Raw genomic sequence first — 72,089 nt, 5'->3', positions numbered from 1 at the left:
CAGGAAAGTCTGTATAATGGAAAAACATCACAAAAAAAGTGATTAATTTCATTTGAACCACAGAAAGTTAACCTAAAGAAAAACCCCACATGAATTATGGGATGCAGGTTTCCAGCTATGTAGGCCCCTGTGGTCATCTGAATACAGAGTTTCTTTGACATCATAGTGTGGTACTGCAGTGGGCTGCATATGGCCACATAGCGATCATAGGCCATTGCTGCCAGGAGAAAGCATTCTGTAGTTCCAGCAAGGCAGAGAAAATAAAATTGTGCTATGCACTCATGAAAGGAAATCATTCTGTCCTTAGAAAAGAAGTTCTCTAACGTTTTGGGGGTAATGGCACAGGAACAACAGGAATCCATCAGAGCCAGGTTGCCCAGGAAGATGTACATTGGTGTGTGAAGACGATGCTCCATGAAAATCAATGCTACCAGGCCCAGATTCCCCACCATAGTGACCACGTAGATAATGAGAAACACCACAAACAGGAGGCTCTTCAACTCTGGTCGATCTGTAAATCCTATGAGGATAAACTCAGTGGTCAAGGAGTAGTTATCCTCAGTCATGTCCACCTTCTCTGTTGAGACAGGAATTCTGGAGATGTAAGATTCTAATTTAGAGTGTGTATAGTGTGCCTTCCAAATTGTTCTTTTTACAACAAAGAGAGGAGGTTTTTTCAAATTCCCCTCAGTATCTCTGGATATAGACACCCAAACATCTAGGGGATAGTCATTCCCCTAAAAATGTCAGTTTTATAAGCTCAACTGTGAAAATCAGCATTCCCACGAATGTTTTTGTAATTCCAAGAAGAATGATTACAGAGGAAAAGGTTTGTCTTGATGACTTCATGCATGAATAGTTGAGAAATCTAGCATTCCTATATTTGGTTCAATGTTGACAAACAATATCAGTGTCAGTTTTCGTTTAATAATCCTTAAAATACATTTGCTATCAATTTTCATATATGCACATTTTTTTAACTAAGCAAAAAGTTTTCATATACTCTCCCAGTGGAATGAATGCTTGAGAAGAGCATACAACAGATATCTTAAATTTATACCTTAGGAATTGTATGAAAATCACAAAGATTTAAGAATAGGACTTTAATCTTTAAATGAAATCCTTGGGATATCCAAGGAAATAAATATCTATGTATTTTCACCTCTCTCATCCCTGTTCCTGGTATTAGATCCATTTCCATAAGAACTGATTTTGCCCATGCCATCATTCCTGTTGATTTTTCCCCAATATCTAAATCCTTTCCATCCTTATGTAAAGCATAGTTTACATATTATGCTACTTAAGAAAGCTTTAACTAAATGCTCTAGACCACACTGATTTTCACTTCTTGCATTCTCAAGCATAACCTATATACCCAACACAATCTAGAGTTGTTTATGTAAAATACACATGGCTTTTTAAAAAAATATGCATGTACAGTTTCTTTATTAGAATTGTAGTCATTTGAGTTCAGCTATGACTTCTTCTTCTCATAAGAGTTATTTAATGCTATAGAGGGGCGGGAAAAAAAGTATTGATTTCAGTCCTAGCTTCAAAGACTTGAGACAGTTGAACTTGTTGCCTGTATACTATCACTGATCCTTAGTGACCTCTTTAGTCTCCACAAATTGAGACTGCTAGTTTTGAAGAACAGGCTACAAAGGAAATTATAGGAAATTTATCATGGAAAACCTTATGCATCATTCTTTTACTGGAAGTCACCCAGCTACTATTTTCCTGCTTCCTAAGAAACTTACGTAATATTTTCTGAAGTATATCACAGTAGTTTTAAAGCTAATAAAAAAAAAAAAGCTTGCCTGTATATTTTAGTTTTATAACACTTAGAGAAAGAGAAAAATCTTGAATCTGAATATGATTTTGAGATGGGTTCCCTGGATGGCTAAGATATTTAAGCATCTTCCTTTGGTTCAGGTCATGACTCTCCAGGTCCTGGAACTGAGCCCCATGTCTGGCTCCCAGCTCAGTGTGAATTCTCCTTGTTCCTCTCCTCTGCCTCTCCCTCTGCTTGAGTTCTCTCTGGCTCTCTCTCTCAAATGAATAAATGAAAAAAAAATCTTAAATATGATTTTTGGGAACAAATTTTGTTTTACCTCAAAGGCTATCTTCTATCACTACTAAGGGATTCCCTTAGGATATTTTGACCAGTGTGTCTAATTATGTAAATTCTGTGATCAAAATGGGTTTCTTTTTCCATACTAAAAACATCAAAATAAAAGCACAGACTGAACATTTCACTTTCTTGTTTTAAAGTACTAAAGATAAGTTATTTAATTATTCAATTATGTTAGAATTAACTTTCAATGTACTTGCCTGAATTATATAACAGAATTAAACTGAATCCTTACCTGTATGCTTTGAAGATCTACCTTTTAATTGGAAAAGGTTGATTTGAACTGAGTTCAAATCTCATGCTGATTTGCCATTGCCTTCAGCTGTGGAAGACCTAGAAAGGTGAGAAGCTGAAACCTGAGAATATTAAAAAATGCTAACTAATTCAGATAAACAATACTTATGGACACTAATAGTAAAGTAAAGATAAATCTGAATACTTCCTTTACCTGAATGCTCTGAGAAGAGTTTTATAACATCATATTGGTTTTGCGTGTGTCTGTGTGGTGTGAAGTCTCATATACTTTCAGAAAATAATTTTTTTCTCAGAAACATTTGGGATTAAAAGAATGAAAATCTGGGAGATGACTAATAAGTCAGTGTCAATAATTATGTTTCTTTCAATGCAAAATTAAACTTTCCATTAAATGCTTATGGGACTTTCCTATGACGACATCGGTGTATTTCTATGGGGAGATTCAGTTCCCAAAACATATTAACTCTGTGACATAAATTAAAGATGACCTGTGAGACAATGAGGTTAATATAAATGACCTTTGCTAAAGTCAAATCATGATTTGATGATCATCTTGCTGATTCTTATGTAACTGACATCATTTTCAGAATTCTGTTCTTTATCCTGTGCATAAAATATAAATGAGCCAAGGAGAGTCTCAGGTCAGTTTGGACTGTTACCTGAGAGAATAACAGGGTTTATGAAAGATGATTAGCATTTAGAGAGGAGAACAAAAGTTGTGGTAGTGTTAGCTAGTGTCATCAACTCCTTCACCCTGAGTTGAAGTTGTTCCCATGTATTGCAAAATTCTCATGGGAACTTTGCTGTTACCCTTCAGCCACATATATGATTTACTGAGTTAATCACTCTGCTTCTCAGTTCACCTGAATTGCTTTACCTTTCTCTCCCTGTTTTCCCCCTTTGTGAGAATACCACCCGGATCCTCGCCAAGGTGACTGGGGTCCTGCGGAATCCTGTAAGAAAACTCCAGGAAATGGAGCGCATGCTTCTTCCTGGGCCCACACCCAGAATAAACAAGGGAAGATCCCTGGAGTGTTTTCTTGTCCTCCTTTAGATAGATCAGGTAAGTGTGGAGAATGCTTAACTTTCTCTAATCATTTAAAGCTAAGAGATACTGTCATTTAAAGCTAAGTGATAATCATTGTTGTTCACTTGTCTCACTTGATTGCCTGCATGTAAATCACATCCCACATGTAGCCCACGCCCTGCACAGAAATCTATATCCTGTTTCTAATGGGATCTTAGGGAAGGTATAGAAGAAGTGTTTTTAAGAAATAAACACATCTACTGATCATCAATCGGTAGTTCCCCCATCACACAGGCTCTGATCACCAGGATCCCCACCTTGCGAGGGTGACATGTGGTACCCAAACAGGGCACTGAAATCAAGGAACAGTCACGCATGGATACAGAGACCCTCACAGAAGGAAGTAAGTGATAATGATGGGGGAGAATCAAAGTCGCCCCCAGCGTTTTCTAGCATTAATACAACACCTTTTATCTCAGGGAGGTGCTCGAGTATCCAGATGTCAATTAAGAACTTGTCTGGATGTTATTTGAGAATATAACCCTTGGTTTCCTGATGAAGGAACCTTGAAAGAGACAATTTGGGAGTGCGCATGCCATAATGTGGAAAAGGCTTATAGACAAGGTGCAAAAATTCCTGTGGAGTTTGGGTTACATGGGCATTGGTAAAAATGGTTGTTTTAATTCGTAGAGGGGAGTATAAGGAAGAAATCATGAGGCTGAAACAGCTACCTCTCTGCATACATATGAATTAAATGATGAAACAACCCAACAAATTCAAACTGAAAGTAAAAACTTATTTTTCAGCAAAAAGGACAAATGCTATGTTTCTCCTTTGGTCACTGTGCCTCCGATTTCTTCCAGAAATGAGGACAAGGAAAGAGCAGCAGACCTCTTTGGGAATGAGGTAAGTGACACTGGTTTGAATGATAATTAATGCATGTTACAATTAGGACCAAAAAAACTAAAAAACAAAATTTTGTTTCTACACGGTCTCACCCCCATGAACTTCACTTTGTTTTCCCTGTAACTTTTCATACTAACAGGCCAACTACTTATGATAGGATGCTGATGGAGACTGTTAGAGAATTTAAAGTAGGGGCCTACTTCTCCCTATTGTTATGAATTATGAATATTTATCCATTTGGAGCAAAAACGCCTGCCGGATTCGCTATGATTTTCAACTTATAGCTAAAATGGTAGTATTAACCTCTTCTGAAATTTTACAATGGAAGATGTGGCTTTCTAAGGAGGTACATGAAAAGGTCAGGAGTTTAGGACAGAGAGGGAATATAGCTGCTGTTACTAATGATATGCTCATGGGAACAGAAGTTTGGATGACTTTTATTCATCAAAGTCATAATATCCCTCCTGCAGACCTTCCCCACGTACGTGATGTAGCCTTACAAACCTGGCAAAAAATTAATTCAGACACTGATTATACCATCAGTTATAAAAAAAAATACAAGGGCCTAAAGAGCCATACATTGATTTTTATTGGCAGGTGAAAAAGAATCGCTGGAAAAACAGATAAGAGGAGAACAAATTCAGCAAATACTCTTAAGACAACTAGCATATGATAATGCTAATGAAGACTGCCAGGCTCTGATTCAACCTCTTAGAGAATCTGGCGATGTCATGGATTATTTAAAAGCTTCTGTAATGTAGGACCCTTTAAACATCAGGCCCAAGTTACAGCGTTAGAAACCATGGTTGTTCAAACACAATTGCAGGCAAAATGTTTTAATCCTGGACAAACAGGACACATAAAAAAAACAATGCCATCTCCCTCCCTGTCTGGTTACTCCCTCTCCCGCCAATCGCCTGAATAAATTCAGGATTCAACCCCCTAATGTTTCTCCCTGCTGTCGATGAGGCAAACACTGGGCCAAGGAATGTATGTCTAAAAATGAGAAAAATGGAAATCCTTTGGGGAACCCTCATCAGGGAAACTCCCTAAGGGGCAGCCCCAGGCTCCAATAAATATGGGGTCATGGAACTCTCCTATTCAGTTTGTGCCCAAGAGCGACTCTCAGTAATGGACTTTAGTCCCTGCTACTCAAGGACTAGGAGCGCTGCTCTTGATATCCCTCTCTCTAAGGCTTGCTTTATACATCCATTTCAGTGCCCTTATAAATTGTCAACAAACCTATATGAACCTATACCTCCAAATACGGTTGGTCTCCTGCTTGAACAGAATAGTTTAAACTATGAAAGGAGTTACAGTACATACTGAAGTAATAGACTCTTGATTATTATGGTGAGATTCAAATTATGGTTTCTGTTACTGTTCCTTGGATCTTTTCAGCAGGTGAATGAGCTGCCCAAATTTTGCTACTTCCCTATATTATGCCTAATCAATCTTCAAATTTAGGATTTGGCAGTACTAATAAAAAGATTCCTTTTCTAAGAAACTGTTTGAAGGAAGTCAACCCCAAATGAAGCTTTCTATTAAGGAATGAATATTTGAACAGCTTTTAGATTCTGGAGCAGATATTGCTCTCATTTCTTGTCAATGTTGGCCACGCCAATGGCCTACAATGCCTGCTGATTATGCCCTTGAGGGTTTTGACTATGTAACTACTCAGCAATTGAGACAAAGCAGCCAACCTCTGCCATGTAAGGGCCCAGAGGTATTACTAGGTCATATTCAACCTTACATTGCCCGCATACCTATTAGTCTCTGGGGATGAGATTTATTACAACAATGGGATGCTGAAATTCACATACCTACATCCTCACTTGTAGGTATGTAAAAAACATGATGAAAAATATGGGGCATATTCCTAGGAGAGGCTTAGGTAAAAACTTACAAGGAGTAACCTATAGATCTTAATCCTAATGACAATTGTTCTGGGCTGGGATTTATATAGGGGCCATTGGGGTTGATAAATCCCTTTCACCAATTCCAATCACCTGGAAAAGTAACAAACCGATTTGGACACCCCAGTGACCCCTCACATTAGAAAAACTGAAGATTCTAAGAGGTTTAGTTCAAGAACAATTGGAAAATGGATACATTGAACCTTCATTTTCTCCTTGGAATTCTCCATTTTCTATAGTAAAGAAAAGGTCAAGCAAATGGAGATTATAATATATCTCCATAATATTAATGCTGTCATGGTAACTATGGGTTCATTACAACCAGGACTTCCTGCTCCCTCTTGTATACTTACTAAATGGCCTTTAGTAGTTTTGGATTTACAGGACTGCTTTTACACTATCCTATTCCTATCCACCCCTCAGAAAAAGAACATTTTGTGTTTTCAATTCCAACATTAAATCAATGAGAACATTTACAAAGATTTCAATGGAAAGTTCTCCCTCAAGGCATGACTAACTCTCCCATGATGTGCCAGAATTTTGTCGGAAAGATTCTTGAGCCCATTCGACAATTATATCCCACTGTTATATTATCCATTACATGGATGACATCCTACTAGCAGCCCCAACCCCAGAGCTCTTACATCAAGTGTTTCTAAATATGCAAGAATACCTACAACAGGGCAATCTTATAATAGCTTCTGAAAAGGTACAATTTACTCCACTCTTCTTCTATTTAGATGGTATTATAGACTGTACCATTGTTAGTCCTCAGTTTTCCATTCATTGAGACACTTTAAATGATTTTCAAAAATTATTACAAGATATTAATTGGTTATGCCCAGTGTTGGTTACTCCTACACATCAACTTACAAATCTATTTGCCACTCTTGAGGGAGACCCTAACCTTCATAGTCTTCAAAGCTTAATACCACAGGCTGAACAGGAACTTCAGTTCCTTGAAGAATGCCTTCATCAAGTCTTCTTGTGTCGATATGGTCTTGCATTACCTTTACTGTTACTTCTTTTCCCTACTTCCCATTCACCTACAGGGGTGATAGCTCAACAAGACTGTTCTTTAGAATGGATCTACTTGAAATACCAAGCTCCTAAGGTTTTAACTGCATATGTTGACCTTCTTGCAGACCTCATTATCCTTGGCCGAACCAGATGTCTTCACATATTGAGATACGACCCTCATGCTATCATTCTTCCTATTTCTATAAAACATTTTACTTCCCTATTTCCCTTGAATGATCATCTCCTTAATACTTTAGCAGAATATTCTGGAACCATTGGATATATTGCCCTGTGGGTAAAATATGGGATTTTCTAAAAAAGTCATCATTTGTAATTTCTACTATCAGTGAAACTAGTCCAGTTGTAGGTGCTCCCATGTATTATATTGACGGCTCCTCATCTGGAAAACGAAGGATACATGGACCTGGCTTAAACCTTTCAATTCAAAGAGAGTATGCATCAGTGCAACAAACAGAAATATTTGTTCTTACTATTCTGTTAATTCGTATATCTTCTGCACTTACATCTTTTCTGATTATGCTTATGTAGCTGGTCTCTTTCCTGCCATTGAAACAGCTCAGATATCTACAACACAAAAATCCATATTACACCTTCTGACAAAACTACAGTCCCTTGTACAATTGTTCCCATCCTCTCTATGTCACCCATATTAGGGCCCATTCTTCTCTCCCAAGACCCATTGGTAGAAGGTAACCATCAAGCAGATATCCTGACATGTCCTATTTTCACATCACTAGCAGAAGAACACTGTTTTATATACTAATGTTAATCGACTGCACAACTGTTATCACATTCCACTTCGAAAAATGCATAATATTGTTTAATCCTGTCCTATTTGTTTGCCTTTGCACTGTTGCCCACACTTTTCAGGAGCCAATCCTCATGGCTCAAAAGCCAATGAACTGTGACAAATGGATGTAACTCATTTCCATCTCTTTCCTCATCAACCTTATTTACATGTTATTGATACATTTTCTAAATTTCTTTGGGCAATTCCTTAATCCTCCAAGACCTTACTGCCATCTGCTGTACTCTATTGCAAAGTTTTAGTGTTATGGGGGTCCCTGCTACCATAAAAACTGATAATGCACCAGCTTACACTAGATACAAATTTACTGCCTTTTGTTCTGATTGGCAGATTCATCATATTACAGGTATACTTTAAAACCCACAAGGACAATGTATATTTGAATGAGCTCATTATACACTAAAACTTCAATTATTTAAAAAAAGGGAGGAGGGAGGACTCCCAAGGATGTTTCAGCACTCTATTTACTCTTAATTTTTTTAATTTACCCCAAGGTGACATTCAGACAGCAACAGAAAAACACTTCTCAAATCACAGTAATCTCTTGAAGTATCTATTCCTATTTTGTTCATATCTTTTAATGAATGGCTCCCTGGCCTCCTATTAAGGAAAGGCAGAGAGTCTGCCCTTATTTCATCCCATTCCACCCTTCGGAAACACTATGGCTTCCTCTTCAGCTCATCAGGCCCAGAAAACCAATGACCCAGCTGATAACCACTGCAACCATGATCTAGAAAAAAGATACAGAAATACAAGAGACACGGGCGGTCACTCATGTGCTGTCCCTTCATAAGAGGAGACCCCGACCATATCAGCATAGGGCTGATCCACACACATGGGGTCAGATTAAGGCCCTGCCAGCTAAAGGAGAAGCAGTTTTATGATCTACCTGAACCCCCAGACCCCTGAGAACTTGTTTTTGGCTATCGTTGCTCTTCTGACCTGTACATCAATCAGCGGGCACTGTCTCTTCAAATGATGAGTGAACAAATAACAGGCATGGAGCTGGGAATTGGCTCTTAAGATGTTGCAATTAAAAAGCCAAAAAAGGTTTTAATTTGAATCTCACTGATGGCTAGTGATAATGAACATTTTTTTATGTGTCTGATAGCCATTTGTATGTCTTCATTGGAGAAGTGTTTGTTCATATCTTCTGCCCATTTTTTTATATGATTGTCTGTTTTGTGTGTGTTGAGTTTGAGATAGAGCTTCCCTATGACCCTGCAATTGCACTACTGGGTATTTACCCCAAAGATACAGATGTAGTGAAAAGAAGGGCCATCTGTATCCCAATGTTTATAACAGCAATGGCTACAGTCGCCAAACTGTGGAAAGAACCAAAATGCCCTTCAATGGCATCTGAATAAGGAAGATGTGGTCCATATACACTATGGAGTATTATGCCTCCATCAGAAAGGATGAATACCCAACTTTTGTAGCAACATGGATAGGACTGGAAGAAATTATACTGAGTGAAATAAGTCAAGCAGAGAGAGTCAATTATCATATGGTTTCACTTATTTGTGGAGCGTAACAAATAGCATGGAGGACAAGAGGAGATGGAGAGGAGAAAGGAGTTGAGGGAAATTGGAAGGGGAGGTGAACCATGAGAGATTATGGACTCGGGAAAACAATCTGAGGGTTTTGAAGGGGCGGGGTGTGGGAGGTTGGGGGAACCAAGTGGTGGGTATTAGAGAGGGCACGGATTGCATGGATCACTGGGTGTGGTGCAAAAACAATGAACACTGTTACCCTGAAAAGAATTAAAAAAAAAAAAAAGGGAGGGGGGGATTGTTGAAACAGAACCTGGATCCTCACCAATGTGACTGGGGTCCTATGGAATCCTGAGAAAACTCCAGGAAATGGAGGTCAAGAGTTTCCTGGGCTCACACCCTGATTAAACATGGGAGGATCCCTGGAGTGTTTTCTTGTCCTCTTTTAGGAAGATCTAGTGTATGTGGAGAATCCTTAAGTTGCTCTTGTCATTAAAAGCTAAGAGATATTGTCATTTAAAGCTACGGGATAATCATTGTTGTTCACTTGTCTCACTTGATTGCCTGCATGTAAATCACATCCCACATGTAGCCCAAACCCTGCACATAAATTGAATCCCAAAGAACTTATAAAATAAGGGATTGTGAGAAATAAAGACATCCACAGATCATCAGTAGGTATTCTTCCCATCAGATCGGCTCTGACCACCAGGATTCTCACCTTGTGAAGGTGACACCCCTTCACTCCACTAATTGTATAAATATACTGTATATTTAATAAAATTTAACTTAATAAAAATATTATACATAAAGGATGTCTATATCACTTGTTGCTTGTTGCTACCATTAGTTATAGACATAAAAGGGAAGGGATTTCTCTGTTATGTTCATTCCTTCATTTCATTCCTTCATTTCCAACACCTTGAACAGTGTTGGAAATGAAGGAATGTTAGAAAAGCACTACTTTATAGTGTTTAACAAATATTTGTTGAATGATTAAAAAAAATGATAGTCTACCGCTCAAGAATTTGCAGTTGTCTCTGTTTAGGTTTCAAAACAAATCTACTTTTCTTTTTTTTAAAAGGGTTTTTAATATTTTGTTTCAGTTTTTTTTTTTTAAGATCTACTTATTTGCCTGAAAGAGAATAAGTGAGAGAGAGAGAAGGAGTGGAGGGATAAAAAGATAGAAGGGGAGAAGGAGAGAAAGAAGCCAACTCTGCTCAGCAGAAAGCTGAACATGTGGATCTGGGGCTTGATCTCAGGACTGCAGGATCATGGCCCAAGCTGAAGGCAGATGCTTAACTGAATGAGCCACCCAGGCACCCCCAAATTCATTTTTCTTATTTTGATATTCCAGATTCTCCAAGTCAGACTGTGTCTTATCTATCAGTTTCCTTTCTTCCTCTTACATCAGGGGACTTGGCCATGTGCATCCCTTCACGGCCCTTCTGGGCAGTTGCTTCAACTAATTCACTTAGCACTGTTTCCCTCATCTTAAACTCCTCTCTTTCCTTCCATCTCAGTACTACTCATCCTTGAACTCAAGTCAGATCTCTTCCATGAGGACATTCCGAGGTTCTTCAAATAGAATTGATTTTTCCTTTTCATGATTTACATGATACTTCACTGCTTTTATAATGCATTCACCACCATATCAAGTGTGACTCATATGTGTCTTGATTGTAAAAGTCTTGACTGCATATTAAGTCACCAATCATATCATGAAGTTTCTGAGAAAGAAACTGACTACAAACTGATCTAGATCTTCCTACATTAACAGCTAACATTTCCACATTCTGTTTTTTATGAAGGACTTTCAATATGGAGCGTATTGGAAAAGACAATGGAGAGTATGTGCACAGGATGTGAGACTGATGGGGATAATTTCCTAGTTTTTAATATATGGTTCCTGACAAGAAGCTCATCGTTTCATGGGGAGAAAGAAAGGCACTTAAATTGCTATCTAGTGTGCAATTTAGGCTGTAATATATAAAAGTATAAACATGTTATATAAAAATATAGTGAGGGAAGTGAATGGTGACCTGGAGGAAGAAAGAAATGCTTCCCAGTGGAAGTATAATTTCAGATGACTTTACAGGATAAGCAGGATAAGAATTGGGGAAGAACATGAGGAAAAGCAGTAGACTGAGGGAAACATGTATAAAAGCCTGAACTCTTAAAAGAGCCAGACCAATTTTTTTTTTAATTGATAGTAAACTAAAATGGCTGAAGTTTATTCATACATGACACAAGGAGACACAATAGGTAACATAAAAAAAAATAGGAAAAGAGATTAGAAATTGTCCTATTTGGTTCCTTCAGCTTTATTGTTTCTGCTCTGCTTATTCATTAAAACCTTCTCTCTCGGGGCACCTGAATGGCTCAGTGGGTTAATCCTCTGCCTTCGGCTCGGGTCATGATCTCAGGGTCCTGGGATCAAGCCCCACATCGGGCTATCTGCACAGCAGAAAGTCTGCTTCCCCCTCTCTCTCTGCCTGCCTCTCTGCCTACTTGTGATCTCTCTCTCTGTTAAATGAAGAAATAAAATAAAAAAAAAATCTTAAAAAAAAAAAAACCTCTCTCCAAGGCCACAATCAACTTTTAAATGCCAAAAGTAATGAATATTTAATCATTTGCAGTATGTTCTAAATATATATATATATATATATATATATATATTTTTTTTTTTTTTAACCTACAAATTGGGTAGGTGTACCACTATACTAAACTATTATGTATTATAAAACATGAAAAGATAAATTTAAAAAGAATTAGACTAATGAAATGTTATTAAAATTTTTAATTTTATGTATTAATAATATTAAAACACTGTTTTCTTCCCACTAACACTATTATATACTTAAATAATAATCCTTTTCAGAAAAAAATGTGGTATGTGTCTTATTGCTTAAATTATAACTTAACACTGTGATATTGCAATTCAAGAACTTACTTAAATCTATTTCCAGTCATCTGTCAATATCCTACAAAGTTGAAAAGATGATATACACAGATTGATTCTCAAATGGGAGAAGAATGCATTTTTTGATTGGGTCCCCCAAGAAAGTGCTCTTTAGCAGGTTACACTGACTGAGAAGGACCATAATATTAGAAATATCCAAGTTTGAGTTTATGGAAATAAATTGTATATAGAATATCCATAATTAGATTTTATGGAAAACTCTATTAGGAAAATCATAATATATACCCTTCTGGTTTTAGAACAAGACATTGTTTTCTACAGGAGAATAAACTATTCAAAAAATAATTTCTTGCTCTGCTATGAACTTTGCTAGAGGAAGACCTCCTAACCTTGGGACAATATGTGAGCAAGAGGCCAGTATTACCTTCATGAGCTGGAATTAGTCAGACCCATAAGTATAAGATTGAAAAGGGAAGGAGCAAGATGGCAATCAACAGACACATCTGCAAAGAACACATCCAAATGGCTGACAGACACATGAAAAAGTGCCCAACTTCACTTGGCATCAGAGAAACAGAAATCAAAGCTACAGTGGAAAAAAAAAACAAAACTGCACTGAGATACCACCTCTCACCAGTCAAAACAGCTAAAATTAGCAAGTCAGGAAAGGACAGGTGTTGACAAGGATGTTGAGAAAGGGGAACCCTTCTTGACTGTTACTAGGAATGCAAGCTGGTGTAGCCCCTCTGGAAAATAGTATGGTGGTTCCTCAAAAAGTTGAAAATAGAAGTACCCTATGACCCAGCAATTACTCTACTGAAAGATCAAATGTAGTGATCCAAAGGGGCATGTGCACCTGAATGTTTATAGCAGCAAGGTCCACAATAGCTAAACTATGGAAAGAGCCTAAGTGTCCATAAAAAGATGAATGGATAAAGAAGATGTGAATATATACACACACACACACATATACACATACACACATATAAAATGTATATTACATATGAATAGGAAAATTATATGCATATAATATGTATATATTAATATTTTTATTTTTTTCTTATGCTAAAAAATTTTAACTTTTACTCTTTCCTCTTTTAACGTTTCTTAACTAGTTTATCTTGTTGGGTCCCCCAAAATTGGGTACCCCAATAATGGGTCCGTGATTAAAGGAGCGAGACTGATACAAAGCGAAGGTCAAGCAAAGATTTATTTCACGCCAAGCATCAGGAACCAAACCCGCTGGCCAGGGCTGCACCTCTTACAGAGAGGGCGACCCCTCCCTGCTTTCCAAACTAACTTTTATATAGCAAAGGCCATGTGGTTGGGCCTGGCCACACACAGGTGGCTAATTGAATTACAATTCACCCCACAGTAGCCATAGAAACTAGCCCATCACCTTGGTAGCTAGGAGATAGTATGCATCCCCACTGATTGAATACCTCCACCTGGCCTGACCCACCCTTGTACTTGGACTTTGTTACCTGGGACTGGTTTCCAGGACTTGTTTTTAAGTAAGTTCCCTTAGAGGGGGGGCGAAGTCAATTTAAGTTTTACAACAAAATAACAGTTCAACCGGGTTGGGCCTGCTCTGGCTGAATAGGCCCTTACAATCTTAACAATACCTTTCATAAAAAAAATCTTTTTTGAACATTCATTACTATAGTCGTATTTTATCTTTCATTGTCTCTAACTTTATTTTTTTGTATACACATAGGTTTTTTCTTCTAAAAAAGTTTGGGATACAACTTCTTCTAATAAATCAAAATATACCCTAAATCTAGCACAGGCTTTGTTCTGGTCTCCAGCCTGAGCAAATTCTCTCCACTTCTGTTTTCTTTATTCTCCCAACCAACTTATCTTATCAACTCCTTTTTTAGAATTTTTTTAAAAAAATTATCATCTTTATAGCATATTCCATCCCCTCATTCTGTTTAGCCTTATATATGTTTTTCATTCTTTAAAATTATGGAATGTAGTTTCTTCTAACAGACCAAATACTCCCAAAATTTAATGGGTGACCCTGTTCTAGTCACCAGTCTAATATATATATTTTCTTTTTTTTATATTTTTTCTTTCTTTTTTTCTTTTTAATTTTTTTTGAACTTCTTTTTACCTCCATTCTTCCCCCTATGATTTGGGGTCTCTCCTGATTTAGTTAAAGTACATTTTCCTGGGGTCTTTACCACCCTTTTAGTATTTTATTTGATCCTTCATATATTCTCATCAGGATAAAATGACAAGGCAGAAAAACTCACCACACACACACACCAACAAAAAGAAAAAGAGGCAGTACCAAAGGCTAGGGACCTAATCAGTATGGATATTAGTAATATGTCAGATCTAAAGTTCAGAATGATTCTCAACATGCTGGCTGTGCTTGAAAAAGGCATGGAAGATATTAGAGAAACACTGTCTGGAAAAATAAAAGCCCTTTCTGAAGAAATAAAAGAAATATAATCTAACCAAGTTGAAATTTAAAAAAGCTATTAATGAGATGCAATAAAAAAATGGAGGCTGGGGTGAAGTAAAGATGGCGGAAAAGTAGCAGGCTGAGACTACATCGGGTAGCAGGAGATCAGCTAGATAGCTTATCAATCCATTGCAAACACCTACAAATCCAATGGGAGATTGAAGAGAAGAAGAACAGCAATTCTAGAAACAGAAAATCGGCCACTTTCTGAAAGGTAGTACCAGCAGAGAAGTGAATCCAAAGTGACAGGAAGATAGACTGTGGGGGGAGGGGCCAGCTCCCAGCAAGCCACGGAGCAATGGACCACTAAATCAAAACTTTTAAAAGTCTGCTCCACTGAGGGACATTGCTCCAGAGGTTAAACTGGGGTGAAGCCCACATGGGGTCAGCGTGGTACCAGGTCCCACAGGGTCACAGAAGAATTGGGGGTGTCTGAGTGTCACAGAACTTGCAGGTATTAGAGTGGGGAAGCCAGCTACAGAGAGAACCGAGGACTGAGCTCTCAGCTTGGGGTTACTTGAACCGGTTGCAGGTTGGGTGAGCTCAGAGCATGGTTGGAGGCCGGGGAGATGGGAGTGGTTGAGCACTTTTCTCTGAGGGTGCACTGAGGAGTGGGGCCCTGAGCTCTTGGCTCCTCTGGGCTGGAGATTGGGCGGTCGCCATTTTCATTCCCATCCTCTGGAACTATACAGGAAGCATTCAGGGAATAAAAGCTGCCAAAAGTGAACCCGAGCAAATTACTTAGTCCGGCCCCTGGTAAGGGTGGTGCAATTCTGCCTCAGGCAAAGACACTTGAGAATCACTACAACAGGCCCCTCCCCCAGAAGATCAACAAGAAATCCAGCCAGGACCAAGTTCACTTACCAAGGAGAAAAGCAGAATTCCAGAGGATGAGAAAGCAAAGCATGGAATTCATGGCTTTCTCCCCATGATTCTTTATTCTTACAGTTAATTTAATTTTTTTAATTTAATTTTTTTTCTTCTGCTAATTTTTTTTGAACTTTTACCCTTTTCTTTTTTAACATTTTTAACTAGTTTATCTTAACAATATCATTCATTAAAAAATCTTTTTTGAAATTTCATTATTATAGTCATATTTTATCCTTCACTGTATTTAACTTCATTTTTTGTATACATAGGGTTTTTTCTTCTAAAAAATTTAGGGTACTTATTCTAATAGACCAAAATATACCCTAAATCTAGCTCTGGGCTTGTTTTAGTCTCCAGCATGAGCAAATTCTCTCCACTTTCTTTGTCTTTATTCTCCCAACCAACTTACTTTATCAACTCCTTTTTTAAAATTAGAAAAAAATAATTTTTTCATCTTTATAGGCATATTCCATCCCTTCACTGTGTTTACCCTTATATACATTTTTCATTCTTTAAAATTTTGGGAGGTAGTTTCTTTTAACAAACCAAAATACTCCCAAAATTAAGTGGATGACCCTGTTCTAGTCACCAGTCTAATATATATATATTTTTCTTTTTTATATTTTTTCTTTATTTGTTTTCTTTTTTCAAATTTTTTTCCTGAACTTCTTTTTATCCCCTTTCTCCCCCCAACAATTTGGGGTCTCTTCTGATTGGGATAAAGTGCATTTTCCTGGGGTCTTTGTCATACCATTAGTATTTTACTTGCTCCTTCATATACTCTTATCTGGAAAAAATGACAAGGCAGAAAAAAATCACCACAAAGAAAAAAGAACGAGAGGCATACCGAAGGCTAGGGGCCTAATCAATACAGACATTGGTAATATGTCAGATCTAGAGTTCAGAATGATGATTCTCAAGGTTCTAGCCAGGCTCAAAAAAGGCATAGAAGATACTAGAGAAACCCTCTGTGGAGAGATAAAAAGCCCTTTCTGGAGAAATAAAAGAACTAAAATCTAACCAAGTTGAAATAAAAAAAAGTGATTAATGTGGTGCAATAAAAAATGGAGGCTCTTACTGCTAGGATAAAGGAGGCAGAAGAAAGAATTAGTGATATAGAAGACCAAATGACAGAGAATAAAGAAGCTGAGCAAAAGAGGAACAAACAGCTACAGGACCATGAGGGGAGAATTCGAAAGATAAGTGACACCATAAGATGAAACAACATTAGAATAATTGGGATTCCAGAAGAAGAAGAAAGAGAGGGGAGCAGAAGGTATATTGGAGAGAATTATTATAGAGAATTTCCCTAATATGGCAAAAGAAACATGCATCAAAATCCAGGAGGTGCAGAGAACCCCCCTCAAAATCAACAAGAATAGGTCCACACCCAATCACATAATAATAAAATTTACAAGTCTTAGCGACAAAGAGAAAATCCTGAAAGCAGCCCGGGACAAGAAGTTTGTAACATACAAAGGTAAAAATATTAGATTGGCAACAGACTTTTCCACAGAGACCTGGCAGGCCAGAAAGAACTGGCATGATATATTCAGAGCACTAAATGAGAAAAACATGCAGCCAAAAATACTATATCCAGCTAGGCTATCATTGAAAATAGAAGGGGAAATTAAAAGCTTCCAGGACAAACAAAAACTGGAAGAATTTGCAAACACCAAACCAGCTCTACAGGAACTATTGAAAGGGGTCCTCTAAGCAAAGAGAGAGCCTAAAAGTAGTAGGTAAGAAAGGAACAGAGACAATATACAGTAACAGGTACCTTAAAGGCAATACAGTGGCACTAAATTCATATCACTCAAAAGATATCCTGAATGTAAATGGGCTAAATGCCCCAATCAAAAGGCACAGGGTAGCAGAATTGATAAAAAAAAAAAAAGAAACCCCATCAATATGCTATCTACAAGGTACTCATTTTAGACCCATTGACACCTCTAGATTTAAAGTGAGGGGGTGGAAAATAATTTGCCATGCTAATGAACATCAGAAGAAAGCTGGGTGGCAATCCTTATATCAGATCAATTAAATTTTAGGCCAAAGACTATAATAAGAGATGAGAAAGGATATTATATCATACTCAAAGGATCTGTCCAACAAGAATATCTAACAATTTTAAACATCTATGTCCCGAGCATGGGAGCAGCCAACTATATAAACCAATGAATAATAAAATCAAATAAAATAAAATCAATGACAATAACACAAGAATAGTAGGGGACTTTAACACTCCCCTCACTGAAATGGACAGATCATCCAAGCAAAAGATCAAAAAGGAAATAAAGACCTTAAATGACACACTGGACCAGATGGACATAATAGATATAGTCAGAACATTCCATCCCAAAGCAACAGAATACACATTCTTCTCTAGTGCACATGGAATATTCTCCAGAATAGATCACACTGTGGTTCATAAATCAGGTCTGAAATGGTATCAAAAGATTGGGATGATTCCCTGCATATTTTCAGACCACAATGCTCTGAAGCTAGAATTCATCCACAAGAGGAAGTTTGGAAAAAAACCAAATACATGGAGGCTAAAGAGCATCCCTGGGTCAACCAGGAAATTAAAGAAGAATTGAAAAAATTCATGGAAACAAATGATAATGAAGACACAACAGTTCAAAATCCATGGGACACAGCAAAGGCAGTCCTCAGAGGAAAATATATAGCGGTACAAGTCTTTCTCAAGAAATAAGAAATGTCTCAAATACTCAACTTAACCCTACACCTGAAGGAGCTGGAGAAAGAACAAGAAAGAAAGCCTAACCCCAGTAGGAAAAGAGAAATCATAAAGATCAGAGTAGAAATCAATGAAATAGAAACCAAAACAAACAAACAAAGAAACAAAAAATAATAGAACAAATCAATGAAACTAGGAGCTGGTTCTTTGAAAGAATTAATAAGATTGATAAACCCCTGGCCAGAAATATCAAAAAGAAAAGAGAAAGAACCCAAATAAATAAAATTATGAATGAAAGAGGAGGGATCACAACCAACACCAATGAAATACACACAATTATAAGAACATATTATGAGCAATTATATGTCAGCAAATTTGACAATCTAGAAGAAATGGATGTATTCCTAGAGACATATAAACTACCACAAACGAACCAGGAAAAACAAACAAACAAACCTGAACAGATCCATAACCAGTAAGGAGATTGAAGCAGTCATCAAAAATCTCCAAACAAAGAAGAGCCCAGGGCCAGACAGCTTCCCAGAGGAATTGTACCAAACATTTAAAGAAGACTTAATTCCTATTCTCCTGAAACTGTTCCAAAATACAGAAAGGGAAGGAAAACTTCCAAACACATTTTACAAGGCCAGCATTACCTTGATCCCAAAACCAGACAAAAGCTCCCATCAAAAAAGATCAGTCCAATATCCTTGGTGAACACAGATGTGGAAATTCTTTCCAAAATACTAGTCTATAGGATCCAACAGTACATTAAAATAATTATTCACCATGACCAAGTGGGATTTAGTCCAGGGCTACAAGGTTGGTTCAACATTTGCAAATTAATCAATGCTATACACTACATTAATAAAAGAAAGAAGAAGAACCATATGATCCTCTCAATAGATGCTGAAAAAGCATTTGACAAAATACAACATCCTTTCCTGATCAAAACTCTTCAAAGTGTAGGGATGGAGGGTACATACCTCAATATCATCAAAGCCATCTGTGAAAAACCCACTGCAGATATCATTCTCAATGGAGAAAAAGAGAGCTTTTCTGCTAAGGTCAGGAACATGGCAGGGATGTCCATTATCACCACTGCTATTCAACATAATACTAGAAGTCCTAGTCTCAGCAATAAGACAACCGAAAGAAATTAAAGGCATCCAAATCAGCAAAAAAGTCAAACTATCACTCTTTGCAGATGATATGATAGTATATGTGGAAAACCTAAAAGACTCTACTCCAAATCTGATAGAACTTGTACAGGAATTCAGTAAAGTGTCAGGATATAAAATGAATGCACAGAAATCAGTTGCATTTCTTTACAAGTCAGAAGAGAAATTAAGGAGTCAATCCCATTTACAATTGCCCATAAAACCGTAAGATACCAAGGAATAAACCTTACCAGAGATGCAAAGAATTTATACTCAGAAAACTATAAAGTACTCAAAAAAAATTGAGGAAGACACAAAGAAATTAAAATATGTTCCATGATAATGGATTGGAAGAACGAATATTGTGAAAATATCTACATTACCTAAAGCAATCCACAGATTTAATACAATTTCTATCAAAATCCTATCCACTTGTTTCAAAAAAAAAAGAACAAATTATCTAAAATTTATATGGATCTGGAAAAGACCTCAAATAGCCAGGTGGATATCTAAAAAGAAAGCCAAAGCTGGTGGCATCACAATTCCAGACATTACGCTCTATTACAAAGCTGTCATCATCAAGACAGTATGGTACTGGCACAAAAACAGACACATAGATCAATGGAATAGAATAGAGAGTCCAGAAATAGACTCTCAATGTTATGGTCTACTAATTTTTGACAAAGCAGGAAAGAATGTCCAATGGAAAAAAGAAAGCCTCTTCAACAAATGGTGTTGGGAAAATTGGACAGCCACATGAATAAAAATGAAACTGGATCATTTCCTTACCCCATACACAAAAATAGACTCAAAATGGATGAAGGACCTCAGTGTGAGAAAGGAATCTATCAAAATCCTTGAGGAGAACACAGGCAGCAACCTCTTCAACCTCAACCAGAGCAACGTCTTCCTAGGAACATCCCAAAGGCAAGGGGAGCAAGGGTAAAAATGATCTTTTGGGACTTCATCAAGATCAAAAGCTTTTGCACAGCAATGGAAACAATTAACAAAACCAAAAGACAACTGACAGAATGGGAGATGATATTTGCAAATAACATGTCAAATAAAATGGTTTTGTAATGCATGGGAATGACTTCAACTCAGGGTGAATGAGTTGATGAGACTAGCTAATACTACCACAACTTTTGTTCTCCTCTCTAAATGCTAATCATCTTTCATAAACCCTATTATTCTCTCCAGTAACTATCCAAACTGACCTGAGACTCTCCTCGGCTCATTTTATATTTTATGCACAGGATAAAGAACAGAATTCTAGAAATGATGTCAGTTACATAAGAATCAGCAAGATGATCATCAAATGATTTAATGACTTTATCAAAGGTTTACTTTAACCTCATTGTCTCACAGGTCATCTTTAATTTATGTCACAGAGTTAATATGTTTTGGGAACTGAATCTCCTGATAGAAATACAATGATGTCATCATAGACAAGTCCCATAAGCATTTGATGGAAAGTTTAAATTTGCATTGTAAGGACCATAATTATTGACATTGACTTATTAGTAGTCTCCAAGATTTTCATTCTTTTAATCCAAAAGTTTTCTGAGAAGACAAAAACTTGTATCATGAAATTATATGAGAGTTAATACCATGCTGACACACACAAAACTAATATGATATTATAAAACTCTTCTCAGAACAACCAGGTAAAGAAAGTATTCAGATTTATCTTTACCTTACTATTAATGTCCAGAAGTATTGATCCATCTGATTAGTTAGCATTTTTTAATTGTTCTCAGATTTCACCTTCTCACCTTTCTAGGTTTTCCCACAGCTGAAGGCTATGGCAAATTAGCACGAGATTTCAATTCCGTTCATGCAAACCTTCTCATTATAAGGTAGATCTTCAAAACATCCTGATAAGAATACAGCTTAACTCTGTTACATAATTCAGGCAAGTCCATTAAAAGTTATTTCTAACATAGCTGAATAATTAAGTGACTTATCTTTAGTAATTTAAAACAAAAAAATAAAATATTAAGCCACTGCTTTTTTTTTTAATGTTTGAGTATGGAAAAATAAACCAATTTTGACCATAAAATTTACATAATTAGACACATTGGTCAAAATATCCTAATGGATCCCTAAATAGTAATAGAAGATAGGCTTTGAGGTAAAACAACATTTGTTCTCAAAAATCATATTTATTTTGAGATTTTTAAAAAAATTATTTATTTAAGAGAGAGACAGAGAGGGCAAAAGCAGAGGGACAGGCAGAGGGAGAGGAAAAAGAATTCTGATGAGCTGAGAGCCAGACATGGGGCTCAATCCCAGGACCTAGAGAATCATGACCTGAACCAAAGGAAGATGCTTAAATATCTTAGCCATCCAGGCAAGCCATCTCAAAAATCATATCAAGATTTAAGGTTTTTCTCTTTCTCTAAGTGTTACAAAACTAAAATATACAGGCAAGCTTATTTTTATTAGCTTTCAAACAACTGTGATATACTCCAGAAAATATTACATAAGTTTCTTAGAAAGTGGGAAAATAGTAGCTGGGTTACTTCCAATAAGAGAATGATGTATAAGGTTTTTATGAGAAATTTCCAAGAATTTCTTTTGTAGTGTGTTCTTCAAAACTAGCAGTCTCAATTTGTGGAGACCAAAGAGGTCAATAAGGATCAGTGATAGTTCACTGACAACAAGTTCACCTATCTCAGGTCTTTGAAGCTAGGACTGGAATCAATGCCTTTTTTTTTTTTTCACCTCAATAGCATTAAATACCTCTCTTTTTTTTTTTCTTTTCAGCATAACAGAATTCATTGTTTATGCACCACACCCACTGCTCCATGCAATCTGTGCCCTCCATAATACCCACCACCTGGCTCCCCCAACTGCCCACTCCCCACCCCTGCAAAACCCTCAGACTGTTTTTCAGAGTCCATAGTCTCTCATGGTTCATTTCCCTTTCCAATTTCCCTCAACTCCCTTTTCCTCTCCATCTCCCTATGTCCTCCATGTTATTTGTTATGCTCCACAAATAAGTGAAACCATATGATAATTGACTCTCTCTGCTTGACTTATTTCATTCAGCATAATCTCTTCCAGTCCCATCCATGTTGATAAAAATGTTGGGTATTCATCCTTTCTGATGGAGGCATAATGCTCCATAGTGTATATGGACCACATCTTCCTTATCCATTTGTCTGTTCAAGGGTATCTTGGCTCTTTCGACAGTTTGGCAACTGCGGCTATTGCTGCTATAAACACTGGGGTACAGATGGCCCTTCTTTTTACTACATCTGTATCTTTGGGGTAAATACCCAGTAGTGCAATTGCAGGGTGATAGGGAATCTCTATTTTTAATTTCTTAAGGAATTTCCACACTGTTCTCCAAAGTGGTGCACCAACTTGCATTCCCACCAACAGTGTAAGAGTGTTCCCCTTTCTCCACATCCTCTCCAACACACATTGTTTCCTGTCTTGCTAATTTTGGGCATTCTAACTGGTGTAAGTTGGTATCTCAATGTGGTTTTAATTTGAATCTCCCTGATGGCTAGTGATGATGAACATTCTTCCATGTGTCTGATAGTCAATTAAATACCTCTTACAGGAAGTGAAGATCAAAGCTGAACTCAAATGTCTACAGTTCTAAAAAGGAAACTGCACATGCCTATTTTAAAAAGCCATTAGTATTATGCATAAACAACTCTAGATTATATTGGGTATATAGGATATGCTTAAGGATGCAAGAAGTGAAAATCAGTGTGGTCTAGAGCATTTAGTTAAAGCTTTCTTAACGAGTATAATATGTAAACTATGGTTTACATAAAGATGGAAAAGGATTTAGATATTGGGGAAAAATCAACAGGAATGATGGCATGGACAAAATCAGTTTTTATGGAAATGGATCTAATACTGGGAACAGGGAAGAGAGAGGTGAAAATACATAGATATTTATTTCTTTAGATATCCCAACTAATTTTCTCTAAAGATGAAAGTCCTATCATAATCCTTTGTAATCTTCATAGAATTCCTGAGATATAATTTTAACATATCTGCTGTAAGCTCTTTTCAAGCATTCATTCCACTGGGAGAGTATATGAAAACTTTTTGCTCAGTTAAAAAATGTGTATACGGGGGCGCCTGTGTGGCTTAGTGGGTTAAGCCGCTACCTTCGGCTCAGGTCATGATCTCAGTGTCCTGGGCTCTCTGCTCAGCAGGGAGCCTGCTTCCTCCTCTCTCTCTCTCTGCCTGCCTCTCCATCTACTTGTGATTTCTCTCTGTCAAATAAATAAATAAAATCTTTTTAAAAAATGTGTATACGTGAAGATTGACAGGAAATTTATTTTAAGGATCTTTAATACAAAAACTGACACTGATATTGTTTGTCAACATTGAACCAAATATGCAAATGCTAGATTTGTATACTATTAATGTATGAATTCGTAAAGACAAATCTTTTGCTCTGTAAGCATTCCTCTTGGAATTACAAAAACCTTCATGGGAATGCTGATTATCAGAGTTGAGCTTATAAAACTTACATTTTTAGGGAAATCACTATCCCTAGAGGTTTGGGTGCCTGAATCCAGAGATACTGAGGAGAGTTAGAAAAAGCTCCTCTCTTTTTTGTAAAAGAACAATTTGTAAGGCACGTTATATGCACTCTAAATAAGAATCTTATATCTCCAGAATTCCTATCTCAACAGAGAAGGTGGATATGACTGAAGATAACTACTCCTTGACCACCGAATTTATCCTCATAGGATTTACAGACCACCCAGAGTTGAGGAGCCTCCTGTTTGTGGTGTTTCTCACTATCTATGTGATCACTATGGTGGGGAATCTGGGCTTGCTGGCATTGATTTTTATGGAGTGTCGTCTTCACACACCAATGTACATCTTTCTGGGCAACCTGGCTTTGATGGATTCCTGTTGTTCCTGTGCCATTACCCCCAGAGTGTTGGAGAACTTCTTTTCAAAGGACAAAACAATTTCCCTTTATGGTTGCATGGCACAATTTGATTTTCTCTGCCTTGCTGAAACTACAGATTTCTTTCTCCTGGCAGCAATGGCCTATGATCGCTATGTGGCCATATGTAGCCCACTGCAGTACCGCACCATGATGTCAAAGAAAGTGCACATTCAGATGACCACAGGGACCTACATAGCTAGAAACCTGCATCCCATTATTCATGTAGGGTTTCTCTTTAGGTTAACCTTCTGAGGGTCAAATCAAATTAATATCTTTTGTTTGTTTGTTTCCATTATACAGACTTTCCTGTGTTCACCCTTGTTTCAATGAATTAATGATATTTATCTTTTCGGGTTCAGTTCAAAACTTCTCTATTATTATAATATGAATCTCCTATATCTACATCCTTTCATGATTTTCAAAATGAAATCCAAAGAGGGAAGAGGCAAAGCCTTATCTACTTGTGCATCCCACTTTCTCTCTTTCTCAATATTCTATGGTTCTCTTCTCTTTGTGTACATTTGATCACATTCAGTTAAAGAAAAGGAAGACAATATACCTGTTGCTGTTTCTTATACTCTAGTGATCCCATTACTAAACCCCTTTATTTATAGTCTAAGAAATAAGGAAGTAATAAATGTTATGAAAACAATTATAAGGAATATTTTATAATGTTCTAAAAGATATATCATCCCCCCCTGGAAAATAAATTTAAATTTGAAAAAAAAAAGTTTTTCAAAATCTTGGAATATTGAGAAAATAGAAAAGAACTATTTGGCCAAAGAATATTCAATTACTAAAACGTGATATTATAGGAGTCAGATAAATAAGCTCAACAAGGAGATATTCTGCTACAATGTGTTGCAAAATCTAAGCTCTAGGTCCCAGCAAGAATTAACTAAATAATTCTTCTTCAGGTCACACACTGTGTCACAAAGAAATTAAGTAAATAATTACCTATTGTTTTAATGGGTAATGAATTACAATTTTCAACAAATACAACAATACTATGGATAGAAGTCAGTTAGATAGAGATCATCTCCATTTAAATTAATTTAAAACAATGAGTCTTGGAACACTGCAAAAATTTTAAAAAGAAAAAAATGTTGACAAACTTCTGGAATTCCAAAGCATAATCTTACAATCTCTGGCACATTCCAGGTTCTCAAGAATTAATCCCTTCTTTAAAAACACCAACTGTCAGAAGTAAACTGTATAACTTTGATTCTTAATTTTCTTTGAGCTTATTCAAGAGAAGATATTTGAATATTAGTTCACACAGAATATTCTCAAATCCACAATATGTTCACCTTTAAAAGGGGAAATTTTGTTATATATATTTTACCACAATTAAGAAATGTTGAAACCAAGAAAAGAATGCTAGTAAAATGTACAATAAAAAAAGACTATTTTCATCTTTAGTGTTAGTCAATTTTACTTTCAAGATCTCTGAAATAGAGTATCTGTATACTGCTGATGTAGCACTCTGTAGTTTCCATAAATGGTATTTATGGATTAGATGTCTATATGGATTTGGCTGTTTCCATATAATTTGATTAGGGCATCCAGCAAAAATACAGTGTATTCCTGAATACACTAAGTAAATAAAGGCGTTTTTCTCTCTGATATTGCTTGTCTTGTTTGTTACTGGGAATTCCACCAACCTGTACTTATTCCAGTGTAAATTACTGATACATTCACAGCAATAACAAAAAGGTGGAGTTGCTATAAAGCATAAATGAGGCACAAAATAGTGACAATTCTAAATTCCTAAACAAAAATATTTATTAATCACTTATATATGCAAATATGAAAGAAAACCATATATTACTCAGAACATGTTACCTGCTAGGCACAAAACTACACCTTTCATATATATCACCTACCAATTGGTTAGAAATGACTTTTCATGCATCTTCTCAGCAAAATCCTCATACTTTGAAACATTGAGTGGCTTGCTCAAGTTCAGCCAGGTGATTGAGATTGAGCTAGAATTTGTATCAATGATGATTGGGAGTTCAGAAAATGGAGATGCTTGTCCCCTGAGCTATTTAGACCTTATGCAGCATCAGAAGTGAGATGTGCCTTGAAAATGATTTTAAAATATGATGTTTTGGGGGAAAAAAAGAATGAGTATGACCACAGTCAATGTTTATGGAAATTAGTATGACACTGGGAACTGGGGTGAAGGAGGTGAACCATGGACAGAGTCAGAAAGTTGACAAAGCTTTTGTTAAAAGCTGTTGTGGAATATGGGAAATAAGGGTGGGAGGGAATCAGGTTAGTGAGAATCTTCAAAGCTAATCCTTAAGAATCTGAATTTATCTCAGAGGCCTCAGACACTGAATACTTCCTAGAACCAGGTAATATGGTTGTATTTTTCAGAAAAGTAATCTGGTGATCAGAATGATGCTAGAAGCAATATGGCTAACTTCAAGAATTCTTATACCAGATGATGAGAGTTGAAATTGGAGGATAAAAGAAGAGGAGTGAACAGATATAAGCAACATTTTAAAGGGAAAATAATGAATTATAACTACTGGATAATACAATGAAGGCCTATCTTCTTCCTGAGAGTACCAACCATGTTGTAACTGATTTCCTTCACTAATATTTAAAAAGACACATGACACATTTGGCCATTCACTAGCCATTTCTTTAATATATTTTAAGATAATCATTTAAGTTAATATGCAAAGGTTGTTATTTTTATTTTTATTTTTAACAAGTCAATAAATATTTTTAATTTCTTGGTTTTCCTTTATAATATTGCAAGTACTGTTAGATATTACCCACAGACACAAACTCTACATGATCCTAAACACTTTTTTGAGGGGGTAAAATAATCCAGATACTTGAGTTTCACGAATGCTGTTTCCTTGTACCCACTCTCTATTTTAGGGGATATTTTCAGTTGTCAGATTCACATGCATTGATCCCTTTCCCTTTTCCAGGCGTGCCATGGGTTCTGCTTACGTATTTCTGCACCATCCACTGCTAACCCTTAGTAACACTGAAGTCTAAAGTTATGGTAAGGGAAGATTCTGTGACTTATTTGGAGCCAGTGAGACCAAAGAGGGAATTTTGTGGAAGTTCCTGGGAAATATGTTTCCTTTGTTTTAAAAGAGAACCACAAAAAAGTAGTCTTCCTCTGAATGTCATGTTTTGTGGGTATGAAATCTGGCACAATCTACAACCATTTTGCCATCAAAAGAGATACCAGCCTGGAGGTGAATTCAATATACAAAGGAAGGCATGGCTGAAGGAATCACAGAGAAGCAGACCCAGGGTTTGTGGAATTACCCACCTCTTCTCATTTCAAAATCCAATAGATCTCCTTACTGTTAACCTTGTTTGGAAGAAATGCTTTTTTTAAAAAATTAAATTTATTTATTTATATTCAGTAAAACAGTATTCATTATTTTTTCACCACACCCAGTGCTCCATGCAATCGTGCTCTCTATAATACCCACCACCTGGTACCCCGACCTCCCACACCCCTGCCACTTCAAACCCCTCAGATTGTTTTTCAGAGTCCATAGTTTCTCATGATTCACCTCCCCTTCCAATTTTCCCCAACTCCCTTCTCCTCTCTAACACTCCTCTCCTCCATGATATTTGTTATGCTCCACAAATAAGTGAAACCATATGATAATTGACTCTCTCTGCTTGACTGATTTCACTCAGCATAATCTCTTCCAGTCCAAATTTAACCACTAAGTCATATTGTACACAACATAGAGAAGTGAAAATAGCAGGAGCGCAAAACTTTCAAGAAACTAAGCTGTTAAGAGGATAAACGGCAGAGGGTCATGAAAAATGTGAATCAATGACATTTTCCCCCACATTTGTTTTGGAAAAATTTCAAACTACAGATAAGTTGAGATAATACCCATGAGTTTTGAAAATCATGATTAGTAATTATTGACATTTCACCACATTTGCCTAACAATCCACCTGGAAAACATGTATACATTCATAATGAATACAGATATGTATATATGACTGTACATATATATGAGATTATGATAGTTTACCCAAAATTCTTCAATACATAACTCAAAAGAACAGAGACATTTCCTACACTGTCATATAATTTTTTAAAGATTTTATTTATTTATTTGAGAGAAAGAGAGAGAGAGAGCAAGGGAGAGCAAGAGGGATCATAATGGGGAAGGGGAGAAGCAGGAGCCCTCGGTGCATGGCGCTTGATCCCAAGACCTCAGGATCATGACTGGAGCTACAAGCAGAGACTTAACTGACTGAGCCACCCAGGTATCCCATCATATCATTATTACAGCCCCCCCCCCCAGAAATTTAACATCACCTAATATGATGTTCACACTGAAATTTTCCCCAAATCGTCCTTCTTAACAATTTATTTTTTTCATCAAGAATTCAATTAAATGCCACCACTTGATGTATTATCATTTTCAATCTCCGGTAGTCTAGAACAAACCTCTTGCTTTTTTTCTCCTTTCATGACATTTAAAAATTTTTCTAAATCTCTGTGTCAGACATCATGTAAAATATCCCACCATATCTATTTTTGTGATGTTTCCTCATGAGTAGATTAGGTTAAATAATTCAGCCATCACTAGTGTGCTGTTTTAAGGTGAGGCCTATGACATTAGCTTGCCTTGTTAACTGAAGCCATTTACTGACTACTTCATTAAGGTGGTACCATCACCATCTGCTCTACAATAAAGATAACATATTTCCTTCTTATGAAAATCTAATCTGTAGGGTGGTACCTGGACACCATGTCAATTTCTCATTCCCTAATAATTTTTCATCAACAGTTTTAGCATCCAATGACAATAATTTTTTGAATCAGTTATTATCAATGGAAGCAAAAAGCTGGTGATTGTTTTTCCCCAAGTGTTCTCTGGCTGCATTCTGAGAAACGAGAATTTTAGAAAAAAATTTTGAACAGTTTTGGATTTATAGAAAATAAAAAGATAGTATAGAGAATTCCCATATCTGACACACCCACCTTCTTTTTTTTTTTTATTTTTTTTTTTATTTTTTATTTTTACACACCCACCTTCTTATATCATTAATATCCTACATTGGTATGGTACTTTTGCTATAACTAATGAGCCAATATTGATACATTATGATTAAGTGAAATTCATACTTGATTCAAATTTCCATAGTTCAATCTAGTGTCCTTCCATCCAGAATCCCATTCAGCATATCAGTTTATATTTAGTCATCACGTACCTTTAGTCATCAGGTGTCTGGGACAGCTTTTCAACATTCCTTGTTTTTGAAGTCCTTGGTAAGTTTTGAGATGTACTAATTGGGAATTTTGTAGAATGTCCCTCAACTGGGATCCTTCTGATGTTTTTCTCATGATTAGGCTGAGGGGATAGATTTTGAGGAGAAAGGTCCCGGAGGTAAATCACCAATTTCATTACATCCTGTCAGTGGCAACTACTGTCCTCAACACTTGTAACTCTTGATGTTGACCTTGACCACCTGGTTGAGGCAGTGTTGCTGGTTCCTCTGTGGTAAAGCTGCTTTGTCTCCACCCTCTCTTACTGTGTTCTGTGTAAGGAAGTAACTTTCCACAGTCCACACTTACAGAGAGGAAAGAAATGGATCACCTCCCTGGGGCAAAGTATCTATACAAACTGGCATTCTTCTACATGGAAGATTTATCTAGTCACCTCACTTATTTATATATTCAGTCCTCTATTTACATAAGTATGGAATTATGGATATTTATTTTATACTTTGACAAAATTACACAGTACTTTATTAACTTTGCTGCTCAAATCATAGGAGCTTTGGCCACAGGGAGCTGTTTCCATTGGCTCCTTTGTCCCTTTGACATACACGCATCATTGTGTATGCAGGGTGGGTTTGTGTTTGTTTGTTGTTTAGCTTTGGTGTTTTGTTGTTGTTGTTATTGTTTTTTTCTGGCATTTCAAGATGTTCCAGGCTCATCTTGCATATTTACTTCCTGCCCTAGTCACTGTATCAGCTATTTCTCCAAGTAGATCTAATTCCTTTGACTGGAAAATGATATTAGAACCAAAATCTGGGGCAGGGGGGTTGAGTCAAAATGGTGGAGGAATAGCAGGCTGAGATAACATTAGGTAGCAGGAAATCAGCTAGATAGTTTATCAAACCATTCTGAATATCTACAAATCCAAGAGAAGATTGAAGAGAAGAAGAGCAGCAATTCTAGAAACAGATAATCACCCACTTTCTGAAAGGTAGGACCTGCCGAAAAGTGATTCCAAACCAGAAGAAGATAGACCGTGGGGGAGGAAGTGGCTCCCAGCAAGTGGCAGAGCCACAGAGCACAAAATCAGAACTTTTAAAAGACTGCTGCACTGAGGGGTATTGCATCAGCGGTTTAGCTGGGGTGAAGCCGACATCAGGATAGCGTGGTGTCAGGTCCCACGGGGTCACAGAAGGATCAGGGGTGTCTGAGTGTCTCAGAGCTCACAGGTGTTAGAGCGGGGAAGCTGGCTACAGAGACAGAGCCAAAGAGTAAGCTCTCAACTTGGGAACCTTAAACTGTGATCTGTAGCATGGTCAAACCATTGCTCTGTGAACAGGGACTTCACAAGATCTAGGGAGTAGAAGAAGATCAAAAGGACCTGCTGGGTGAGGAGACTCCAGGTGGGTAGTGTGTCAGAAACAGAGATGCTTGGTCACAGGCTGGGTAAGCTCGGTGCGTGGACAGAGGCCAGGAAAGCTGAAGTGATTGAGTGCTTTTCTCCGAGGGCACACCGAGTGGTGTATAGATAGATAGATAGATAGATAGATAGAGAGGGAGAGAAAGAGATAGAAATATAGAAGTTCTCATTATTTAAAATTTTGAAAGGTAGTTTCTTCAAAGAGACCAAAATACTCCCAAAATTAAGTAACTGACTCTGTTCTATTCATCAGTCTAATATATATATTTTCTTTTTTTATATTTCTTCTTTATTTTTTCTTTAAATTTTTTTTTCTGTACTTCTTTTTACTCCCTTTCTTCCCCCACAATTTGGGGTCTCTTCTGATTTGGTTAAAGCACATTTTCCTGCAGTCTTTAAATGCCTCTTAGTATTTTATTTGCTCCTTCATATATTCTTATCTGGATAAAAAGGCAAGGCGGAAAAAAATAACCACAAAAAAAAAAAAAAAGAAAAGAAAAAGAGACAGTAACTAAGGCTAGGGACCTAATCAATACGGACATTGGTAATATGTCAGATCTAGAATTCAGAATGACAATTCTCAAGGTACTAGCTTGGCTCAAAAAGGCATGGAATATATTAGAGAAACCCTGTCTGGAGAAATAAAAGCCCTTTCTGGAGAAATAAAAGAACTAAACTCTAACCAAGATGAAATTTAAAAACGTATTAATGAGGTGCAATAAAAAATGGGGGCTCTTACTGCTAGGATAAATGAGGCAACAGAGAGAATTACTGATATAGAAGACCAAATGACAGAGAATAAAGAAGCGAGCAAAAGAGAGACAAACAACTAGTGGACCACAAGGGAAGAATTTGAGAGATAAGTGATACCATAAGATGAAACAATATTAGAATAATTGGGATTTCAGAAGAAGACAAAAGAGAGAAGAGAGCAGAAGGTATATTGGTTAGAATTATTGCAGAGAATTTCCCTAATATAACAAAGGGAACAAGCACCAAAATCAGGAGGTGCAGAGAACTCTCCTTAAAATCAATAAGAATAGGTCCACACCCCATCATCTCATAGTAAAATTTACAAGTCTTAGTGATGAAGAGAAAATCCTGAAAGCAGCCTGGGACAAGAAGTCTGTAGCATACCATGGTAAAATTATTAGATTGACAGCAGACTTACCCACAGAGATGTGGCAGACCAAAAAGAACTGGCATAATATATTCAGAGTGCTAAATGAGAAAAACATGCAGACAAGAATACGATATCCAGTTAGGCTATCATTGAAAATAGAAGGAGAGATTAAAAGTTTCCAGGACAAACAAAAACTAAAAGAATTTGTAAACACCAAACCAGCTTTACAGGAAATATTGAAAGGGGTCCTCTAAGTAAAGAGAGAGCCTAAAAGTAGTAGAGCAGAAAGAAATAGAGAAAATATACAGTAAGAGTCACCTTATAGACAATACAATGGCATTAAATTCATATGTTACCCTGAATGTAAATGGGCTAAATGTCCCAATCAAAAGACACAGGGTAGCAGAATGGATAAAAAAACAAAACCCATCAATATGCTGTCTACAAGAAACTAATTTTCGACCCAAAGACACCTCTGGATTTAAAGTGAAGAGGTGGAAAACAATTTACCATGCTAATGGACATCAAAAGAAAGCCTGGGTGGCAATCCTTATATCCGATCAGTTAGATTTTTAGCCAAAGACTAGAATAAGAGATGAGGAAGGACATTATATCATACTCAAAGGGTCGGTCCTACAAGAACATCTAACAATTTTAAATATCTATGCCCCTAATATGGGAGCAGCCAACTATATAAACCAATGAATAACAAAGAAACACATCGACAATGACACAATAATAGTGGGGGACTTTAACACTCACTTCGTTGAAATGGAGAGATTATCTAAGGAAAAGATCAACAAGGAAATAAAGGTCTTAAATGACACACTGGATCAGATGTACATAATAGATATATTCAGAACATTCCATCCCAAAGCAGCAGAATACACATGCTTCTCTAGTGCACATAGAACATTCTCCAGAATAGATGACATCCTGGGTCATGAATCAGATCTCAACCAGTATCAAAAGATTGGGATCATTCCCTGCATATTTTCAGACCACAATGCTCTGAAGCTAGAACTCAATCACAAGAAGAAATTTGGAAAGAACCCAAATACATGGAGACTAAATAGCATCCTTCTGAAGCATGAATGGGTCAACCAGGAAATTAAAGAAGAATTGAAAAAAATCATGGAAATGAGTGATAATGAAAAACACAATGGTTGAAAATCTGTGGGACACAGCAAAGGCAATCCTGAGAGGAAAATATATAATGATACAAGGCTTTCTCAAAAAACAAGAAAGGTTTCAAATACACAACCTAACCCTGTACCTAAAGGAGCTGGAAAAGAACAACAAAGAAAGCCTAAACCCAGCAGGATAACAGTAATAATAAATATTAGAGCAGAAATCAATGAAATAGACACCAAAAAGAACAAAAGAAGAAATCAATGCAACTAGGAGCTGGTACCTTGAGAGTATTAATAAGATTGATAAATCCCTGGCCAAACTTACTAAAAAGAAAAAAGAAAGGACCCAAATAAAGTCATGAATGAAAGAGGAGAGATCACAACCAACACCTACGAAATACACACAATTATAAGAACACATTATGAGCAACTATACATCAGCAAATTTGACAGTCTGGAGAAATGGATGCATTCCTGGAGACATGTAAACTACCACAACTGAACCAGGAAGAAATAGAAAACCTGAAGAGACCCATAACCAGTAAGGAGATTAAAGCAGTCATCAAAAATCTCCAAACAAACAAGAGCCCAGGGCCAGATGGTTTCACAGGGAATTCTACCAAACATTTAAGAAGAATTAATTTATATTCTCCTGAAACTCTTCCAAAAAACAGAAAGGGAAGGAAAACTTACCAACTCATTTTATGAGACCAGCATTACCTTGATCCCAAAACCAGACAAAAGATCCCATCAAAAACGAGAATTACAGACCAATATCCTTGATGAACACAGATGCGAAAATGTTCACCAAAATACTAGCCAATAGGATCTAACAGTACATTAAAAGGGTTATTCACAGGACACCTGGGTGGCTCAGTTGGTTGAGCGGCTGCCTTCAGCTCGGGTCATGATCCCGGCTTCCTGGGATCGAGTCCCACATCAGGATCCTTGCTCGGCGGTGAGCCTGCTTCTCCTTTTGCCTCTGCCTGCCACTCTGTCTGCCTGTGCTCTCTCTCTCTCTCTCTCTCTCTCTGACAAATAACTAAATAAAATCTTAAAAAAAAAAAGATTATTCACCTCAACCAAGTGGGATTTATTATAGGACTTCAAGGTTGGTTCAACATTTGCAAATCAATCAATATGATACACTACATTAATAAAAGAAAAAAAAACAAGAACCATATGATCTTAATAGACACTGAAAAAGCATTTGACAAAGTACAGCATTCTTTCCTGTTCAAAACTCTTCAAAGTGCAGGGATAGAGGGCACATACCTCAATTTCATCAAAGCCATCTATGAAAAACCCACTGAGAATATCATTCTCAAAGGACAAAAACAGAGCTTTTCTGCTAAGGTCAGGAACACAGCAGTGATGTCCATTACCACCACTGCTATTGAACATAGTACTAGACATCCTACCCTCAGCAATCATACGCAAAAAGAAATTAAAGGCATCCAAATAAGCAAAGAAGAGGTCAACTATCACTCTTTGCAGGTAATATGATACTGTATGTGGACAACACAAAAGACTCCACTACAAATCTGCTAGAACTTGTACAGGAATTCAGTAAAGTGTCAGGATATAAAATCAATGCACAGAGATAAGTTTGATTACTTTACATCAATATCACGACAGAAGAAAGAGAAATTAAGGACTCAATCCCATTTACAATTGTACCCAAAACTATAAGATACCTAGGAATAAACCTCACCAACGAGGCAAAGAATCTGTATTCAGAAAACTATAATGTACTCATGAAAGAAATTGAGGATCAAGACACAAAGAAATGGAACAATGTTCCATGCTCATGGATTGGAAGAATAAATATTGTGAAAATGTCTAAGCTACCTAAAGCAATCTACACGTTTAATGCAATCCTTATCAAAATCCAATACATTTTTTTAAAGAAATGGAACAAATAATCCTAAAATTTATATGGAAACAGAAAAGACCTCAAGTAGCCAGAGGAATATTGAAAAAGGAAGCCAAAGTTGGTGGCATCACAATTCCAGACTTCAACCTCTATTACAAAGCTGTCACCATCAAGACAGTATGGTACTGGCACAAAAATAGACACATAGATCAGTGGAACAGAATAGAGGACCCAGAAATACACCCTCAACTCTATGGTCAACTAATCTTTGACAAAGCAGAAAAGAAAATCCAGTGGAAAAAAGAAGGTCTCTTCAACAAATGGTGTTGGGAAAATTGAACAGACACATGAATAAAAATGAAACTGGACCATTTTCTTACATCATACACAAAAATAGACTCAAAATGGATGAAGGACCTCAATGTGAGAAAGGAATCCATCAAAATCCTTGAGAAGAACACAGGAAGCAACCTCTTAGACCTCAGCCATAGCAATGTCTTCCTAGGAACATTGCCAAAGGCAAGGGAAGCAAGGGCAAAAATGAACTATTGGGATTTCATCAAGATCAAAAGCTTTTGCACAGCAAAGGAAAACAGTTAGCAAAACCAAGAGACAACTGACAGAATGGGAGAAGATATTTGCAAATGACATATCAGATAAAGGGCTAGTATCCAAAATCTATAAAGAGCTTAGCAAACTCAACACCCAAAGAACAAATAATCCAATCAAGAAATGGGCAGAGGACATGAACAGACATTTCTGCAAAGAAGACATCCAGATGGCCAATAGACACATGAAAAAGTGTTCCACATCACTCAGCATCAGGGAAATACAAATCAAAACCACAATGTGCTACCACCTCACACCAGTCAGAATGACTAAAACTAACAAGTCAAGAAATGACCGATGCTGGTGGGGATGCTGAGAAAGGGGAACCCTCCTACACTGTTGGTGGGAATGTAAGCTGGTGCTACCACTCTGGAAAAAAAACATGGAGTTTCCTCAAGAAGTTGAAAATAGAGCTACCCTACGACCAGCAATTGCACTACTGGGTATTTACCCTAAAGATACAAATGTAGTGATCCAAAGGGGGACATGCACCCATATTTTTAAAAAATATTTTATTTATTTATTTGATAGAGAGAGATATCACAAGTAAGCAGAGAGGCGGGCAGAGAGAGAAGGAAGAAGCAGGCTCCCTGCTGAGCAGAGAGACCGATGCAGGGCTCGATCCCAGGACCCTGGGATCATGACATGAGCTGAAGGCAGAGGCTTTAACCCACTGAGCCACCCAGGGGCCCCCCAAATGTTTATAGCAGCAATGTCCACAATAGCCAAACTATGGAAAGAACCTAGCAACAACATGCATGGATAAAGAAGAGGTGGTATATATACACAATGCAATACTATGCAGCCATCAAAAGAAAGGAAATCTTGCCATTTGCAATCAGTTGGATGGAACTAGAGGATATTATGCTTAGTGAAATAAGTCAATCAGAAAAAGACAAATATGATCTCCCTTAAGTGATGAAGTTGAGAGGCAATGTGGAGTATTTAGGGGTAAAAAAAGAATAAATGAAACAAGATGGGATTGGGAGGGAGACAAGCCATAAGAGGCTTTTTTTTTTTTTTAAGATTTTATTTATTTATTTGACAGAGATCACAAGTAGGCAGAGAGTCAGGCAGAGAGAGGAGGGCTCCCCGCTGAGCAGAGAGACTGATGCAGGGCTCAATCTCAGGACCCTGAGACCATGACCCAAGCCAAAGGCAGAGGCTTTAACCCACTGAGCCACCCAGGTACCACATAAGAGACTCTTAATCTCACAAAACAAATGGAGGGTTGATGGGGGGAGGCGGGTAGGGAGCAGGTGGTGAGGTTTTAGGCACTGGGGAAGGTAAGTGCTATGGTGAGAGCCATGAAGTATGTAAACCTGGTGATTCACAGACCTGTACCCTTGGGGCTAATAATACATTATATGTTAATAAATTAAAAATTTTTTAAAAAATGAACCAAAATCTGGGCCATAGGTATGCTAATTGCTTCTGCAAAGTCATTGCTTCTGTGCTCTGTCAGCTGACAGAGTGAGGGTACCTATGTATGTTTCTATCATCCATATTCTTGCCAGCAACTAGTATTTATTTACTTTTTTAAAATTTTAGCCAATGTTTTACATATGCCATTATTTTTTTTAATGTTTTTTAATTTTTTCAATTTCTTTTTGGTGTACCAGAATTTATTGCTTATGCACCACACCCAGTGCCCCATAGAATATGTGCCTTCCATAATACACACCACCAGGCTCACCCAACCTCCCACCCACTGCCCCTTCAAAACCCTCAGTTTTTTTCTCAGAGTCCACAGTCTCTCATGGTTCATCTTGGCCTCCAATTTCCCTCAACTCCCTTCTCCTCTTCATCTCCCCATGTCCTCCATGTTATTGTTTATGCTCCACAAATAAGTGAAACCATATGATAATTGACTCTCTCTCTGCTTGACTTATTTCATTCAGCATAATCTCTTCTTGTCCCGTCCATGTTGCTACAAAAGTTGGGTATTCATCCTTTCTGATGGAGGCATAATACTGCATAGTGTTACCTTTCTTTTAATTTATTAAAACTGTGGTTTGAAACATAACATAAAATTTACCATTTTAGTTATTTTAAAGTTAAAGTTCAATAGTGTTAAGTATATTCACATTGTACAATAGAATATCAATTTTTAAGGAATTGTGTTTCAATAGTTAACTCTAATATTAATACATAAAAATTTGTTTCATGTATTTCTATAGTCTTAACATATAGATTGTAGATAGAGGATGGAGAGTTAGATAATATGAATATGTATATATGAATGTGTGAGTGTTAGTGTGTCCTATGTATTCTATTTTCTCATTGAAGCTAGATTTTTCCCCCATTTCCTTAAAGGTATTGAAAATATTTTTATTATTATTGGTAGTACAGGATTTTTGCACTTTTTTTTTCTTTTCAGCATAACAGTATTCATTGTTTTTTGCACCACACCCAGTGCTCCACGCAATCTGTGCCCTTTCTAATACCCACCACCTGGTTCCCCCAACCTCCTACCCCCAGCCCCTTCAAAACCCTCAGATTGTTTTTCCGAGTCCATAGTCTCTCATGGTTCACCTCCCATTCCAATTTCCCTCAACTCCCTTCTCCTCTCCATCTCCCCTTGTCCTCCATGCTATTTGTTATGCTCCACAAATAAGTGAAACCATATGATAATTGACTCTCTCTGCTTGACTTATTTCACTCAGCATATTCTCTTCCAGTCCCATTCATGTTGATACAAAAGTTGGGTATTCATCTTTTCTGATGGAGGTATAATACTCCATAGTGTATATGAACTACATCTTCCTTATCCATTCACCCGTTGAAGGGCATCTTGGATCTTTATTTCATTAATTTGCAATTTTCTATGGCAAACACCGAGGAATAAATTTTCACATACTTATTTACCATCTATGTCTCTTTTTTGATAAAATGCTTGTTCAGACTTTTTACCCAATTTTATTGGATTGTTTGCATACTTTCTGTTCATTGTTTATCATTGTTTATCCACAAACATCTTGGATCTTTTCGTACAAATCTTTTATCAGAAACATGTTTTCCTGGTACTCCCAAAAGCACATGCTGATGGACTTAGTGCTGGCTTTATTTCTCAGAGGGTACGGCATGTCTTCTCATTCTTTTCCTTTCTTCTTTGGATGCATACTCTCTCTTGATAAAACTTCAATTTCACAGATCTTTCTTCTGTCAGTTTACATCTACAGTTGATTTTCTTCAGTGATTTGTTTTTTTAATTTCAGTTGTGCTTATCAACTACAGAATTTCCACTTCATTTTTTTTCTTTAAACTTTCTCTTTATTTATAGTCTCTGCTTCATATAGCAGTGCATTCATACCTTCCTTTGTTTATTTAATACTGGTTTCCTTTAGTCTGTGACTATTTTTATCATGATTATTTTTAAGTTTTTTTTTTTCTGTTAAATCCAGTATATGGTTGCTCTCACAGGCAGTTTATGTTTTCTGTTAATTTTCTGATGGGTGGGTGACACTTTTTGCCTATCTCATGACCTTTTCTTGTTGAGAAGAGGGCATTTAAGATAATATACTGTACAGCTCTGTATTCTCACTCATCCTTGGGTCTTGTTATATTTTTGTTTGCTCGGTGATTGGTGGAGTGTGTGTGTGTGTGTGTGTGTGTGTGTGTATGTGTGTGAAGTCCATTTCCTCTGCAGTGTAAAGCCTCTATGCTGCCCTTCAGGGGATGTAGCATACACACAGTCCCTTGGGATGACCATGGCTCTATCAGAGGTCCCCTTATTTCCTACTTTGATCACATTCAGCTCTTAGGCCCCATGAACTCCCAGCAATAGTATGAGCATGCTGTCTCTCTCTCTCTCTCTCTCTCTCTCTCTTTTTAATGCCTCGGGGAAGAAGTTGTTCCACATTCATAAGCAATTGAATTTGGGTCCCTTTGAAACATAGTTTTTGAGGCTAATGCTTGAGGGTCTTTCTGACTCAAGGCAAGCTCTTCCTTATTTTCTCCCATCCTGCATTTTTCTAGGTAAACCAGCTGGATGTTACACCAATAAATAGTTCCACCATTCTCCCACTAATCATCTTTTGCCAATAGAATCACTTTCTTTGAGGGATCCTTTGTAGGTCCCTGATCTTAACACCTTTCTTCCCTTTGGGGTAAAATCTCTGAGACTCAACTTTAGACATGGGAGTAGTGATAGTGACCCACTTCTCTCCATGTGCTATCCCAGCTATCAAAGCCATATCTAAGAGAGAGTCTCTATCATAAGAATGTGGCAGAAGGGATTCCCAAACTCTTGATCACAATTGCCTAGAATTTACCTTCCAACAATACATAGCTGCAAAGAGGTGAGAAAAGTTGTTGGAAGTGACCCTCCTGGGAAGTAACACAGTTAACTACTAGGAGGTAGAGGGGATGTGGGGAGGGAGTTTTGTGTTCTTGTCCGCACCTGAATAAAGTGGACCTTTCCTCACACTGAGCTGGGAAGGCCCAGGTTATGATTCAAATGCTGTAAATTCTCATAATTCTCATTGTTCTAACCAAATTTTAATACACTTTTTGAATGAATGTTTCATTGTTGCATACCCTAGCACAATTTCCAGCCAGAGACTTTTTTCTTTTTTTTTCTTTCTTTCATTCTTTTTTTTTTTTTTTTTTTTTTTTAAGAGGACATAAATACCCACAGCCAGGAATATCATCCACTTGGTGCCAAAAAACCTGTGGGCAGTGGGAGGGATGCAGACACCATGAGCTTACCCAGACTGCAATGGCCTGAAAGCAGAGTGGCCACAGATCCAGGTCCGAGCTCATAAGGAAGTGTGAGGTTTGCAGCAAACCCTGATCTGGGAGTGTCAGGGTCCCTAAGATGGAATAGTATAGATATGGACTCACTGGTGCTCTCAGGTGAGTCCTGTGCTCACAACACTTCAGCTTTCACAGCTTAATGGGGGCACAGAACCTAAAGCACAAGGCTGGCATGACCTCTAATGAGCACAGGTGTGTAGAGCAAAGCAGCGGTATGTGCCTTGTTGATATCCATCCTCACCTTGCTGTCAATGTCAGGCAGCCCCATGTTGCCATACCTCACCTGATGGTAGTTCTCATCTGTTTCTTAGACAAGAACTTTTATCCTGAAAATGTATGAGACTTAACATCACACACACACAAAAGCAATGTGATGTCATAAAACTCTTCTCAGAGCATTCAGGTAAGGAAGTATTCAGATTTATCTTTACCTTTACAATTAGCATCCATAAATATTGATTTATCTGAATTATTTAGCATTTTTAATTGTTCTCGGGTTTCAATTCTCACTGTCACAACTGAAGGCTATTGCAAATTAACATGAGATTTGAACTCAGTTCATGCCAACCTTTTCTGATTATAAGGTAGATCTTCAAAACATCCTGGTAAGAATGCAGCTTATTTCTGTTACATAATTCAGGCAAGTACACTGAAAGTTATTTCTAACATAGCTGAATAATTAAATGGCTTATCTTTAGTAATTTAAAACAAGAAAATAAAACGTTCAGCCTGTGCTTTTATTTTGATGTTTTGAGTATGGAAAAATAAACCCATTTTGACCACAGAATTTACATAATTAGACACATTGGTCAAAATATCCTAACGGATCCCTAAGTAATAAAAGAAGATAGCCTTTGAGGTAAAACAAAATTTGTTCTCAAAAATCATATTTATTTTAAGATTTTTTTAAAATTTATTCATTTGAGAGAGAGAAACCGAGAGACAGAGAGAGCTCAAGCAGAGGGAGAGGCAGAGGGAGAGGAACAAGGAGAACTCCCACTGAGCTGGAAGTCAGACATGGGGCTCAGTCCCAGAACCTAGAGAATCATGACCTAAACCAAAGGAAAATGCTTAAATATCTTAGCCATCCAGGCAAGCCATCTCAAAAATCATATCAAGATTTAAGATTTTTCTCTTTCTCTAAGTGTTATAAAACTAAAATATACAGGCAAGCTTATTATTATTAGCTTTTAAGCTACTGGGACCTACTTCAGAAAATATTGCATAAGTTTCTTAGGAAGTGGGAAAATAGTAGCTGGGTCACTTCCAATAAGAGAATGATACATAAAGTTTTTTTAATGATAAGTTTCCAATAATTTCCCTTGTAGCCTGTTCTTCAAAACTAGCAGTCTCAATTTGTCGAGACCAAAGTGGTCACTAAGGATCAGTGACAGTCCACTGAAAACAAGTTCACCTATCTCAGGTCTTTGAAGCTAGGACTGGAATCAATACTCCCCCCCCCCCCCACCTATAGCATTAAAAACTCTTATGAGAAGTAGAAGTCATACTGAACTCAAATGACTACAATTCTAATAAAGAAACTGTAAATGCATATGTAAAAAAAAAAAAGCCATGTGTATTAAACATAAACAATGCTAGATGGTGTTGGCTATATAGGATATGTTTGAGGATGCAAGAAGTGAAAATCAGTGTGGTCTGGGGCATTTAGTTAAAACTTTCTTAAGTAGCATTATATGTAAAGAATGCTTTACATAAAGATGGAAAGGATTTCAGGATCTGGGCAAAAATCAACAGGAATGATGGCATGGACGAAATCAGTTTTTATGGGAATGGATCTAATACCGGGAACAGGGATGAGAGAGGTGAAAATACATAGATATTTATTTCCTTGGATATCCCAAGGAATTTCCTCTAAAGATTAAAGTCCTATTCTTAAATCTTTGTGATCTTCATACAATTCCAAAGGTATAAATTTAACATATCTGTTGTAAGCTCTTTTCAAGGATTCATTCCACTGGGAGAGTATATGAAAACTTTTTGCTTAAAGAAATGTGTATACATGAAAATTGATAGTAAATTTATTGTAAGGATTTTGGGGGGAAAGATTTTATTTATTTGGCAGAGAGAGAGAGACCACAAGTAGGCAGAGAGGCAGGAAGAGAGAGAGGGGGAAGTAGGCTCCCCGCTGAGCAGAGAGCCCAATTCGTGGCTCGATCCCAGGACACTGAGCCACCCAGGCACCCCAAGGGTCTTTAATACCAAAACTGACACTGAAATTTTCATCAACAATGAACCAAATATAAGAATGCTAGATTTCTAGGGGCGCCTGGGTGGCTCAGTGGGTTAAGCTGCTGCCTTCGGCTCAGGTCATGATCTCGGGGTCCTGGGATCGAGTCCCGCATTGGGCTCTCTGCTCAGCGGGGAGCCTGCTTCCCTTTCTCTCTCTCTCTGCCTGCCTCTCCAACTACTTGTGATTTCTCTCTGTCAAAAAAAAAAAAAAAAAGAATGCTAGATTTCTAGACTATACATATGTGAATTCATAAAGACAAACCTTTTCCTCTGTAAGCATTCTTCTGGAAATTACAAAAATATGTTCAGTTATAAAACTGACATTTTAGGGGAATGGCTATTCCCTAGATGTTTTTGTGCCTGTATCCAGAGATACTAGGAAGAGTTTAAAGAAGCTTCTCTCTTTGTTGAAAAAAGAAAAATTTGGAAGGAAAGTTTTACACACTAAATAACAATCTTATAATGTTTATTTTTCTGATCCATGATCATGGAATGTTCTTTGATCTTTTTGTATCTTCTTCAATTTCTTTCATAGCATTCTATACTTCCTTGAGAACAGACCCTTTACCTCTTTTGCTACATTTATCCCCAGGTATCTTATGATTCTTGGTGCTGTAGTAAATGGAATCAATTCTCTAATTTCTCTTATTCTTATATCTCCAGAATTCCTATCTCAACAGAGAAGGTGGATATGACTGAAGATAACGACTCCTTGACCACCGAATTTATCCTCATAGGATTTACAGATCACCCAGAGTTGAGGAGCCTCCTGTTTGTGGTGTTTCTCACTATCTATGTGATCACTATGGTGGGGAATCTGGGCCTGGTGGTATTGATTTTTATGGAGTGTCGTCTTCACACACCAATGTACATCTTTCTGGGCAACCTGGCTCTGATAGATTCCTGTTGTTTCTGTGCCATTACCCCCAAAATGTTAGAGAACTCTAAAGACAGAATGATTTCCCTTTATGAGTGCATGGCACAATTTGATTTTATCTGCCTTGCTGAAACTGCAGATTGCTTTCACCTGGCAGCAATGGCCTATGATGGCTATATGGCCATATGTAACCCTCTGCAGTACCACACGATGATGTCAAAGAAACTCTGCATTCAGATGACCCCAGGGGCCTATATAGCTGGAAATCTGCATTCCATTTTTCATATATGGTTTCTCTTTAGTTTAACTTTCTGTGGGTCAAATAAAATTAATCACTTTTTTGTGATGTTTTTCCATTATATAGACTCTCTAGTGTTGACCCTTTATATCAATGAATTGATGATATTTTTCTTTGCAGGTTCAGTTCAACTCTTCACCATTGGTAGTGTCTTAATACCTTACTTTACATTCTCTTTACTATTTTCAAAATGAAATCCAAAGAGGGGAGAAGCAAAGCCTTATCTACATGTGCATCCCACTTTCTCTCTGTCTCAATATTCTATAGTTCTCTTATCTTTGTGTACATTTGACAACATTCAGTTAAAGAAGAGGATAAAGATATACCTGGTGCTGTTTTTATACCATAGTAATCCCTTTATTAAACCCTTTTATTTATATTCTAAGAAATAAGGATGTAATAAATGCTATGGAAAAAATTATAAAGAATATTATATAATATTTTATTTTTTTAAAGATTTTATTTATTTATTTGACAGACAGAGATCACAAGTAGGCAGAGAGGCAGGCAGAGAGAGAGAGGAGAGAGCAGGCTCCCCAAGGAGCAGAGAGCCTGATGTGGGGCTTGACCCCAGGACCCTGGGATCATGACCTGAGCCGAAGGCAGAGGCTTTAACCCACTGAGCCACCCAGGCGCCCCATATATAACATTTTAAAAGAAATATTATCATCTGTGGAAAATTAAATTTGATAAAATGTTTTTCAAAATCATGGAATATTGAGAAAGTAGAAAAGGACCTCTTTGTCCATAAAATATTCAATTACTTATACATGTTGGTATAGAAATCAAATAAATAACTTCTGCAAAGAGAGATTCTGCTAATATGTATTCCAAAATTATAGCTACTAGCTCCCTTCAAGAATGAGTTAAATAATTATTATTGAGATTATATACTGTGCCACAGAAAAATTAGCTAAACTATTAACTAATTGTTTCAAAAAGTAATGAGTCACAATTTTCAACAAATGCTAGGAATACAAGTCAGTATATGTAAATATCACCTCCATTTAAAATTGTTGACAAGTTTCTAGAATTCTGAAGCATAACATGTCCCATTCCAGGTTCTCAAGAATTAATCCCTTCTTAATTAAACACCACCTGTTGGAAGTACACTGTATATATTTGATTCTTAATTTTCTTTGAGTTTATTCAAAGGACTATATGTGAATATCAATTCAATTCATATGAAGTATCTATTCTTTTTTTTTAATATTTTATTTATTTATTTGACAGAGAGAGATCACAAGCAGGCAGAGAGGCAGGCAGAGAGAGAGGAGGAAGCAGGCTCCCCCACTGAGCAGAGAGCCCGATGCGGGGCTCAATCCCAGGACCCTGAGATCATGACCTGAGCCAAAGGCAGTGGTTTAACCCACTGAGCCACCCACCCAGGCACCCCTGAAGATTTATTCTTAAATCAAGAATATTTTCATTATTAAAAGGGGAAATTTTATTCTATATCTTTTTTACCACAATTAAAAAATATTAAAAACAAGAAAAGAATGCTAGTCAAAATGTATAATAAGGAAAAACTATATTCATCTTTATTGTTAGTCAACAATATGGTTAGTCAACCTTACTCTCAGATTCTCTGAAATAGAGTATCTGTATCCACATGATTTAGCAAAATGTAGTTGAAATAGATAGAATTTATATGGAAATCCCTATTTCTTTCTCTCTAATATTACTTAATATGTATTTTGCTGGGAATTCCACCAAGTTGTACTGATTCCAATGTAATTTACTGATACATTCATAGCAGTAAGAAAAAGTTGGAGATGCTGTAAGCATAAATGAGACACATAATTGGGAACATTCTAAATGCCTAAATATAAATATTTACTGACCCATTACATACAGAAATATGAAGGAGTTTCTCATGGTTCATCACCCAAATGGCAAGATTTTATTCTATCTGATGGCTAATATTGCACTTTATATATATATATATATATATACCACTTGTTCTTTATTCATTCATCAGCTCATCTTGCCATTTGCAACATCATAGACAGAACTAGAGTGTATTAGGCTCAGCAAAATAAGTCATTCAGAGAAAGACAAGTATCATATGACTTCACACATATGTGTAGTTTAAGAAACAAAACAGATGAACACAGGGGAAGGGAAGGAAAAATAAGATAAAAACAGAAAGAAGGCAAACCATAAGGTCCTCTTATATAGAGAGGAATAACAGGCTTGCTAGAGGGGAAATGTGTGATGGGATGGGGTAAATGCGTGATGGGCATTAAGGAGGGCACTTGGGATGAGCACTGGATATTATATGTTAACTGATGAATCACTAAATTCTATTCCTGTCTCCTAAGCATTAAGAGAAGGGAAAAATGAAGGGGGAGGAATCAGAGTGGGAGAGGAACCATGAGAGAAGACTACAACAAAACTTAGGATGCAGAGGGATAGGCAGACTCCCTGCTAAGCATAGAGCCCACCCTGAGGTTTGATCCCAGGATCCTGAGATCATGATGTGAGCCAAAGTCAGATGTTTAACCAACTGAGCCACCCAGGCACCCACATGTTCCATCCTTAATTCACTTTTGGGCATAAGGGACCAAAATGAAATCTATTTTTCAATTTAGTCTGGAGCAAAAAACATGCTCTCAGTGCTGTGGCACAGACTATATTCCAAACAGTGCTTTAACGGCCATATGACATAAATGACTTCTTAAGCAAATATCCCTATGCATGCAAACTACAATCTTTGGCAAAAGTTTTCCACTGAACTCTCAGCTTCTAGCAATGAATAATGTGATTTGGGAGTCATCAGAAAATATACTCATCAGAAACTAACAACTACAGTTATTTCAAGAGAAAATGGTTGGTCCATTAGAGTATTTTGGGAGAGCCAGCTCTCATCACTAAAGGAAACCAAATATTTTAATACCTTAAATACCTGTCATATAATTGGCAATGTCATAGATACATTCTAGTAAGAATTGATCAGTTTGGCATAGATCAGTTACAGGTCCTTGGGACTATCAATAGAACCTCTCAAACAACTGCCCACACTAATTTCTAAATAGTAAACTCTCTGTTAATGCAAAGCATGCTGCCTCAGTTACTAATGAATGTTACTAAATTAAGGAACATGATGTCATTTGGAAGCTTACAATCTTTCTCATGAATACTACACTGGTTAAAAACAGAACATCCAAAGAGAGGATAGCCTCCCAGATACATTTATGAGGTTACCACAACCTGGACATGAGAAAGGAAAATTGTAGGACAGGCTGACTCATAAACCTATAGCTCCTCAGATTCTTCAAATTGGCAAACTGAATCTTGCATTCTATGAAAAATATAATATGATCAAAGTGGTGTCTTCCAGGGATTTAAGGATGCTTTAGTGCTTGAAAATTGATCAGTATACTTTGTCTCATTAGTAGATTAAAAGAAAATAATATGGCAGTTTAAACAGATGGAAAAAAGAAGAGTTGGTCAGATTTAATAATCTTTCAAAAAATTTATTTATTTATTTATTTATTTTGATTTTTAAAATTTATTTTCAGTGTAACAGTATTCATTGTTTTTGCACCACACCCAGTGCTCCATGCAATCTGTGCCCTCTCCAATACCCACCACCTGGTTCCCCCAACCTCCCACCCCCCGCCCCTTCAAACCCTTCAGATTGTTTTTCAGAATCCATATTCTCTCATGGTTCACCTCCCCTTCCAATTTCCCTCAACTCCTTTCTTCTCTCTAATTTCTTTTGTGTTTCAGAATTGATTGCTTATGTACCACACCAGTGACATGCCCTACATAATACCCACCATCAGGCTTACCCAACCTCCAACCACCCTCCCCTCCAAAACACTTAGTTTTTTTCTCAGAGTCCACAGTCTCTCATGGTTTCTCTCCCCCTCAAATTTCCCCCAACTCACTTCTCCTCTCCATCTCCCTATGTCCGCCGTGTTATTTGTTATGCTCCACAAATAAGCGAAACCATATGTTAATTGACTCTCTCTGTTTGACTTATTTCTCTCAGCATTGTCTCTTCCAGTCTCACCCATGTTGATACAAAAGTTTGGTATTCATCCTTTCTGATGGAGCCATAATAAATTTAGTCATCTTCTATGAAATAACACTTAACAAATTAGAAATTAAAAAGAAGTTCTTTAATAAAAAAAATTAAGAACCAATAACAAATAAATATTGCCTTAATAGTAAATAGTGTATGCTTCCTTTTGAGTTCAGGACTGACACTAAGATGTCTATTGTCATCACTTGTATTTGGTTTCATAATGAATGTTACAGCCACTAAAATAGGAGAAAAAAAATGAATAGAAAGTAAAGAATCAAGAATGAGGAAAGAAGAATGCCATTTTTTGTAGACAAGAGGTCAAGGAAGGAGTCTGGGATTGAAAAATATATGCAGGAAACCTCTTATGTGAATCTAATATTCCATGTCTTGGTCTTTATGAATATTTCATGGGTGTTCATTCACTCTCTTATAATTCATTGTGTTGCACATTTTTTCTTTATTTACTTTTTATATGCATCATATTTATAATTTTTATTTTTTATATTAGAAAAAGAAATTAAATTATATTTACTGAGATTGACCTGAAGATGTCACTGCAGAAGCCTAATCAGAATGGCCTATACCAAGCACCTCTTTAAGAATGGGTCTGTCTATATCCAGCAGTCATGAAGCCATTCCTACTGGTTCCCTAAGGAGGAAAACAAATTCTCAATTGTACCCAACTGCTCAAGACTCACTGCTTCGGGACGCCTGGGTGGCTCAGTTGGTTAAGCAGCTGCCTTCGGCTCAGGTCATGATCCCAGCGTCCTGGGATCGAGTCCCACATCGGGCTCCTTGCTCAGCGGGGAGCCTGCTTCTCCCTCTGCCTCTGCCTGCCATTCTGTCTGCCTGTGCTCGCTCTCTCCCCTTCTCTCTCTCTGATAAATAAATAAAATCTTTAAAAAAAAAAAAAAAAAGACTCACTGCTTCAAGAAGCATGGTCACAGGCCCGTGCCAGCCACAGAGCATATCCTACAGCCTGGCTGGTCAGGGAGCCAAGCTAAAAGCTTTGCTTAACCATTGAGCATAATTTCTGGCCCTCATATCCAGGAAAACTGAATGGTGAACTTGAGCAGCCTTGGATCCCAGACTGCAAGGCCACCCAACCATGGAACCAAGCTTACAACTCCACCCAGAAGTGGAGAGAGTTCAGCATATGGCCATGCCCAATTGCTAAACATAGCCTAGGGACTGCCCAGGCAGGAAACCCAGTGACCACATTTAATCACAGAACATAGCCTGAAGTGTCACCTGATCAGAAAGCCTGGACAGTGAACCCTCCTAACTGCAGAGCATAGTCTCTAGTGCCACCTAGTTTTAGGGTATAGCTGGAAGCCCCACATGACCAGAAAGACAAGCCAGCAATGTCACCCAATCACAGAACACAACAGTCTACTTGATCACATAGTTTAGCTTACATAGTCTGCCCAATGTCAGGGCACAGCTTGTTACCTGCCTGATGACAGAGCAGTCTGAGTATTCATCTGACTTTAAAGCCTGACCTGTGACTACCTCCATCCAAATATGGAGTCCAAGGAGTGACATAATACAGGTGGGGAACACAACCTGAGGCCCATTTTGTCCAGTAGTGATTGTGGAGCATACCTCCTAGCTGTGTCGAATAACAGAATACAAAAAGTGACACTGCCCTACAGGGCAGCACATCATGCGACTCTGGAAATCAGAGGTAATAGCAGAGAGCTCAGCTAGTAACCCTACCTGATTCCATACAGCTGGGCATCATGCCCAGCTAGGAAGCTCATACACTGAGCCCACTTGAGTACAGAGCACAGCCTACAGTTCCACCCTACCATGAAGCTTACACGCTTGCACTCTTCCCCCAAACACATACATACCACCATTTCAGATTATAGGCACTGGTCTCATCCAACAAAGATCCCCAAAACAAATCCCACCTGCCAATGGATGCCACCAGTTGAAGCATCTAGGACCTCAAGCTGACACAACTAGGGAAGGCCTTTCCAAACAAATATATAAAGTATGGAAGAACAAACCACTTACTCAAATGCACAGATACAAACACAAGGATACAAGCTTCACAAGGAATTAGGTAAACATGATACCACCAGAAGAAACTAATAATGCTCCAATAACTGACCCTAAAGAAATGCAGATCTATGACCTGACAGAGTTCAGAATGATCTTCTTGAAGTAGTACAACAGAGTATAAGAACACTCAGGCAACTAAATGAAATTGGGAAAATAATGCATAAGCAAAATGAGAAGTTTAACAATGAAACAGAACCATAAAATTAACAAAAAACAGAAATTGTAGAGCTGAAGCATGTAATGACTGAAATATTCAATAGTATCAATAGATTTAATGAGTGAGAAGAAAGAATCCATGAACTGGAGACAAGTTGTTTGAAATTATCTAAATGGACAAGCAAATAACAGTATAAAAAATAGTGAAGAAAGCTTTCGGCACTTACGAGACACTATCACAGAAATAACATAGACATTATGGAAATCTTGGATGGTGAAGAAAAAGATAAAGGTAAAAAGGCTTATTTAAAACAAACAAACAAACAAACCAACAATGGGTGGATCCTTCTTAAATGTGGTGAGGGAAATGGATATCAGAATTCATGAGGCTCAAAGGACCTCATATACATTGAACCCCAAAAGGGATACATTGAAACATTACAATTAAAATGTCAAAAAGCAAAAGGAAAAGAGAATTTTGAAACCAGAAAGAGAAAAGTAACTTATTATATGCAAGAAAGTGCCTAAAAAGACTATCAGTGGTTTTCCTAGCAGAAACTTTGTAGGCCAAGAGAGATTGGGACATTATATTAAAAATAATAAAAAAACAAAAACAAAAACCTATTAAGTAGGAATAATATACTCAGCAGAGCTATTCATCAGAAATGAAGGAGACATAAAGGCTCCCAAACAAAAACCGACAGAGTTCATCACCATTAAACCTTCTTCACAAAGAATACTGAAGGGTGTTCTATATCCAAAATGAAAGGATTCTAATTAATACTTTAAAAAATATATGAAAATGTAAAACTCATCAATAAAGTTAGTAAAAATGTTGTCAAATTCAGATACTCTAATATTGTAATGGCAATATAAAAATCAAACTCTAGTTTAAAAGCTAAAAAGCAAATGTATGAAAAGTAACTCAATAATAATTTGACATTGCATATAGAAATTTAAAAAATGTAAATTATAACATCACTAACCTAAAATGTTGAAGAGAAAAGAAGTAAAGGTACAAAGTTTTCTATGCTTTCAGAGTTGTTGTTACCTTAAAACAGGATAACTATAAGAAGTTTTTTTTTTTTTTTTTTTTTTTTTAAAGAAAGAGACAGTGGCTCCATGACGCCTTCTTTTTTTTTTTTTTTTTTAATTTATTTATTTGACAGAGAGAAATCACAAGTAGATGGAGAGGCAGGCAGAGAGAGAGAGAGGGAAGCAGGCTCCCTGCTGAGCAGAGAGCCCGATGCGGGACTCGATCCCAGGACCCCGAGATCATGACCTGAGCCGAAGGCAGCGGCTTAACCCACTGAGCCACCCAGGCGCCCACTATAAGAAGTTTTATGTAATCCTCAGGGCAGCCACAAAAGTCAACCCATTAGTAGAAACACAGAAGATTATACTAAAGGAGTCAGAGCATACCACCACAAAAAGTCATCAAATTACAAAAGAAGACAGTGAAGAGAGGGGGCATGGGTGAATGGATCTACAGTCAGAAAATAATTAACAAATGGCAGTAGTAAGCCTTAGCATTCAATAATGACTTTAAATGAAAATGGATTAAATTCTCTAAGCCAAAGACATAGAAGGGTTTAATGAATGAAAAATAAGATCCAACAACATGCTGCCTAGAAGAGACTCACTTTAGCATTAAGGACACAGAGGAGCTGGAAGTGAAGAGATGGAAAATCATATTCTAAACAAATGGTAAACAAAAGGAATCAGGGGTATACTTAGATAAAATAGAATGTAAGCTAAACATGGTTACAAGAGACAAAGAGGATCATTATATGATAATAAAGGTAAATGTATCAAGATGGTATAACCATTGTAGGTAGTTATGCACCTGACATTACAGCATGTAAATATATAAAGCAAATACTAACATAACTAAAAGGAGGAATAAAAATATAATAGTTCTGAAGTTTAATGTCCCACTCTCAACAATGAATAGTATAGCCCAGAAAGAGAGTCAGTAAGGAAACTGTGGATTTGAGGAATACTATGCACCAAGTGTACCTAGTGGTTATATACAGGACATTCCATCCAATAACAACTGAATACATATTTTTCCCAAGTGCACATAGACCATTGTAGTATAGATTATATATTAGGACACAAAACATGTTTCAACAAATTCAAGAAGATATAAATTACATCAAGTATCTTTCCCAGCCACAATGGTACAAAACTACAAATTGACAACAGGAAGAAAGTTGGAACATTCACAAATACATGAAAATTATAATTAGATAAAAATAAAAGAGAAAAAAATCAAGACAAATAAAAATGGAAGCACACATAGAACAACTTAAGGGATGCAGCAAAATCAATTCTAAGATACATGTTGATATAAATGTAGCTATTAAGGAATCTCCATACTGTTTTCCAAAATGGCTGTACCAAATTCCATTTCTACCCACAGAGTAAGAGGGTTCTCCTTTATCCACATCCTCTCCAACACTTATTGTTTACTGACTTGTTAATTTTGGCCATTCTTACTAGTGTAAAATGGTATCTCAATGTGGTTTTGATTTGAATCTCCCTGATGGCTCTTGATAATGAACATTTCTTTATGTGTCTGTTAGCCACCTGTGTGTCTTTTTTGGAGAAGTGTCTGTTCATGTCTTCTGCCCATTTTTTGACATGATTATCTGTTGTTTGAGTGTTGAGTTTAAAGGGTTCTTTATACATCTTGGATATCAGCCCTTTTTCTGTAGTGTCATTTGTGAACAGCAAACAGTGTGGAGATTCCTTAAGAAATTTGGAATAGAGCTACCCAGGCACCTGTTTGGCTCAGTGGGTTAAGCTTCTGCCTATTTGGGTCATGATCTCAGGGTCCTGGGATTAAGACCCACATCAGGTTTTCTGCTCACTGGGGAGCCTGCTTCCCTCTCTTTCTCTCCACCTGCCTCTCTGCCTACTTGTGGTCTCTCTCTGTCAAATAAATAAATATACCTTTTTTAAAAAAATAGACTCTGAAAAACAATCTGAGAGTTTTGAAGGGGCAGGGGGGTGAGAGGTCAGGGTACCAGGTGGTGGGTATTATAGAGGGCACGGATTGCATGGAGCACTGGGTGTGGTGCAAAAATAATGAATACTGTTATGCTGAAAATAAAAAAAAATAAATTAAAAAAAATAGAGCTACCCTATGACCCTGCAATTGCACTACTTGGTGTTTACCCCAAAGATACAGATGTAGTGAAAAGAAGGGTCATATGCACCACAGTTTTCATAGCAGCAGTGGCCGCAGTAGCCAAACTGTGTAAAGAGCCAAGATGCCATTCAACAGATGAATGGATAGAAAAGATATGGCCCATGTATACAGTGGACTATCATGCCTCCATCAGAAAGGATGAATACCCAACTTTCTATTTAATGTGGACAGGACTGGAGGGGATTATGCTGAGAGAAATAAGTCAAGAAGAGAGAGTCAATTATCATATGGTTTCACTTACTTGTGGAGCATAAGGAATAACACCAAGGAAGATGGAGAAAAGTTGAGTTGGGGAAAATTGGAGCGGGAGACAAGCCGTGAGAGACTGTGGACTCTGAGAAATAAACTGAGGCTTTGGAGGGGAGGACGGTGGAGGGTTGGGTGAGCCTGGTGATGGGTACTGAGGAGGGCATATATTGCATGGCGCACTAGGTGTGGTGCATAAACAGTGAATCTTGGTACATTAAAAAAATAAAATAAAATTATAAATAAATAAATGTATATATTACTAAAAAAAGATTCTGTGATACACAATCTATCATTACACTTCAAAGACCTAGATAGAAGGACACACTAAACCCAAAATGAACAGGCAGGCAGAAATAAAAGTTTGGAGCAGAAATAAATAAAAATAGAAACTAAAATGACAATGGAAAAGACCAATGAAATTAAGAGCTGTTTTTAAACACATAAAAAATTGATGGGTTTTAACTAGATTGACCATGAAAAGAGGAGAGAGGACTAAAAACATATAAAAATAAAAAGGGGACATTACACTTGAATTCATGGAAACACAAATGATCATAGAAGATAACTACTTAAGAGTGATTATAAGCCAGGAAATTGGATAACCAAAAATAAATGAATAAATTCCTAGAAACTTGTAACTTATCTAAACTGAGTCAGGAAGAAATAGAAAATCTAACAGAACAGTTGCTAGTAAGGAGATTGGTCTTTTTCAACTTGATGAGAACAATTCTGAAAAAGCCATAGCTTAGGTCCACTTCTAAATAGCAGCATGGGAAGTTCCATGGCCCAGTTCCCAATACAACAGCATACATGGTGACAATGTTGTGTTAAAAAAACATGACTTAATAATCTTTGGGAAGGCAGGGAGGAGTCAAGATGGCAGAGAAGTAGCAGGCTGAGATGACATCAGGTAGGAGAAGATCAGCAAGATAGCTTATCAATCCATTGTGAACACCTACAAATCCAACAAGAGATTGAAGAGAAGAAGAACAACAATTCTAGAAATAGAAAGTTGACCACTTTCTGAATGGTAGGACCAGTGAAGAAGTGAATCCAAGGCAATTGGAAGAAAGACCATGGCAGGAGGGGCCGGCTCCAGGAAAGCGGTGGAGCAATGGAGCATAAAATCAGGACTTTTAAAAGTCTGCTCCACTGAGGGACATCACTCCAGAGGCTAACCCAGGGTGAAGGCCACATGGGGACAGCATGGCCTCAGGTCCTGTGGGGTCACAGAAGGATCAGGGGTATCTGAGTGTTGCAGAGCTCACCGGTATTAGAGTGTGGAAGCTGGCTACAAAGACAGAGCCAAGGAACAAGCTCTCAACTTGGGGTTACCTTGAACTGTAATCTGCAGCACACACCACTTGTCTGTTAGTAGGATCCCCACAAGGTTCAGGGGACCGCCCCTGGAAGAGCTCAGGGATCTGTGGGGTTTGGAGACTTCAGGCAGAGCTGTGTGTCAGAGACAGAAATGCTTGGTCAAAGGCTGGGTGAGCTCGAAGCACAGCTGGAGGCCAGAGAGATGGGAGTGATTGAGCACTTTTCTCCAGGGACGCACTGAAGAGTGGGTCCCCAAGCTCTCAGCTCTTCTGGGCCAGAGATTGGGAGGCTGCCATTCTCATTCTGTACTCTGGAGCTCTACGCAAAGTATTCAGAGAACAAAAGCTCCCCAAAGTGACCCGAGGGATTGCTTAGCCCAGCCCCTGAAGGGTGGTGCAATTCTGCCTCTGGCAAAGACACTTCAGAATCACTACAAGAGGCCCCTCCCCCAGAAGATCAACAAGAAATCCAGCCAAGACCAAGTACACTTACCAAGGGGAACAGCAGAATTCCGGAGGAGGAAAAAGCAAACCAGGGAATTCATGGCTTTCTCCCCATGATTCTTTAGTCTTGCAAAGTTAATTAATTTATTTAATTTTATTTTTTCTCTTTTGCTAATTTTTTTAACTTTTACCCTCTCCTCTTTTAAAGTTTTATTTTCTTTTAATGATTTTTAACTAGTTTATTTTAACATATCTTTCATTAAAAAATTATCTTTTTTGAACCTTCATGAGTATAGTCATATTTTATCCTTCATTGTATTTAACTTTATTTTTTGTATACACATAGGGTTCTTTCTTCTAAAAAAATTGAGGTACAACTTCTTCTAATAAATGAAAATACACCCTAACTTGACCACTGGATTTGTTTCAGTCTCCAGCCTGAGAAAATTCTCTCCACTTTCTTTTTCTACATTCTCCCAACCAACTTATCAACTCCTTTTTTAGAAATTAAAAAAAATTTCTTTTCATCTTTATAGTCATATTCCATCCCTTCATTGTGTTTACCCCTATAAATATTTTCCATTCCATAAAATTTTGGGAGGTAGTTTCTTCTAAGAGACCAAAATACTCCCAAAATTAAGTAGGTGACCCTGTTCTAGTTACTAGTCTAATATATTTATTTTTTCCTTTTTATATTTTTTCTTTATTTGTTTTCATTTTTTTTCTTCTGAACTTCCCTTTCTCCCCCATCACAATTTCAGTTCTCTTCTGATTGGGTTAAAGCACATTTTCCTGGGGTCTTTGCCACCCTTTCAGTATTTTATTTGCTCCTTCATATATTCTTATCTGGACAAAATGACAAGGCAGGAAAAAGTCACCACAAAAAAAAAAGAACAAGAGACAGTACCTAAGGCTATGTACCAAATCAATACGGACATTGGTAATATATCAGATCTAGAGTTTACAATGATGATTCTCAAGGTTCTAGCTGGGTTCCAAAAAGGTAGGGAAGACATTAGAGAAACAATGTCCAGAGAAATAAAAAACCCTCTCTGGAGAAATAAAAGAACTAATGTCTAACCAAGTTGAAATCAAAAAAGCTATTAATGAGGTGCAATAAAAAATGGAGGCTTTTACTGCTAGGATAAATGAGGTAGAAGAAAGAATTAGTGATATAGAAGACCAAATGACATAAAATAAAGAAGCTGAGCAAAAGAGGGACAAACAACTGCTGGACAATGCGGAGAGAATTTGAGAGATAAGTGATACCATAAAATGAAACAACATTAGAATAATTGGGATTCCAGAAAGAGAATGAGAGAGGGGAGCAGAAAGTATATGGAGAGAATTATTGTAGAGATTTTCCCTAACATGGCAAAGGGAACAAGCATCAAAATTCAGGAGGTGCAGAGAACCCCCCTCAAAATCAATAAGACTAGGTCCTCAACCCATCATCTCATAGTAAAATTTCCAAGTCTTAGTGACAAAGAGGAAATCCTGAAAGTAGCCTGGGAAAAGAAGTCTGTAATATGCATTGGTAAAAATATTAGATTGGCAGCAGACTTATCCACAGAGACATGGCAGGGCATAAAGAATTGACAGGATATATTCAGAGCACTAAATGAGAAAAACATGCATCCAAGAATACTATATCCAGCTAGGCTATCATTGAACATAGAAGGAGAGATACAAATCTTCCAGGACAAAAACTAAAAGAATTTGCAAACACCAAACCCGCTCTATAGGAAATATTGAAAGGGGTCCTCTAAGCAAAGAGAGACCCTAAAAGTGGTAGATCAGAAAGGAAGAGGGACAATATACAGTAACAGTTACGTTATAGGCAATACTATGGTACTAAATTTATATCTCTCAATAGTACACTGAATGTAAATGGGCTAAATGCCCCAAACAAAAGACACAGTGTATCAGAATGGATTAAAAAAAACAAACAAAACAAACAAACAAACAAACAAACAAAAACCCCATCAATATGCAGCTTACAAGAAACACATTTTAGACCCAAACACCTCCAGATTTAAAGTCAGGGCATGGAAAACAACTTACCATGCTAATGGACACCAAAAGGAAGCCTGGGTGGCAATCCTTATATCTGATCAATTAGATTTTAAGTCAAAGACTATAATAAGAGATGAGGAAGGACACTATATCATACTCAAAAGGTCTGTCCAACAAGATGATCTAACAATTTTAAATATCTATGCCCCGAACATGGGAGCAAACAACTATATAAACAAATTAATAACAAAATCAAAGAAACACATGGATAATAATACAATAATAGTAGGGGACTTTAACAATTTCCTCGCTGAAATGGAAAGATCATCCAAGCAAAATATCTACAAGGAAATAAAGGCCTTACATGACACACTGAACCAGATGGATATCACAGATATATTCAGAACATTCCATCCCCAAGCAACAGAGTACACATTCTTCTCTAGTGCACATGGAATATTCTCCAGAATAGATCACATCCTGGATCATAAATCATGTCTCAACCACTATCAAAAGATTGGGATCATTTCCTGCATATTTTCATACCACAATTCTCTGAACTAGAACTTAATCATAAGAGGCAATTTGGAAAGAACCCAAATACATGGAGACTAAATAGCATCCTTCTGAAGAATGAATGGGTCAAACACGAAATTAAAGATTTATTCAAGAAATTCATGGAAACAAATGATAATGAAAACACAATGGTTCAAAATCTGTGGGACACAGCAAAGGTAGTCCTGAGAGGACAATATATAGCAATACAAGCCTTTCTCAAAAACAAGAAAGGTCTCAAATACACAGCCAAACCCTACACCTAAAAGAGCTGGAAAAGAACAACAAAAAAAGCCAAGCCTAAACCCAGCAGGAGAAAAGAAATCATAAAGATCAGAGCAGAAATCAATGAAATAGAAACCAAAAGAACAATAGAACAAATCAACAAAATTAGGAGCTGGTTTTTTGAAAGAATTAATAAGATTGATAAAGCTCTGGCCAGACTTACCAAAATGAAAGAGAAAGAACCCAAATAAATAAAATCATAAATGAAAGAGAAGAGATCCAACCAACATCAAAGAAATACAATTATAAGAACATATTATGAGCAACTATATGCCATCAAATTTGACAATCTGGAAGAAATGAATGCATTCCTAGAGACATATAAACTACCACAACTGAACCAGGAAGAAATAGAAAACCTGAACAGAGACATAACCAGTAAGGAGATCAAATCAGTCTTCAAAAATCTTTGAAAAAACAAGAGCCCAAGGCCAGAGGGCTTCCCAGGGGAATTCTACCAAACATCTAAAGAAGAATTAATTCCTATTCTCCTTAACCTGTTCCAAAAAGTAGAAATGGAAGGAAAACTTCCAAAGTCATTTTATGAGGCCAGCATCACCTTGATCCCAAAACCAGAAAAGGATCCCATTAAAAAAGAGAATTGCAGACCAACATCCTTGATGAACACATATGGGAAAATTTAATGCAATCCCTATCAAAATCCCATTCTTTTTTTTTTTTTCCAAAGAAATGGAACAAATAATCCTAAAATTTATATGGAACCAGAAAAGACCTCCCATAGCCAGAGGAATATTGAAAAAGAAAGCCAAAGTTGGTGGCATCAAAATTCCATACTTCAATCTCCATTACAAAGATGCCATCACCAAGACAGTATGGTACTGGCATAAAAACAGACACATAGATCAATGGAATGGAATAGAGATCCCAGAAATAGACCCTCAGCTCTATGGTCAACTAATCTTCAACAAAGCATGAAAGAATGTCCAATGGAAAGAAGAAGGTCTCTTCAACAAACGGTGTTGGGAAAATTGAACAGCCACATGAATAAAAATGAAACTGGACCATTTCATTACACCACACCTGAAAACAGACTCAAAATGGATGAAGGACTTCATTGTGAGAAAGGGATCCATAAAAATCCTTGAGGAGAACACAGGCAACAACCTCTTCGAACTCAGGCACAGCAATTTCTTCCTAGGACCATCACCAAAGGAAAGCAAGGACAAAAAGAACTATTGGGACTTCATCAAGATCAAAAGCTTTTGCACAGCAAAAAAAACAGTTAACACAACTGACAGAATGGCAGAAGATATTTGCAAATGAGATATCAGATAAGGGGTTCCTATCCAAAATCTATAAAGAGCTTAGCAAACTCAACACCCAAAGAACAAATAATCCAATCAAGAAATGAGCAGAGGACATGAACAGACATTTCTGCAAAGAAGACATCCATCCAGATGGCCAACAGACACATGAAAAAGTGCTCCACATCACTCAGCATCAGGGAAATACAAATGAAAACCACAATAGATACCACCTCAAACCAATCAGTCTCATAAAATTAAGAAGTCAAGAAATGACTGATGCTGGCAACGATATGGAGAAAGAGAAACCCTCCTACACTGTTGATGGGAATGCAAGCTGCTGCAACCGCTCTGGAAAACAGCTTGGAGTTTCCTCAAAGAGTTGAAAATAGAGCTACCCTATGACCTAGCAATTGCACTACTGGGTATTTACACTAAAGATATAAACGTAGTGATCCAAAGGGGGACGTGCACCCAAATGTTTATAGCAGCAATGTCCACAATAGCCAAACTATGGAAAGAACCTAGATGTCCATCAACAGATGAATGGATAAAGAAGATAGTGTGTGTGTGTGTGTGTGTGTGTGTGTGTGTGTGTGTGTGTGTGTAATGGAATACTATGCAGCCATCAAAATAAATGAAATCTTGCCATTTGAGACCACATGGATGGAACTATATTGTATTATGCTGAGCTGATTGAAATAAGAAATAAGTCAATCAGAGAAAAACAATTATCTTGTGATCTCCCTGATATGAGGAAGTTGAGAGGCAACATGGGGGTTTTGGGGTTAGAAAAAAAATAAATGAAACAAGATGGGTTTGGGAAGGAGACAAACCAAGAGACACTTAATCTCACAAAACAAACTGAGGGTTGCTGTGGGGAGGGAGTTAGGGAGAAGGTGGTGGGGTTATAGACATGGGGGAAGGTATGTGCTATGGTGAGTGCTATGAAGTGTGTAAACCTGGTGATTCACAGACCTGTAGCCCTGGGGCTAATAATACATTATGAGTCAATAAAAAATTAAAAATTAAAGAAAATATGCAGATCTGAAAAAATTTTATATGTTACTCATATAATTTTTCACTAGAAAATCCTATCAAGATATATGGGAACATCCCAAATATGTTTTCATAATTCTATCTGTATTTCATGGTTTCTTTTTGGAAAATAATTGCTTTCTACTTAAATATGACAATTATATCAAAGGAAAAAATAAAAATGTTAATGACTTTTGAAGCAGCAAATTTAGAACACTTGTCATTTATTAGCAGAAAAGTATATAACTACTCCTAAAATTAACAAATTTTTAAGTATTAACATAAAGATCAAGAGGACAAGAAATAAAAAGTATTTCTGAGGATGTAGAAAAGGGGGAACTGTTGTGCACTTTTTTTAGATTCTACATTTTAGTGAGAAACAGGATTTGTCTTTCTCTGTTTAACTTATTTCACTTAGCATAATGCCCTCAAGGTCCATCTATGTTGCCAAAAATAGCAGGATTTTCTTCTTTTTTATGGCTGAATATTTCATTGTATGTCTATATCTATGTGTCTGTGCATATTTATGTGTATATACTTACATATACATACCCACACACATATTTTCTTCATTTGTTGATGAACACTTAGGTTGTTTTCATGTTTGGCTATTGTGAGTAATGCTGCAATAAATATGGGGATGAAGGTACATTTTCAAAATAGTTCATTTTCTTTGGATATATACCCAGATAGGGATTGCTGGATTAGATGGTAGTTCTATTTTTTAAATTTTTTGAGAAACTTTTATAGTGTTTTCCACAGTTGCTATACCAATTTACAATCTCACAAATAGTGTATCAAGTTTCCTCTTCTTCACATCCTCACCAATGCTTCTTTCTTGTCCTTTGAAAATAATCATTCTGATAGGTGTGAGGTGATATCTAATTGTGGTTTTGATTTGCTTTTCCCAGATGATGAATAATGGTGAGCAACTTTCCACAGGCTTGATGGCCATTTATATGTTTCCTTTGGAAAAAAGTCTATTCAGGACCTCTGCTCCTTTTCAATCAGATTATTATTAGTAGTATTTTGCTAATAAGTTAAAGGAGTTCCTTATGTATTTTAGATATTAACTTCTTTTCAGATATATGGCTTGCAAATATTTTTCTTTTCTTCCATGGTTTCCCTTTTCCTTTTACTGATCGTTTCTTTTGGTGTACAGAAGCTTTTTAGTTTGAAGTAATGTTTTTTTTTTTTTTCTACTTTTATTATTTGTGCTTTTTGGCAATCCATCCAAAATATCATTGGCAAAGGCACTACCAAGAATCATTTTCCTATGTTTTTTTCTAGGAGCTTAATGATTTCAGGTCTTACATGTGTACATCTTAAATCCATCTGGAGTCAATTTTTGAAGTTATGTAAGGTAAAGATTAAATTTTAGTATTTTGCATGGGAATATCCAGTTTCCCTAACATTATTTGCTGAAAAGATCTTGGATTCTTTTTCAAATATTAATTGACTGTTTGTGTGTGGTTTTATATCTGGGCTTTCAAATCTGTTTCATTGATTTATGTAACCATTTTTATACCAGGGTTCCATACAGTTTAGATTATTATAGATTCTTAGTTTATAATCAAGAAGTATGATGCTTCTAATTTTATTCTTCTTTCACAAGATTACTTTTGCTTTTGGATTCTTTTGTGGTTGCATAAAAACTTTAGGATTTTTTCTTTTTATGAAAATTGCCACTGGAGATTTTATAAGAATTGCATTGTATCTACATATGACTTTGGGTAGCATGGACATATTAACAATATTAATTCTTCCATTCCAAAAACATGAGCTATTGTTCCACTTATCCACATATTTTCCAGTTTCTTTCATCAATGCCTTATAGTTTTTGGTGTACAAATTTTTCACCTCCTTGGTTCAATTTTTCCCTTAGTATTTTGTTGGTGTTCAAAGATATTGATAAATGGTATTATTTTATTTCTTTTTCAGCTATTTTGTCGTAAGTGAACAGAAATGCAACTGATATTTGTATGTTGATTTTTATTATCATGCAATTTTAGTTACTTTGGTCATTACTTATAACTGTTTTGGTGGTGTTCTTAGAGTTTTCTACATATAAGATTATGCTATCTGCAAACAAGGACAATTTTATCTTCTCCTTTCCTATCTTAATCCCTTTTATTTATGTTATTCTTTTAACCTAATTACTATGGCAAGGATTTCTAGTACTGTGTTGAATAGAAGTGATTAGGGTGGCACCTTTGTGTTCTTCCTGACTTTTGAGGATAAATTTCAGCTCTTCACTGTTGCACAGGATGTTAGCTGTGAGCCTGTTGTATATGGTTTTTATTATGTCGAGACAATACTTCTAATTCAAAGTGTTGAGAGCTGTTGTCGCGAAAGGATACTGAATTTTGTCAAATGCATTTTCTGCATCTATTGAAAGATCATATGATCTTTATCTTTAATTCTATTAATCTGGTATATCACATTGATTTGTGGATGTTGAACCATACTTGGATCCAAGGGAGAAAGCCCACTGGATCATGGTGTATATGATCCTTTTAATGGATCTTGAGAAGTAGGTATATTCTGGTGTTATGAAATAGAATGTCCTGAATAAAGCTCTTACATTCATTTTCTCTATCGTGTTATTCAGTTCTGCTATTTACTAATTGATTATTGGTCCGGATGATCTATCCAGAGCTGAATGTGAAGTATTGAAGTTCCCTTCTATTTTGTAATGGCTGCCTGTTTCTCTCTTCATTTCTGTTAATATTTGTGTTATATATTCATGTCCTCCAATGTTAGGTGGGTATACGTTTAGAACTGTTGTATCCTCCTGATGAATTGACACATTTATCATTATATAGTGACTTCTTTGTCTTCTCTTATTGATGTTGACAGAAATTCTGTTCTATCTGATATCACTGTAGCCATTTTGGTTATCATTCTTATGATTCTAAGTGTATTTTTAAAGGTAAAATGAATTTCTTATTGGTAGCATATTGTTGGATCTTGTTTTTTGTTTCTACTTTTATTCATTCAGCCACGCTGTCTTTTAATTGTAAAATTTAGTCCATTTACATTTAAAGTAATTATTGATAAGTAATGACTTACTATTGCCATTTTGTTAATTGCTTTCTCATTTTTTAGTGCCTTTGACCCTTTCTTCCTCCCTTGCTGTCTTCCTATGTGATTTATTTTTTATAGTCATATGCTTTGTTTCCTTTTTATCTTTTATGTATCTACTGTAGGTGTTTGTTGTTGTTATCATGAAGATTAAATAAAACATTTTGTAGATCTAACAATCTATTTTAAATGATAAAACTTCCCTTCAGATGCATATGAGAGTATACTTTGGTTTCTGTTCCCACATCTTATGTTATTGTCACACTTTGCATCTATTTCTATAATGCATCCATTTTTTAAAATTTTATTTTATTTTTTCAGTGTTCCAAGATTTATTGTTTATGCACCACACCCAGTGCTCCATGCAATACATGCCCTTCTTAATACCCACCACTAGGCTCACCCATCCCCCACCCCCTCCCTTCCAGAACCTTCAATTTGTTTCTTAGAGTCCACAGATCTCTCATGGTTTGTCTCACCCTCTGCTTTCCCCCAGTTCACTATTCCTTTCCTTCTCCTAATGTCCTCCATGTTATTCCTTATGCTCCACAAGTAAGTGAAACCATATGATAATTGACTCTCTCTGCTTGTCTGTAGTGCATCCTTTAGGAAATTATTGTGTCTATAGATATTTTTAATATTATTATTTTCTCACTTTTCTACTAGAGATAAAAAAAAATGGTTTATATATCACCATTATAGCATTAGGATAGTCAAAGTTTGGCTACATATTTACCTTTGTAGGTCAGTTTTATACTTATATATGTTTGCATGTTGTTGCTTAGTGTCCTTCCGTCTTCTCCTGAAAAACTCTCTTTAGCTCTTCTTGTAAGGCAAGTCTAGTGGTGATGGAATCCCTTAGCTTTTGTTTATCTGAGAATGTCTTTATTCTCCTTAAGTTCTGAAGCATAATTTTACCAGGTATGGCATTCTTAGTTGGCAGGATCTTTTTCTCTCAGTCTTTGACTATATCATTATACCTCCTCCTGGTGTATAAATTTTCTGCAGAGAAATTTGCATATAGCCTATGGGGGTTCCTTGGTAGATCACAAGTCGTTTTTCTCTTACTACTTTCAACATTCTCTTATTGTCTATTACTTTGACACTGTGTTTATAATGTGTCTCAGACTAGTCTTCTTCGGGTTGATCTTGCTTAGGGTCCTTGGAGTTTCTTGTCCTTGGATATCCGTATCTACCAAGATTTGGGAAGTTTTCAGCTATTATTTCTTTAAATAAGTTTTCAGGCTCTTTTTTTCTCTTCATCTTCCTGAACTCTAGTGAAGCAAGTTTTCATTCACCTCATGATATTGTATAGTTAACGTAGACTCTTTTCATTGTCCCCCCCCCTTTTTGTTCCTTTAACTGTCTTATTCCATATAATCTGTCTCCAATTTTGTTGATTCTTTCTTCTGAATGAGTAACTTTGTTGTTAAAACTCTTTATTGAATTTTTCACTTTGTATTCTTCACATTGTATTCTTCAATTCCAAGATTTGCTTGGTTAATTTTCAGGGACATTATTTTATAAAAAATATTTTATTAATTCATTTGAGAGAGAGTGAGAACACAAGTTTGGAAGGGAGCAGAGGTAGAGGAACAAACAGACTCCACACTGAGTGGGGAGCCTGATACAGGGCTCAAACCCAGGACCTTGAGATCATGACCTGAGACTAAGCAGACACGTAAGTAAGTGAGCCACCCAGGTGCCCTTATTGCAACTATTTTTTTTGAAACTTCTGATTTTGTACATTGTTCCTCATTTCATTTTGTTATTTGTTCTGTTGCATTGCTTTGCATTTCTTTTAGATAATTATTTTGAATGCCTTTTCAGGCAAACTATAGAGCTCTATTTCTTTGGAGTCAATTACTGGGTTAACTAGTCCTTTGTTGGTGTTATGTCTGCATGATACTTCATGATCTATATAGCCTTACATTAGTGTCTGTGGATTTGAGGGAACAAGCACTTCTTCTAGTCATCACTGATAATGTTGACAGGTAAAGATTTCTTTTTCTTATTGGTTCCCCGTGTCAATAGGATTAAACACAGAATTGTAGTTGTGCTGGTTTGTAACCAGCTATGAAGCTGTTGCTGAGCCTGCAGTGGGGACCATAATTGGCAGTCTTTCTACCAGGCTTTCATGAAGTTGTGGATCCTGTCTGGTACAGGTGGACTTCCTTCTGTACCTTGTTTGGAAGAGTTGTACTGGGACAGCTAACTGCTTCAAGGTAAACAATTGGGTTCTCAGTCATTAGACCCATTAACAGGTATGAAGACATGTGTAGATCCCACTACACTCCAAGAGGGCTCCTGACAGGTGACTGCATAGGTTCCTGGGTGGGTCCTGGACCATGGCTGAGAGGTGCTGGAAATGACCGAACCACAGGACTTGTTATCTGTTCTACAGCCAAGATTGAGATCTTCAGATATGACTCTAGATGCATGGACAGGCATGTCTCATGCCAGTTTCTGGGAAGACTGGGCTACTCTCTGACCATGGCTGAGGAGGCTAGAGTTTAGTATAGGTACTTACAGTATCTCTGGAAGTACAGATGGAAAGATCTTCAGCTGGACCCTGTGCTACTATGACTTCTCACAGATTATAGCTAGAATGGGATCTCTTGCAATTCCTGGGTGCAGACACGCTGTCTGCTGCTTCTTCCCTGGGCAAGCAATTCTGCTGATAGATTGAACTATGAGGGCTGAAGCTGAGTAAGCTCCCTTTAAGATCTATGAAGGCTCAACTGTGAGCATCTCCTATCTTGTCCCTGTGCCAAAAGAACTGTTTATGAATTATGACTGGGAGATCAAAGCCAAGTATAGGGCATTTTAGCATTTTCAGAGCTGTAGACAGGTGTTTCTCCCATTGGAACTCTGGACTCTCAGGACTTCTGGAAGACTGTGACTAGAAGCATGCAGGAGATGTTTAGGGCCCTTTCACGACCTCTAAAGTTGTAGACAAGAGTGTCTCCTTTTGGGAGTCTCTGCCAATAGAAATGTTAACGGAGTACAACAGGGTGGACTGGAACTCAGTTCCAGAATCAATAGTCATATCAAACCTGGTGAGCTTATCTCTAGTGGCCTTTGGATCACAACTGAGAAGAGCTGGAAACTTTTCATGGACGACTTCAGGGTCCATAGCAGGGACAGACGTTTGTGTGCCTATATCCTGATGCCTATTGTGACAACTCCTGGGTCCTTTTGGTGTATGGTGCTGGTAACAGAACTAAAGCTAAATAAAGCTGTATCAAGTCTTCAGAAGTGAAACTACTTCTGCGTCTGTAGCTGGGATCAGAGTTAGTGAGTTAACTTTCTTGGTACAAGACTGCTTTCTCAAAGCAGTTCTCGTAGGTTGTAGAATGCACCACAGTTTCACAGTCTCTTACCCGGATCTGAAGGCACTCTAGTCTGTGAATGGATGTGAAATTGTCATTGAGCAAGAGTTGTCTTATTCAGCCATTTTGATGATGTCCCATGGCAAATTTTTTAGAGTGAAATTAATGAGATTGGGGAGTTTAAATAAGGCAGCCAAGAGAATAGGAAAAATCAGGAAAAAACACAGCTTTTTTAAAAACATTTTTTACAGCTTTATTGAGGTATAATGTATATGTGGTAAGATCTATTTAAGAGTATTATTTGATAAATTTTAGAAATGGCATGCAGTTGTGACACTACCATCATCGAATTTTAGGACACTTTCATTACCTAAATGTTTTTGAATACCTCTTTGCAGTCAGTTTCTGCCTCCAGAAATTGGCAGGCCCCAGCCAATTACTAATCTGGCATCAATCACTAGCATTAAATAGATTAATTAATCTTGGAAATTTTCACAACAAATATCTATAGTCAATGATATTATTCTACTCACCCCCAACTTACAAATGAGGAAACAAAGGCGCAGAGAGTTTGTGACTGAGGATTCTACAGCTAGTAAGTGGCAAAGCCAAACTTCAAAAAACCCACGGTTCTAAATTTAGAGTTTATGCATTTCACTACTCTATTGTGATATCATTAATAATTGAGGGGTTCCTGGGTGGCTCAGTCAGTTAAATGTCTATCTTTGGCTCAGGTCATGATCCCAAGGTTCTGGGATCAAGCCCCACATCAGACTCCTTGCTCAGTGGGAGCCTGCTTCTCCCTCTCCCTCTGCCCCTTCCCCTTCTCCTGCCCTCTGTCTCTCTTTAAAACAATAAAGATAAAAAAGAAATAACTGAGTATACTGCTGACCCAAATCAGGCCACTATCCAATTTCTTATATATGAATAGTTCCTGGAGATTTTAGGGGGAATTGGAAATACAGTTGGTCCCTGAACAACATGGATTTTAACTCATGTGGGTCCAATTATATGTGAAAATTTTTTTATGTAACTCAGTACAGCAATGTAAATATATTTTCTCTTTCTTATGATTGTTACATAACATTTTCCTTTCTCTAACTTACTTTATTGTAAGTATACAGTATATAATATATACAACATACAAAATATGTGTTAACTGTTTATGTTATCAGTATGCTTTTCAATTAACAGCAGATTATTAGTAGTTACATTTTTGGAGGAATCAATAGTTCATTGTGGATTTCCAACTGTGTGAAGGCTCAGTGCCCCTAACCTCCACATTTTTCAAGAGCCAATGTACTAATGAACTCCCAGTGCAGATTTCTATTAATGTAATCTGGGGTCAACTTTTAATTCAGATGAGGAAAAAGAGACATCTCCTTTGGAGTACTTAGAACTCAGGACTACCAAATCTAAGGAATTCCCAAGAAGGTATGGAATTGAGAATGGAGTCAGATGTTAGAGGGAACAAGCATAAGTGCTGACATGCAGAGAGTAGGGTTATAAAAAATTTCAGAGAGCATTCTTTACCATTAGGATCTTGCTCTAACCTCAGCTTGATTACAGGTGAGGGATGGAAGGATGTGCCGTCAGTTTGGCTTTAGTCCAGAACAGAGGAAACACATCTCTGTCCTTAATGCCAAGATTGACTTTGGGGTTTTATTAATACTATGTAAACACATTTTACATATCAATATTAGATAAAATGAGGTTTATGTTTTCTCATTTGGTGACAGCAATGTTACCTTCCATAAGAAATTCCTATTGATTTCCTAATAAGATCCTTTGAACATTGCAGGTAAATTACATATACACATTTACAATTATATAAATTTCCCTAGTCCCAGTCTCTAATCATCAAACTTTTAATAGGGTCTCTAGAGAAAAGTCTCAGATTCACTACTATATCTTTAATAGAGAATGTTAATTGTCTATGTATGTCACCATGTAACAAGTGAATGAGAGCATTAAGCATAGTACTGTCCTTAATGGTTCTCACTGATGGATTATTTTTCAAAGACTGATGATAGTCTTGGAAAGGGAAATATGTTGACCATTTATGTTCTAGAAATAATTGAAGAAGCCCATCTGCCTGTTTCATAATAAAATGAGAGAAGAATTTCTGGGTCTTCTGTATGAGATTTGTGGAAGCTATTAATTTATATTTAGAATACACAAAAAATCAGTATAAATATTGGAAACTGGTCTAGTAGTGAACTTTGAGATATTGAATAAAGGGGAATAAACTTTTGGAAAACTGCAATTTCATCCATTATAGTGGTATAATGGTAAAGCATCTAAGACATCATGGAGTGAGTTCCACACCTCTTTTTTTCCCTTCTAAATCCCTTCTTCTTCCCTTTTCCAAGTTCTAGCTCTACTTTTATCACTTACCCTGGCCTAAATATTTCTCTTCTGACCTCCATTATTTCCTCTCTCCATGTTTATTTTGTAGTTGCTTTTCTTGTACCTCTTATTCCTGTGCTTTGTTCTCCTGACTTGTCTCCAGGTGTGAGAGCGAAGCTAGGAAGATTCTGCTGACAATCAGGGTAATCCTTTCACCTATTTCAATCTATATATTGAGGTCTATTCTGGGTGTTTAACTGTTTTAAGGATAAAGATAGCTGATTTGGATTTGTCTTGGGTCCAATTAGATTATCTCCAAAGGGAAGTTGGTCTAGCGTAAGAGAGAAGAGTCAAAAATTCATTTTCTTCTCAAAGTAAAGTTTTGTCCCAAGAAGCACTAAAGCTAGTTCTTCAGTTATAAACTGTCAAATCCAGCTGCCTACTTGACATCCCTATGTAAATGTCTAATAAGCATTACAAATTTATTATGGTCAAGCTTGAGTTTTGTTACTACTATCAATGTCCAATTCTATTTCTCCTGTGTCATCTCTATTTTAGAAAATGGTCACCCAATTATTTCAGTTACTCAGGCAAAATATGATCCAGTCATCAAATAAATGTTAGCATTACTATCAAAATGTATTCAAAATCCACAGTTTGGCGACCGTGGCCATTGCTGCTATAAACATTGGGGTACAGATGGCTGTGCTTTTCACTACATCTGTATCTTTGGGGTAAATACCCAGGAGTGCAATTGCAGGGTCATAGGAAAGCTCTATTTTTAATTTCTTGAGGAATCTCCACACTGTTCTCCAAAGTGGCTGCACCAACTTGCATTCCCACCAACAGTGGAAGAGGGTTCCCCTTTCTCCTTCTCCACATCCTCTCCAACACATGTTGTTTCCTGTCTTGCTAATTTTGGCCATTTTAACTGGTGTAAGGTGATATCTCAATGTAGTTTTAATTTGAATCTCCCTGATGGCTAGTGATGATGAACATTTTTTCATGTGTCTGATAGCCATTTGTATGTCTTCATTGGAGAAGTGTCTGTTCATATCTTTTGCCCATTTTTTGATGTGATTGCCTGTTTTGTGTGTGTTGAGTTTGAGGAGTTCTTTATAGATCCTGGATATCAACCTTTTGTCTGTTGTCTGTACTGTCATTTGCAAATATCTTCTCCCATTCTGTGGGTTGCCTCTTTGTTTTGCTGACTGTTTCCTTTGTTGTGCAGAAGCTTTTGATTTTGATAAAGTCTCAAAGTTCATCTTCACTTTTGTTTCCTTTGCCTTTGGAGACATATCTTGAAAGAAGTTGCTGTGGCTGATATCGAAGAGATTACTGCCTATGTTCTCCTCTAGGATTCTGATGGATTCCTGTCTCACATTGAGGTCTTTTATCCATTTTGAGTTTATCTTTGTGTACGGTGTAAGAGAATGGTCGAGTTTCATTCTTCTACATATAGCTGTCCAGTTTTCCCAGCACCATTTATTGAAGAGACTGTCTTTTTTCCACTGTATATTTTTTCCTGTTTTGTCGAAGATTATTTGGCCATAGAGTTGAGCATCTATATCTGGGCTCTCTACTCTGTTCCACTGTCTATGTGTCTGTTTTTATGCCAGTACCATGCTGTCTTGGTGATCACAGCTTTGTAGTCCAATCACTGTCTATCAAAATGCAAACTACCATTTCTTACCTGTTAATGAAAACGCATCTAATGAATTTCCCAGCTTCTACCCATGCATCTTACATTCTTATCCTAATAAAGCAGCCAGAGCTATATGTTATGCAATGTCACTGCTCAAGACACTTCAGTGGAACTCCATTTCAATTAGTGTAAAGGCCAATTGACTCTGCCCATTTTTCACTGAAAGACTCATTTATTTTTCTAATTGTATTGTAGTAGCTTTTTATATTTATATTGTTTGTCTGTTGGCCAGTATAGTTTTACAACTATTTGCTCCCAATTTTTGACCTACCTATTCGCTTCTTAATGGCATCTTTTCATAAACAGAAAACCGCATTTTGATGGTCTAATTTATCATTTGTAAGGTGCTATTTCTCTCTATGTCCTTTTTAAGCATTGTTGCATACCCACAGTTCTTGAAGATAATTTTGTTTACTTCCAGAAGCTTCATGGTTTATCTTTTAGTTTTAGTTCTATGATAAATCCTGAATTAGTTATTGTCTGTGATAAGAGTTAAAGACCATTCTGACTGGTGTGAGGTGATATCTCATTGTGGTTTTGATTTGTATTTCCCTGATGCCGAGTGATATGGAGCACTTTTTCATGTGTCTGTTCGCCATCTGGATGTCTTCTTTGCAGAAATGTCTGTTCATGTCCTCTGCCCATTTCTTGATTGAGGGTTGCTGGGGGGAGGGGGTTTGGGAGAAGGGGGTGGGATTATGGACATTGGGGAGGGTATGTGCTTTGGTGAGTGCTGTGAAGTGTGTAAA

At 37.0% G+C, this 72,089-nt stretch overlaps 3 pseudogenes across 3 annotated transcripts in view; 2 read left to right on the top strand and 1 right to left on the bottom strand.

Annotated features, from left to right (window-relative positions):
* Positions 1–2,623, bottom strand: part of LOC309846428 (olfactory receptor 5K1-like) — a 2,929-nt pseudogene extending 306 nt beyond the window's left edge. Inside the window, exons 1-3 of the transcript in view lie at positions 2,580–2,623; positions 2,367–2,464; positions 1–594 (exon numbers count right to left, since the gene is read on the bottom strand). The exon at positions 1–594 is cut by the window's left edge and continues 306 nt beyond it. The product of the transcript in view is annotated as an olfactory receptor 5K1-like (transcript). The remainder of the gene's footprint in view (positions 595–2,366; positions 2,465–2,579) is intronic.
* A 21,762-nt stretch (positions 2,624–24,385) lies between these two features.
* Positions 24,386–25,312, top strand: LOC309848675 (olfactory receptor 5K3-like; annotated as a pseudogene). The gene has a single exon. The product of its transcript is annotated as an olfactory receptor 5K3-like (transcript).
* Positions 25,313–43,736: 18,424 nt separating this feature from the next.
* On the top strand, positions 43,737–44,658 carry LOC309848186 (olfactory receptor 5K1-like; annotated as a pseudogene). Its single transcript has one exon. The product of its transcript is annotated as an olfactory receptor 5K1-like (transcript).
* The last annotated feature ends 27,431 nt before the right edge of the window (positions 44,659–72,089 follow it).

This window comes from Mustela nivalis (genome assembly GCF_964662115.1).
Source record: "Mustela nivalis genome assembly, chromosome: 1".
Classification (NCBI taxonomy): domain Eukaryota; kingdom Metazoa; phylum Chordata; class Mammalia; order Carnivora; family Mustelidae; genus Mustela; species Mustela nivalis.
This window is presented reverse-complemented; position numbering and strand designations above follow the sequence as displayed.